This window comes from Impatiens glandulifera, unplaced genomic scaffold (genome assembly GCF_907164915.1).
Source record: "Impatiens glandulifera unplaced genomic scaffold, dImpGla2.1, whole genome shotgun sequence".
Taxonomy (NCBI): domain Eukaryota; kingdom Viridiplantae; phylum Streptophyta; class Magnoliopsida; order Ericales; family Balsaminaceae; genus Impatiens; species Impatiens glandulifera.
In genome coordinates this window covers 1-65,444 of record NW_025919052.1, presented here as the reverse complement: position 1 = coordinate 65,444, position 65,444 = coordinate 1, and the positions used below count along the sequence as shown (strand labels likewise).

At 31.4% G+C, this 65,444-nt stretch overlaps 8 non-coding genes and 1 pseudogene across 8 annotated transcripts; all 9 read right to left on the bottom strand.

Annotated features, from left to right (window-relative positions):
- Positions 1-21,372: 21,372 nt before the first annotated feature.
- Positions 21,373-21,540, bottom strand: LOC124917375. Its single transcript, XR_007097126.1, has one exon. It is a non-coding gene; the product is annotated as a small nucleolar RNA snoR143 (small nucleolar RNA).
- A 29-nt stretch (positions 21,541-21,569) lies between these two features.
- LOC124917381 lies at positions 21,570-21,669 on the bottom strand. Its single transcript, XR_007097131.1, has one exon. It is a non-coding gene; the product is annotated as a small nucleolar RNA Z103 (small nucleolar RNA).
- A 191-nt stretch (positions 21,670-21,860) lies between these two features.
- LOC124917379 lies at positions 21,861-21,958 on the bottom strand. The gene has a single exon (XR_007097129.1). It is a non-coding gene; the product is annotated as a small nucleolar RNA Z103 (small nucleolar RNA).
- Positions 21,959-39,030: 17,072 nt separating this feature from the next.
- LOC124917376 lies at positions 39,031-39,198 on the bottom strand. Its single transcript, XR_007097127.1, has one exon. It is a non-coding gene; the product is annotated as a small nucleolar RNA snoR143 (small nucleolar RNA).
- A 29-nt stretch (positions 39,199-39,227) lies between these two features.
- Positions 39,228-39,327, bottom strand: LOC124917380. Its single transcript, XR_007097130.1, has one exon. It is a non-coding gene; the product is annotated as a small nucleolar RNA Z103 (small nucleolar RNA).
- A 192-nt stretch (positions 39,328-39,519) lies between these two features.
- LOC124917373 lies at positions 39,520-39,618 on the bottom strand. Its single transcript, XR_007097124.1, has one exon. It is a non-coding gene; the product is annotated as a small nucleolar RNA Z103 (small nucleolar RNA).
- Positions 39,619-54,429: 14,811 nt separating this feature from the next.
- On the bottom strand, positions 54,430-54,610 carry LOC124917377 (annotated as a pseudogene).
- A 29-nt stretch (positions 54,611-54,639) lies between these two features.
- LOC124917374 lies at positions 54,640-54,738 on the bottom strand. Its single transcript, XR_007097125.1, has one exon. It is a non-coding gene; the product is annotated as a small nucleolar RNA Z103 (small nucleolar RNA).
- Positions 54,739-54,931: 193 nt separating this feature from the next.
- On the bottom strand, positions 54,932-55,030 carry LOC124917378. The gene has a single exon (XR_007097128.1). It is a non-coding gene; the product is annotated as a small nucleolar RNA Z103 (small nucleolar RNA).
- Positions 55,031-65,444: the final 10,414 nt, after the last annotated feature.

Genomic DNA, 65,444 nt, shown 5'->3' with positions numbered 1-65,444 from the left:
GGATTGATGAAAGAGCCGATGATGAAGGCTACAACCGGGAAGAGGCGGATGAGGCCAAGGCGGAAGAATTAGCCCAGAATATCTTTCAGGGCATTCTCAAAAGAGACGGGGAGATTATAGACTTGTACTTGGAGTGACATGAGTACCGGTTCGACACAAAATATAAGGATATCCTAACGGACCTCCCTCCACAGAAATGCATCGAGAGATTGGAGGAAGTGGAAAACATGATTCTTCGTCTAACCAGATCCAACACAATTCAGGAGATACAATGCCGAACCTGTCTCTTGATACCAAGAAGCCGACTACGGAAACTAAGAAGGCGCATCCGGAAAATTACGGAGGAGTATACCAAAGGGGGATCGGTGTCTACCGTGGCGCCGCGAGTATTAGCAAAGCTCGAGAGCGGCAAACTGGAAATACATCAAGAGATAAAGCGGCTAGGAGCCATATGCAATCAGAAACAGGTTCCGGTATATACCACTCCGGTCATCGACGAATTTCCACTTGACTGGGCAACAACTTCAAGAGAGGACACTGAGACACCAAGGGACACTGAGACACCGATGCCAGAAGATGATGAGGTACCGACTTCGAAAAATGTCGAGGTACCAATCTTAGAAAATGTCGAGGTACCAATCTCTAAAGTTGCGGTTCCAAACTCAGAAGATGCGGTTCAAGACTTGGAAGCTGAGATACCGACATTGGGAGTTGAGGTAATAAACTTAGAGGATTCGGCTCAATTAGAACCTCCAAATGAAGAGGAGGCACCGATAAATCCTGATGAAAGACCCGATCTTAATCCGATCGAACAGTCAATCCCCTCTCCACCACCGGTCGCCACCGCCTCGGTCCCTCCTACAGAACAGCTTGAAGACCGGTTTCAAGAGTTTGAAGCATCCGTCTCTGGGCGGATTGATGAACAACTCAAGAAATTTGAAGTGTCCACATCAGGGCAGATTGAAGACCGGCTTCAGAAATTTGAGGCATCAATATCAGAGAAGATTGATGACCGCATACTTGACCACAACGTCTCCAAGCTTCAACCGCTAAAGGATAGATGCGAGAACATATTCGACACGGCTATGCAGTTCGCCGATGTGACAAAACAGGTTGTGGATCAACATCAAGCACGCCTAGCGGAACTCAGCACCGGACTATGGGAAGAGGCCGGTGAGCGAGAAAATTGTGCTCAGCATATTGTAGCTCTGGAGGGTATCACTTCGGAATTAAAGAAGGATTTCGAACGGGTCGACACGACAATTGAACGGGTCTCGGCGCTGGAAAAGACAAATGAGACTCTCGTGGCCGAGGTCAAGGCACTCACCGAGCAGATGGCCGAAATTCTGAAAGCTAAGGAAAACGCGGATGCCGCGGCTATAGAGGCCGATGCTCTGGTTGCCAAGAGAGTCCAGGAAAGGCTGGACGCCGAAATTAGCAAAGACAAAGAGGCGCCGCGATCGTCTCAGCTGACCGAAGCCGAAGAAGAGGCCGAAAGAATAAGAAGGGCCGAAATGCTATATCCAGGATATGCTGAGAAATTGGCCAGACAGGCCGCAGCGGATGCCGAACGATTAGAAACTGAGCAACGAAGGCTGGCGGGATTTGCAAAGGAACACGAGAAAAAGAAGAAGGCGGCCGCCTCCGCTTCAGCACCAACAAAAAGAAAGAGGCCAGCTCCTAAGAAAGTTCGAATTGCAGAGATGCTAAATGAAATATCTGAGCCACTCACTGCGGGTTCTTCGCAGCAGGCCGACTCAGTCGAAGACGAGGACGAAGAACAGCTGCGGTACCGATCTAAAAGACCACGATCTTCCCAACCGCCATCCCAACCGCCTCCGCAACCAAAGAGAAAGAAGAGCGCCTATGAGTTCACAGACTCGGAATAGGGACTACCTCTCCTCCTCTTACTTGTCTTAGTATTTATGCTTTGTCTTTTCCGGTTATCTATAAATATATAAAGTTATTTTTGCATACCGGCCTTATTTTGCATTTCTACATAATTTTGATAATTTTAAATAAAATAATCAAAAAGGGAGAAATTGTTAGATAAAAGATAGAGATTCTTCCAAAACTCCTCCAAACTCCTCCCTCAAAATTTTTCGAAAAATTCTCTATGTCCTTTTCAAAAAACCGGCCAAACAAAACAACCGGCCTACGGTTGCAAACTTACATGATTTTGATAATTTTAAATAAAATAATCAAAAAGGGAGAAATTGTTAGATAAATTCATACCGGTTCGAATAAACCTAACTTAAACAAACTTCCCATGCAGGAACAAGGAACCGGACCGGATGAACAAAAGAAAACCAACTGAAGAAACCGAACCGGTCAAGTTACCATACCGATCAAAAGCATTCAGAACGTGACCGCACAAAGAATCGGCCAAAACCTAAAAGCCAGATCCATCAAATAGCCGATTATCTACAAGACAAGAATAATCGGAAGAAGTCCGGTTACTTCACTACCAAAAGACATTCGGCCAAGTCAAGAGGCCGACTAGTACAAGAAGACACTTTGGGTATCTGTTGAGAATGATACCAAAGGAACAGACTGAATACTTCCATATCCATGCAAGTCTGAGGAAAGACTGTAGGCTGCAGAAAACAGTACTACCGGATCCTTCTACTTCGGGATAAGCCAGAAAGGAAATCTTCAAAGTACAGACAACTGTCCAAGCAGACAGTGTCTACATTGAGTAAAAGACAAACCCAGCAGGTCTGTCCTGCAAACCGGAAGAACAGACCGGCAGGTCTGAGACGACCGCAGGTCTGAGACACTGAATCACTGAATCACTGCATCTCTGATCAGCCAATCAGATTCAAGGCTTCGAAATATGACCGTTGGCATACTTCACCTATAAAAGGAGGCAGTTGCAGAAGAGTAAATGCAGTTACTAAGAGTTACTAAGCGAGACATTAAGTGAGACAAGTGAAGCGTTGAAAGCATTTACTACAAGTGATAACAGTGTGGTATTCTAAGAAAGCCTAAGTGCTAAATTCTAAGTGTGTGTTACAATTTCGGTGTGAATTGTAAGAGTGTTATCGAGCAGGAAATAAGTCTCGATCGGATTGTATTTGTATTCCTTAGTGAATATCCTTCTCGCGGCTTCGAGAGGAAGGGGTGACGTAGGAGTTTTATCTCCGAACATCCATAAAATCTTTCGTGTTATTTACTTTCTGTTGGCTTCATTACATAACCGACCAACCTAATCATACCGCCCCAAACCGAATCTCTACTTATCACACCGAATATCCAGATAACCGAAACCGACCCACCATTCTTCAAATCTCCATCATCCGAAACCGACTCCGCCTATCATACACGTGTACCGCTTCAACCTGAAAGCAAACCTCTTCCGCGCTTGAACCTAGTTCAAGGGTTTGTGACAGGTTGTGTAGTATTGAAACCCCGGTGTTAATCTCTAACCGGATTAATCACCACCCTACGAGTGAGAACCGCTAACCGGTCCAACACCCGGTCCACCAGCGGCGACCTAGATCCTAACAATTTCACTTCCTTCAACACACTCTCGAATGAAATGATATTTTATGTCGATGTGTTTGTTGTGACCATTTGGGTTTTTTATGAGTGAAAGTGTGGTCTTGTTTTCGACGTAGAGCTTCATTGCCTTAGGTTTCAGACCACTTAGTTCGAAGAACAATGATTTCAACCAAACTACTTGGCACGGTGTCGCTGCTGCAACCATGAACTCTACTTCACGTGAGAACAATGTCATTGTCTTCTGTTTATAGGAGTTCCTAGAAACAAGACTGTCATTAATGTAAATTTCCATGCTCCTATACTTTTCCGTCACTTACGAGATCACTACTAGAGTACCCCACTAATTCTTCGTCACCATCTCCTTTTCGAAACACTAGACCTAAGTATATAGTGCTTTGAATGTATCGAAGTACTTGCTTCACTGCCTTGTGATGTATCTCAGTTGGCCTCTCCATGAATCTGCTGACAACCAATTGTCCTCCGAGATCCTTATAGAGTTGAGCCCTATGCTCCATTGGTTCCTTTGTTGAGTTACAATCAAGCATTTCAAACTAGTTCAACACCTTTTTTTGCATATGGTGTCTGCTTGATCGAAACACCTCCTTCGAACTGAGCTACCTCGATTCCAAGGTAGTTTGAGAGCAATCTAAGATCACTCATCTCGAACACCCCCATTATCTACTTCTTGAAAAGTTCAACACTCTTTGAATCTTCACCTGTTAAAATAAGATCATCCACGTAAATACCAACAATAATTCGGGTATTAGCGTTGCCCAACTTGTGTACATCGCTTGCTCCTATGTATACTTTACAAAGCTCATTTGCTTTAAGCTTTTGTCCAACTTTAAGTTCCACGCACGAGAAGCTTGCCTTAGGCCATTCAATGCCTTTGTGGTTCGAGCAAGCTGTGTGCCTTACTTCCTTCTTCAACACCAAAATAGAAAAACAATTGACTTCTATCGTCTAACTTTTTCAGACAGGGAGTGGTCACCTTGGCATGCGCAGAACACCCAAACACACGAAGGTGCACTAGGTCTAGCTTCATTCTAGTCCAAATCTCAAATGGGTTTTTGTCTCGAACAGCTTTGGTCGGAACCCGATTGAGAAGATATACTGCATGACGAACTGTCTCCCCCTAATACTTGCTCGGAACTACTATGCTTTTGAGCAACAACCTAGACATGACCATCACTGTTCGATTACGCCTCTCGACCACACCATTTTATTGAGGAGAGTACGGTGCAATGAATTTTCATTCTATCCATGCTTCTTTGCATAGCTCTACGAACTCCCTCAAGAAGAATTCACCTCCTCTATCCGAATGAAGGACTTTGATTCGAAGTCCAGTCACATTCTCAACCAATTGCTTCATCTTCTTAAACAAAGAGCATGCTTCGTCCTTTACTTTCAACATATGGAGCCACATCCACTAGGAATTATCATCGACAATCAGCATGAAATATCGATTTCCTCCTAGGGTTGCTGGCGTGATGGGCCCACATAAGTCAATGTGCAATAATTGGAGTGAATTTTTCTCTCGAAACTTGGCTTCTAGCGCAAAGTCAAACATTAATAGCCATTCCTTTATTTATGAGGGACTTTAGTGCTTGGAAGTTAACATGACTGGGACGAGCATGCCATAACCATGTTGGATCTTCAAGATTAGCAAAAAGGCAAACCAATTTTGCCAATTTCAAACAAATTTGTAATAGTCTATTATGAGTTCGTCCCACTTTCATGATAAAACATGAAGGGTTCTTAGCGAAGACTTCAAGCTCTTCTCCGTCCATCACTACCTTATAACTCGTCTCGGTAAGTTTGCCGAGACTCACCTAATTACTTTGTAAAAATTGAATGAAAAAAACTCCCTCGAGAAGCCACTACTCGCCATTTTTGCATTCAAACATGATAGAACCTTTTCCACAAATTTGTATTGTGGAAGCATCTAAAACTTCACATTTCCGGTGACAACCTCGTCTAGTTCAAAGAAGTTCTCTTTATCGTTAGTCATGTGATTACTAACGTCGATGTCTAAGAACCAAGCATCTCTGGATGTATCGTCCTTGTTAGCTTCTCGAATTTCTAGAGTCAGCTTCATTTCATTTAGCATGACAACATTAATTGGCAGAATTTCCTCCGAGATTGCCACAATTAATATTGGTTCGACGTTGTCCGCGAGGGTAAGGTGTGTTACCTCGTTCTTCTTAGCTCGACATTGTGATGAATAATGTCCCATCTCGTCGAAATTAAAACACCGAATGTGACTTTTGTCTTGGGATCTCATCGACCACCCAAACCACTTTATTTGTCTTTCCGAGACAGTGCTCCTCATACACCTCTCCCTTGGGCTCTACTTCGGGTTCTACCTCCTCGACCACGAGTCTCACTATCTGTAGAATTCATTTTCCACTAGTTCAACAAGTCTTCCTCATCCTTTTTCAACTATGTCTTCCACTCCTCCTTAGTGAGTAGCACTTGTCCTTCGCTTCCTCAAGCGCTTGTGCTTTTCGTGCATGTTCGCTCCTTGAAGGCCTTCAGCCTTCCAACTGCTTCCTTGAATGTTAACTTCTCGAGGTTATAAAATTGCTCGATGTCGACTACCACACCGATAAACCTTTTTAGCACGGTGTCGAAGAGTTTATTTAATAGCGCAACATCATTTAGTGTTTTTTCAAGGCTCGAGTACCTGGCCGATATGGATGTGAGTCGACCAACATATTGATAGAGCGACTCATTATCGTTCATGTGCATCATATCTAGCTCACTCTTCAATGTCTGCAATTGTGCATTCTTCACACGTTCCGCACCGATGAACCTTGTTTTGAGACAGTCCCACACTTCCTTCGTCGTCTTCTTATTTGCCACCTGCATGAGAAGATCCTCCGGAAGTGCTTGTAAAAGATGTGACATTGTCTTCTTATCGAGTTGGGCATCAATCTATGTGCCTTCTGTTGGCTCGACAGACTCCCACACTCTTTGGTCATCCATCATAATATGTACATGAATCACCCAATTGATGTAGTTCGTGTGTGTTAGCTGTGGATAGTGCAATATGCCATTGTTTTGCTGCGCCATTGATGATTCTACATCCTTCGACATTTGATTCCACCGGATGATTTTTGGTATTCACTTGATGCTTTGATATCAATTGTTGGCCTAGAGAGAGAATCACTCACAACACTTGGAAAATATTTTTATAAAATCTTTTATTTCCAAAAATCAATTATAAAAGTTATTCTCTCTAATTTTTATTATTTAATTGAGAGTAACATACATTTTATTATATTAAAAAAAAAGAAAAAAACTTTAAATTTTTTATTTTAATCAAATTTATTTTAAATCTTTCGTTTTCCTCGTTAATGCAAATATTCCGTTTCAACGTTAATGCATATTTCCTTTTTATTTATCTGTAACAATATCGGAAAAATGCAACAATATCTGCTCACAACAATAATTTCCAAAATATAAATAATATATATATATATATATATATATATTTCAACCTATCTATATTATCTTTTATAATAACATTATTATATTTCACAATGTCCATACATCATAATAGTGTAATATTGTACACTGGTAAGAAGCCATTGTTGAACTTAAATAATTGTGATTGGTTATTCAAAATCTCCATTAAATTAATTGTTTTAAAATATTGTTTAAGTTTTAATTTTATAAAAAAAAATTAAAAATAAGACTAGATACATTAATTTGATATATCATTAAATAAATTATATTGAGTTGAATACAAAATTTGAAAAATTATTTTATAGAAACTTAAAAATTAGATTATTTTTTATTTAACAATACAATTTATAAAACAAATCATCATACCAAACAAATATTCAATTTTTTTAGATTAAATAAAAAAATTTTAAATTATCAAGTATACAGTAAATTTTTGTAATAACAAAATGTGTATTGACTAAATTGAGAAAGCACAAGTGCCCTAGTTGGCGTCCCGTGTAGTGTCTTATTTATTTTTATTTTTTAAATAATAAACTAAAATTTCTGTTTATTTTTTAAAAATCCAACAAAATCTATTTATAAATTTTAAACCCAAATTTATAAAATAAATAATTAATTTTTTTTTTATAAAATTTAAGTTTTAAATCATATATTTGTGTTAGGCAACACTAAATCTATTATACAATATCGACTTGTTATCATTAGTTATAGAAAATTGTAAGTGAGTTTTGTTGGTTATTAAAATTAGTGTGTTATCCCTAACTTACCGGATTTCTGGACTTATATTAGAGATTATTTTATATAATTATTTCATAATTTATTAAAATTCTTTAATCTCTTTTTAAAGAAAGTATATTATATTATTATTAAATGTCTCTCACTCTACATTACTAAATCTTAATTTTTTTAAAATTTGTTCAAAACATAAATAAATTGATAATATTTAATTTTATAAATATTGCATTTATAAAACTTATATATAGTTATGTACTTGTGTTACACACCGATTTATTATTATATTTAAAAAAAATTAATTTAATAAAAAAATAATAATAATATTTTAAAATTCTTAATAAATTATGAATAATATATTAAAATAAAAATAAATAAAACACTTTTATTTCACATTTTATTTACATCGGATTTATCACAACATATATTTTTTCCGAATGAACTTGTCATATCGTGACTTTACACTTTCACTTTGTTCAATCAAATATTTGATTCATATTTTTTAACCACTTTCAATTCATATCGGCTTATTATTCCTTGGCAAATCACATCACAATCACAATTGGTTAAAAACTTGTACTTTTTTTTGTTAACTTACAAGTTCGAAATTTATTATAAATCTTTCGTTTTCACAATTGGTTAAAAACTTGTACTTGTTTTTGTTAACTTACAAGTTCGAAATTTATTATAAATCTTTCGTTTTCCTCATTAATGCAGATATTCTGTTTCAACGTTAATGCATATTTCCATTTTATTTATCTGTAACAATATCGGAAAAATGCAACAATAACTAGGGGTGGCCAAACCTACAGATATCCGCTTTTATTTTTTTCAAAAATTGCGATCCGTATCCGATCCGGTATCCGACCCTAAAATACCGGATCGGATCGGATCGGCCAGTCAGATACCCGCTGATCCGATTTTTTTCATATGCTAGAAAATTGAAATTGTTCATTAAGAATTTTAAAATTCAACTCATAAGTACAATATATATCAAAAATATAATTCAAATACCAAAATGAAATCAATATTTTTTTTAAAACAAAAAGACATTGGTCCACTTAAAATTCAACTCATAAGTACAATACATTGGAATTGAAAATGCAAGATTCAAACACTTACAGAAGTATATAAATTCCTTAGGTTTCACAAAAGCAAAAGGCAACTCATCAACAATAATCATCCTATCAAGGGCCTTTCTACAAGTTGTTTGATCAAATTGCCAACAAGACGGAAGAGAAATTGTTTCAAACACACCATCATCACGGACAATAGTTTTTGTTTCAACTCGCATAAGTTTTTGTTTCTTATCCATAGTAGTAGGAAGTTGCTTACATCTCTTGATATGATTAGCTAAAGGAGTTGTTCCATTTTTTGCCGCATAACCAATTTTTGTAGCACAATATTTGCACTTTGCATAATTTATATCATCCGTTTTATCAAAATGAGACCACCAAATAGAACTTTTTCTCTTATTATCATAGATAGAACTAGAAGAAAAAACATTACTAGACGTAGGATGATTTAGTGATTTTTGACTTGTAGAAATAGGTGTTTCATTTCTCTCAGACTGTCAGATATAGATTTCTCACTCATGTTTATAGATCTTGAATACTAGTAAGATCTGCAAGTTACAACAGCAGAAATGAAAAACATATACTTAAATAGATACTGGAAAACAAATACTTAAACACTACGAAGTAGGAACTAAAAACAGATCTGGAAATGGAAGAAGCAGAAATGGAAAACAAATTTGTAAGTTACAGTAACAGAAATGGAAAACATTACTTACAAGTTACCGCAGCAGCTCCAGCCTCCAAGCTCCAGCTCCAGCAACTTCTAATGACGATTTGAGAAATAGACAGAGAAAGGAAAATGTGAAGAAGAACAACTCCAGCAACTCTAATGACTATTTGAGAAAAAGACAGAGAAAGGAAAATGTGAAGAAGAAAGGAAAATGTGAAGAGGAAGAAGAAACAGATCTGAAAGGTAAGAAACCCGTTTGATATAGGTTTGTAAACAGACAGAGAAAAGAAAAAGAAAAAGAAAAAGAAAAAGAAAGGTAGAGAGAGATATATATTTAATTATTTTATAATATTTTGTTTTTAAATTTATTTATTTAATAAATTTTAAATATCATCGGATCGGTTTCGGGTATCCGATTTTTTTTGCCCGATTTGTATCCGATCCGGAAATCCGGTAAAAATATCGGATCGGATCGATATTCGAATTCGATCCATCGGATACAGATTTTTTCGGATCGGATTAGCCGGATCAACAGATCGGATTTTTCGGATCGAATTTTTTGGCCACCCATAAAAATAACTGTTCACAACAATAATTTCCAAAATAATATATATATATATATATATATCAACCTATCTCTAATATCTTTTATAATAACATTATTATATTTCACAATGTCCATACATCATAATAGTGTAATATTGTACACTGGTAAGAAGCCATTGTTGAGCTTAAATAATTGTGATCGGTTATTCAAAATCTCCATTAAATTAATTGTTTTAAAATATTGTTTAAGTTTTGATTTTATAAAAAAAAATTAAAATAAAACTAGATACATTAATTTGATATATCATTAAATAAATTATATTGAGTTGAAGACAAATTTTGGAAAATTATTTTATAGAAACTTTAAAATTAGATTATTTTTTATTTAACAATACAATTTATAAAACAAATCATCATACCAAACAAATATTCAATTTGTTTAGATTAAACAAAAAAATTTAAAATTATCAAGTGTGAAGTAAATTTTTGTAATAACAAAATGTGTATTGACTAAATTGAGAAAGCACAAGTGCCCTAGTTGGTGTCCCGTGTAGTGTCTTATTTATTTTTATTTTTTAAATAATAAACTAAAATTTATGTTTATTTTTTAAAAATCCAACTAAATCTATTTATAAATTTTAAACTCAAATTTATAAAATAAATAATTAATTTTTTTTATAAAATTTAAGTTTTAAATCATATATTTGTGTTAGGCAACACTAAATCTATTATACAATATCGACTTGTTATCATTAGTTATAGAAAACTATAAGTGAGTTTTGTTGGTTATTAAAATTAGTGGGTTATCCCTAACTTACCGGATTTATGGACTTATATTAGAGATTATTTTATATAATTATTTCATAATTTATTAAAATTCTTTAATCTCTTTTTAAAAAAAAAGTATATTATATTATTATTAAATGTCTCTCACTCTACCCTACTAAATCTTAATTTTTTTTAAAATTTGTTCAAAACATAAATAAATTGATAATATTTAATTTTATAAATATTGCATTTATAAAACTTATTTATGGTTATGTACTTGTCTTTATTGTGTTACACACCGATTTATTATTATATTTAAAAAAAATTAATTTAATAAAAAAATAATAATAATATTTTAAAATTCTTAATAAATTATGAATAATATATTAAAATAAAAAATAAAAAATAAATAATACACTTTTATTTCACATTTTATTCACATCGGATTTATCGGAACATATATTTTTCCGAATGAACTTGTCATATCGTGACCTTAAACTTTCACTTTATTCAATCAAATATTTGATTCAAAATTTTTAACCATTTTCAATTGATATCGGCTTATTATTCCCCGACAAATCACATCACAATCACAATTGGTTAAAAACTTGTACTTGTTTTTGTTAACTTACAAGTTCGAAATTTATTATAAATCTTTCGTTTTCCTCATTAGTGCAGATATTTCGTTTCAACGTTAATGCATATTTCCTTTTTATTTATCTGTAACAATATCGGAAAAATGTAACAATAACTGCTCACAACAATAATTTCATATATAAATATATATTAACCTATCTCTAATATCTTTTATAATAACATTATTATATTTCATAATGTCCATACATCATAATAGTGTAATATTGTACACTGGTAAGAAGCAGTAAGAAGCATTGTTGAGCTTAAATAATTGTGATCGGTTATTCAAAATCTCCATTAAATTAATTGTTTTAAATTATTATTTAAGTTTTGATTTTATAAAAAAAATTAAAAATTAAACTAGATACATTAATTTGATATATCATTAAATAAATTATATTGAGTTGAAGACAAAATTTGGAAAATTATTTTATAGAAATTTTAAAATTAGATTATTTTTTATTTAACAATACAATTTATAAAACAAATCATCATACCAAACAAATATTCAATTTGTGTAGATTAAATAAAAAAATTTTAAATTATCAATTATGCAGTAAATTTTTGTAATAACAAAATGTGTATTGACTAAATTGAGAAAGCACAAGTGCCCTAGTTGGTGTCCCATGCAGTGTCTTATTTATTTTTATTTTTTAAATAATAAACTAAAATTTCTGTTTATTTTTTAAAAATCCAACTAAATCTATTTATAAATTTTAAACTCAAATTTATAAAATAAATAATTAATTTTTTTTATAAAATTTAAGTTTTAAATCATATATTTGTGTTAGGCAACACTAAATCTATTATACAATATCGACTTGTTATACTTAGTTATAGAAAACTGTAAGTGAGTTTTGTTGGTTATTAAAATTAGTGGGTTATTCTAACTTACCGGATTTCAGGACTTATATTAGAGATTATTTTATATAATTATTTCATAATTTATTAAAATTCTTTAATCTATTTTTAAAAAAAAGTATATTATATTATTATTAAATGTCTCTCACCCTACCTACTAAATCTTAATTTTTTTAAAACTTGTTCAAAACATAAATAAATTGATAATATTTAATTTTATAAATATTGCATTTATAAAACTTATATATGGTTATGTACTTGTCTTTATTGTGTTACACACCGATTTATTATTATATTTTAAAAACATTAATTTAATAAAAAAATAATAATAATATTTTAAAATTCTTAATAAATTATGAATAATATATTAAAATAAAAAATAAATAAAACACTTTTATTTCACATTTTATTCACATCAGATTTATCACAACATATATTTTTTCCGAATGAACTTGTCATATCGTGACCTTACACTTTCACTTTGTTCAATCAAATATTTGATTAATATTTTTAACCACTTTCAATTGATATCGGCTTATTATTCATCGGCAAATCACATCACAATCACAATTGGTTAAAAACTTGTACTTGTTTTGGTTAACTTACAAGTTCGAAACATACATATAATATTTTTAATTTTATTTTTAACCGTTTTAAGTTTTTTGACGGGTCAACCCACAATACGACCCAAGTACTCATTTACTCTCACATATATATCCAAATTAATCATAGCTTTCGACCCGACAATCCAGACATTTTGAAATTAAGCATTATTATATATATATATATATTAGTTAGTTACAAAATTGAACTTATACTTTTAAAATGTCCCGTCTTCATCATGGTGTTTAATTTAAAATATAAAGTCTTATTAATCTAGTTAGTTAAAGAGTTGTACTTGTTTTGTTATGTTACAAATTCGAAACATACATATACCATTTTTTATTTTATTTTTAACTGTAGAATTATCCTCAAATATGGAAAGTCGGTAGCAAATCAATCAATTAGACTTTTGATTTGCTAACTGACCGAGAATGGAAAGTTATTAGAGGAAATCAATTAGTCTAATTGATTGAAGATTTGCTATCAAATCAATTATATAATTTTATCGTTGAAATAATTCCTTTTCTACAAATGTATTTTTTACTATTTAAGCAATGGAGTACTTATGTAAGAAACAATACACAATAAAAACACAACCAAAAAACCAACAATAAATTTCTCTTTTTTCTTAAATTTTGTACATGGTATCAGAGCAGGTTTTTTCATCTTCAAGGAACCTATTCACAACTTCCATTGCCTCCTCCAATGGTGGAAATAGCCATTGGAGGAGAACTCAAATGATTCTATAATCTCATATTTATCGAAAATCCCAGTGCATTTTTTTATAGTTTAGTTGAATCTATATTGAGCATTGTCTTTGGTCTTGACAGATTTAATTTTTCTCCTTTTTTTTGGCAAGCATCGTCTTCATGTCTCGACAGATTTCTTCCAACATTTCATCTGTTCAAAAATTATCACTCTACACTTCAAAAGATGAGCCAAGAGCCAAGTTCGAAGAGCCAAGAGCCACTTCTATAACTAAGTAAATCATGAATTTGAATCAGTCAAATTGAAAGAATGTCATCAACATTTCCATCTCCTCAACAACATCCTCTCCACTCTGATAGATGCCCAATGCCTATCCTATTAGGTGGTTTACATACTAACCAAAGTTCTTCCAAGTCGATTTGAGAAAATCTGTGGTAAGTTTGGCAATCTCAACATCAATTACCCAACTTGAGGGGGATTGTAGAATTATCCTCAAATATGGAAAGTCGGTAGCAAATCAATCAATTAGACTATTGATTACTAACTGATCGAGAATGGAAAGTTATTAGAAAATCAATCAATTAGACTAATTGATTGAAGATTTGCTATCAAATCAATTATATGATTTTTTCGTTTAAATCATTCCTTTTCTGCAAATGTATTTTTTAATATTTAAGAACTAAAGTATTTATGTAAGAAACAACATATCAACAAAACACAAGTAATAAAATTTCTCTCTTTTCTACATTTTCTACATTAACCGTTTTAAATTTATGGGCGAGTCAACCCACATTCCGACCCAAGTATTCATTTACTCTCACATATATATCTAAATTAACCACAACTCTATACTCGACAATCCGGACACTTTAAAATTAAGCATCATTATATATATATATAAATATATATATATATATATATATTATTTTTTAATAAAGGAGAACTAGCAATACACTCCCACAGTCATGGTCTCTTAAGTCAACTCTTACCACTAGGCTAAACAAGTATAACAATTTAACCAATTAGGCTAATAAGACTTTATTATATATATATATATATATTAGTTAGTTAAAAGTTGAATTTATATTTTTAAATTTCTCGAGTTCATCAAATTTGGTGTTCAATTTAAAATATAAAGTTTTATTAGCCTAGTTAGTTAAAGGGTTGTACTTATTTTGTTAGGTTGTAAGTTAGAAACATACGTATAACATTTTTAATTTTATTTTTAACCGTTTTAAGTTTATGGGCGGGTCAACCCACAATCTGACCCAAATATCCATTTACTCTCACATATATATTCAAATTAATCACAGCTCTCGACTTGATAATCCAGACACTTTGAAATTAAGCATCATATTATATATATATATATTAGTTTCAATTGGATTTCTAATTTCACTAATTTAATGATAAATTAAGTGACAAAAAAAACATTTAGGCTTATGCGGATGTTGAATCTGTTAGTATAATCAAAGAAACTCTAACAATCTTTTCGAGTATTACAGGTTTATACATCAATGAGGACAAAAGTCAAGCTTTCTATGGAGGGGTTAATGAAGAAAGGAAAGAAAACATATTCAATATTATGGGAATCAAGGAAGGTGAACTACTAGTGAAATACCTTGGAGTACCCCTGTCATCAAAACAACTCTAATATATCACTTCAGACAACTAGTAGAAAAAGTTATAAATTCTGTCTTGGGTTGGGCTACAAAAAAAATTCTCTTATGCAGGTAGAATCGAGCTCATTAAAAGAGTCATCTTTGAAATTATTGGCTACTGGGCACAACAGATAGTCATCCCAAAGAAAGTAATGGCTAAACTCGATAGAACTATGAGAGATTATATTTGGGGAACACAAGGCAGAGGATAAAAAAAGGCAAATGGGAGGATGTTTAAACTCCCGTAAAAGAAGGAAAACTGGGAATAAAAACTTGTGTTGAATGGAATAAAGCCATCACCATCAGGAGCTTATGGGAGTTGGAGCAAAAAGCGGACTACCTATGGGTCAAATGGGTGCATACAAGATTTATGAAAGAAGAGCAAAGTATCTGGACACGAATCATTAATGAAAGAATGTCATGGTCATTGAAGAAAATCCTAAAAACAAGAAAAGATGTCTTTCAAATGGTCAAACCCACAATTGGAAATGGAAGAGGGGTACTATTCTGGCATGATCCTGTTGGGTTTTTTGTTTCCTTAGTCAATGAGGAAAAGCCCAGCAAATAGGCCCATCTTGGGCCCCCACATAATTCACTTATTTGGGAGCAATATAAAAGGGGAGAAAGCTTTTTTTGCAAGAAATAAGAGCAAAAGAAAGAAAGAGAAAATCAAGAAAGAAAAGAGGGAAAAACTTTAAGTTTCAGCAGCCTTAGTATTTTGATTATTTCCGGAGTTTGCACCATTGGATCGTCCTAATTTTTGGACGGTGGAGATCGGATTCTGAGGTCTAGAGGTTAGGGTTTCGTTGTCGGAACAGTAGTTGTTGTTTTTGGTGATATTCTTCCTTTCTTGTTCTTTAATTGTTTCTATATCCTTGATGTGCATTTTTCCAAGGGTATCATGAATCTTTATGCCTCTAGTATTGTCTAGAGAAGACTTTTTGTTTTGCTCTCTTGCTGGTGATAGTGGATTTTAAGCGGCACTAGGTGTCCCGTGGTTTTTACCCATTGAGGGGTTTTCCACGCTAAAATTCTGTGTTGTTTGTGTGTGCTTTCTTGGTGTGTTACTCACTGTTTTAGGGCTGTGTTGATTGCATTCTTCATACCTATTTGTTAGCTTCCTCATAGGTTTAAACGGTTTGGGAAAGTGTTGCCAAACGAAGGATAAATTCCGCATTTGTTGTTTACCGTTGTGGTGCATTTCCATCAAAGTGGTATCAGAGCCTTGATTGCTTATTTGTGAATTGAACTGTTTGAAAAATGGAAACTAATACAAGTAGGATGATTAATTTGAATGGTTCTAATTATCATGTTTGGAAGGCAAAAATGGAAGATCTCCTATATGTGAAAGATTATTACTTACTTGTTTTTGCTACTGATAAACCTGAGAATAAAACTGATGCAGAATAGACTATTTTGCATAGACAATTTTGTGGATATATTCGGCAATGGGTGGAGGATAATGTGCAAAATCATATTATTGGGGAGACACATGCTCGTACTTTGTGGAACAAGCTTGAACAGTTGTATGCTCGGAAGACTGAGAACAATAAATTGTTCTTAATTAAGCAATTGATAAGTTACAGTACAAAGATGGCACTCCTATTACAGATCACTTAAATGCATTTCAGGGCATTGTGAATCAACTTTCAGGAATGAGTATCAAGTTTGATGATGAGATTCAAGGTCTATGTCTACTTGGTACATTACTGGATTCTTAGGAGACTTTTCGGGCATCCTTATCCCAACTCTACACCGGATGGTATTATCACCATGGAATTGGCTAAGGGTAGTGTTATGAATGAAGAGATGAGAAGAAAGTCACAGGGTTCCTCTTCACAATCAGATGTCTTGGTCTTTGAAAAGCGGGGGAGAAGTCAGAGTAGAGGTCCGGGTAACAAAGGAAATCAGCGTGGTACTAGCAACTCCGGTAAAGGAAAGTATGCTAATGTTGAGTGTTACTATTGTGGTAAAAAAGGGCATACAGTAAAGTTCTGTAAACAGGCAAAGAAAGAGAACAAGAAGAAAAGCTACAACAACCAAAACAACAATCAAAGGAAAGATGATGATGGCGGTGACAAGGTTGAAGTGAATACTATCACTAATGATTTCTTTGTTTGTTGTGATGATAATTTGGTAAACTTTGCACATGATGAGGCGAGTTGGGTTATTGACAGTGGAGCTTCGTGTCATGTTACATCACGAAGAGATTTTTATTCATCTTACACTCCAGGTGATTTTGGGGATGTCAAGATGGGTAATAGTGGGCTATCAAAGGTTGTTGGCATTGGAGAAGTCTGTTTGAAATTTGATACTGGGATGGAGTTGGTTTTACAAAATGTAAAACATATCCCGGATATGAGATTAAATTTGATTTCTACAGGTTTACTTGATGATGATGGGTACAACAACTACTTTGGTAATGGTTTGTGGACACTCACTCGTGGTTCTTTGATCGTGGCAAGAGGTAAAAGGTGCTCAAAGTTGTATGTGGTACAACCGAAGATCTCCAAGAGCATTGTTAATGCTGTGAAGAATGCTGACATGACTGAGATATGGCATAAGAGACTTGGTCATATGAGTGAAAAAGGCATGGCTTTGTTGTCAAAGAAAGAATTGTTATCAGGTGTAAATGATGTCCAGTTGAAGAGGTGTTCTCATTGTCTTGCAGGTAAACAAAATAGAGTTTCAAGAGCCATCCTCCCTACAGAAGAGAGACCATATTTGATCTTGTTCATTCTGATGTTTGTTGTCCTATGAAGACAAAAACACTTGGTGGTTGCTCATATTTTGTCACATTCATTGATGACCATTCTCAGAAGGTATGGTTTTATACTTTGAAGTCTAAAGATCAAGTTTTAAATGTGTTTAAGCAGTTTCATGCCTCAGTTGAGAGAGAGACTGAAAAAAACCTCAAGTGTATTCAGACAGACAATAGAGGTGAATACATTGGGCCAGTTGATGCTTACTGTAGAGAGCATGGTATTCGGAATCAAAAGACTCCTCCAAAGACACCGCAGTTGAATGGATTAGTAGAGCGGATGAACAGAACATTGGTTGAGAGAGTCAGATGTTTGCTTTCACATTCAGGTTGCCGCGTTCCTTTTGGGGTGAAGCGTTGAACACGACGGTACATGTTATTAATCTAACTTCTTGTGTTCCTTTGCAGTTTGATGTTCTTAACAGGGTTTGGAGTGAAAAAGATGTTTCTTACACTCACTTGCGAGTCTTTGGATGCAAGGCATTTGTGCATATTCCCAAAGATGAAAGGTCAAAGCTTGATGTGAAGTCTAAGCTTTGCGCGTTCCTCGGTTATGGCGATGATGAGTTTGGATACAGGATTTATGATCCAGTTCAGAAGAAGTTTGTTCGAAGCCGGGATGTTGTGTTTATTGAAGATCAGATTTTGAAGGATGTTGAGAAGACAGAGACAATTCCTCGACATAGTGATGATCTTATTGATTTGGGTCCAATTCCTCTACAATATGTTGACACACAGGTTAGAGATGATGTTCCTATTGATTACCATGGTACTGATGATGTTGATGCTCAAGAGCAAGATGTAGATGAAGTTGTTCATCTAGAGTTACCAGTTCCAAACATGCCACCATGTGTTCCACTCAGACGGTCTACGAGAGATCGTCATCCTTCTGTACGTTATTCTACAAATGAGTATGTTCTTCTCACTGATGAGGGGGAGCCTGAGTGTTATGCAGAAGTTATAGAAGATGAGCACAAGAAAGAATGGGCTGAAGCTATGCAAGATGAGATGAATTCCTTGTATAAGAATAATATTTATGAGTTGGTGAAGTTGCCTAAAGGCAATAGAGCATTGAAGAACAAGTGGCTTTATAAGGTGAAGACCGATGAGTTTACCTCACAACCCAGATACAAAGCTAGATTGGTGGTTAAAGGATTCAACTAGAAAAAATGTATTGATTTCGATGAGATTTTCTCTCCGGTTGTGAAGATGGGTTCTATTCGGGTGGTTTTCGGTTTATCGGTCAGTCTTGATCTTGAGGTTGAGCAGATGGATGTCAAGACTGCTTTCCTTCACGGTGAATTGGATAAGGAAATCTACATGGAGCAGCCTGAAGGGTTTCAGATAGAAGGTAAAGAAGACTATGTGTGTAGACTTCAGAAAAGTCTATATGGGCTGAAGCAGGCACCGAGACAGTAGTATAAGAAGTTTGAGTCTGTTATGGGGGAGCAAGGCTACCGAAAGACTACTTCAGATCATTGCATTCTCTTTCAGAGGTTTGGTGATGATGCTTTTATCATTTTATTGCTTTATGTTGATGACATGCTTATCGTTGGCAAGAATGCAAAAAGAATTGCTAAGTTGAAACAGCAGTTGAGCAAGTCTTTTGCAATGAAAGACTTGGGGCAAGTGAAATAGATTTTTGGGGTATGGATCACTCGAGATAGAGTTGCCAAGAAGTTTCACATGTCACAAGAGCGATACATTAAGAAGGTGCTTTGTAGGTTCAACATGGACAAAGCTTAAGTGGTTAGTTCTCCTCTTACTACCAACTTTAAGCTAACAGATAAAGATTGTCCTACTTCAAAGGAGGACATTGAAGATATGGATAAGGTTCCATATGCCTCAGCGGTTGGTAGCTTGATGTATGCTATGGTATGTACAAGGCCGGATTTAGCTCATGCAGTTGGTGTTGTTAATCGGTTTCTGTCAAATCCTGGTAGGAAGCATTGGGAAGCAGTTAAATGGATTCTCAGATATCTACACGGTACTTCCAAATTGGGTATCACATTTGGAAATGAAAACCCGGTGCTTATGGGATACACATATTCTGATATGGCTGGAAATAAGGATAACATGAAATCAACTTCTGGATATTTGATGACATTTGTAGGGGGAGCTGTTTCATGGAAATCAAGATTGCAAAAGTGTGTGGCCTTATCGACAACAGAGGCTGAGTATATGGCAGCAACAGAAGCTTGCAAAGAACTATTGTGGTTGAAAAGATTTCTGCAGGAGCTTGGCTTCAAGCAACAGCGCTACGTAGTTCTTTGTGATAATCAAAGTGCAATACACCTTGCTAAGAATTCCATGTTTCATAAGAGAACGAAACATATTGATGTGCGATATCATTGGATTAGAGAATCTCTTGAAGATGAGTTGTTTGAACTTGATAAAGTTCACACTGATGATAATGGTTCCGATATGTTGACAAAGGCACTGGCAAGGGAAAAGTTGAAGGTGTGTTGTTCGATCGCCGGGATGGCGAACTCTTCCTCATAGTCAGGAAAAGGGGGAGATTTGTTGGGTTTTTTGTTTCCTTAGTCAATGAGGAAAAGCCCAGCAAATAGGCCCATCTTGGGCCCCCACTTAATTCACTTATTTGGGAGCAATATAAAAGGGGATAAAGCTTCTTTTGCAAGAAATAAGAGCAAAAAAAAGAGAGAGAAAATCAAGAAAGAAAAGAGGGAAAATCTTCAAGTTTCAGCAGCATAAATATTTTGATGATTGCCGGAGTTTGCATCGTTGGATCGTCCTAATTTTTGGACAGCAGCTTCACAACTTCTGGGCCAACATTCTGGACGGTGGATATCGGATTCTGAGGTCTGGAGGTCAGGGTTTTGTTGCCAGAACAGTAACAGTTGTTTTTGGTGATATTCTTCCTTTCTTGTTCTTTGATTGTTTATATATCTTTAATGTGCATGTTTCCAAGGGTATTATGAATCTGTATGCCTCTAGTATTGTCTAGAGAAGACTTTTTGTATTGCTCTCTTGCTGGTGATAGTGGATTTTAAGCGGCACTAGGTGTCCCATGGTTTTTACCCATTGAGGGGTTTTCCACGCTAAAATTCTGTGTTGTTTGTGTGTGCTTTCTTGGTGTGTTACTCACTGTTTTAGGGTTGCGTTGATTGCATTTTTCATACCTATTTGATAAATTTCGCATTTGTTGTTTACCGTTATGGTGCATTTCCATCAGATCCTTGACTGGATAATATTCCAATTATATTCAAAAAAGAAATGCAAGGAAATAGAGTTAGAAAAGAACACATCAAGTACTCATTTAGAGACGTCTATGAAGGTAAATTTGATTCACTTTTGAGGCGTAATCCAGAAGGTGATAGAATCCTAAACCTAATGAGACAGAAGCAACTCAATGAAAGTAATGATAAAATAAGTAGACAGAAACGAAGATTAGGGTTTCAATCTGTGGATTCATCTCAACGGTTGTCTGGCCGCCGCTGATTAATTAGCATTTCATTTATGCATTCCATTACAAGAAGAAACCCCTTATCAACAAAAGAAGCCTCTCATCAAATGATACAGAATGCAAAATCAAAATCATTAAATTCAAAAAGGATCAGAAGATTCATGGCTTGGATTTCTCAACTAAAATGAGAACAGCGCTCGATAATTTCAGTTTCGATCATCTGGGAAAAAAATCATCATTTCAACTTAACTATAAACAAAATCAGAAACCAAAAAGATTTCTCCAAATCTTTTCATGAACAACGATATTGGATTATCAGAATGATTCAGAAAGAAAGAAACCGAGTGGAAATGAATATGGCGTCATCTCATACACAATCGCCCATTAATTTGGTAACGCTAGTAATCAGTAATCGACGCGAGATCTAGATTAACAAATGGATCAGAAGATTCCTGGCTTGGATTTCTCACATAAGTGAAAACAGCGCTCGATAATTTAATATTCGATCATCTGGGATAAAATCATCATTTCCATCTCATACATAACTAAATAATTTCTCCAAATCTCTTAATAATAAACCTTCCATGAACAACGATATTCGAAAATCAGAGTTCCAAAAGGGAGAAATGGAGTGGAATTGAGTATTGCGTCGTCTCATACACAATCGCCCATTGATTTGGTAGCGTTGGTAATCAGTAATCGACGCAAACTAACTATCAACAAGAAAATAAACAAAAATTAATAAACCTGAAATCGTATAAATCGATGAACTGACGAAGAAGACGATGGAGATAATTGCAAAGAGGACGTCTTGATTTATATAGCGGGGTGCTTGTAAACCCTAAGACCATCCTTATCCATGACAAAAAAATCGGTAATGAGGTTGGTCATGGTTGATCTTGTCAATTTACCATGACCAAATATTTGGTCATTCCATGACTAAAACCAAAACCATGTCCTTGGGTCTTTGTTTTTGTCAAATTATGACAAAAATCACAACCAAGGTCATCCAATCAAATGCTGGCATTTGTCAGCATCTGATTGGTAGCCCAGATTTTCTTTATCTCTTATCTTTAAAACCCGATTTTAATATTATTTATAATTTAAAAAAAATTATATCAAAATTTATAATTTTTCGAGATCTATAAATAGAGACTACTCTTGCTATATTTTGGAGCACAAAAAAAATCACCATTTTCTCCATTTTTACTAATTATCCTCCTTTGTTTACAATTATCCATAATTAATACTAAATTATTATTATTTTTTAAAAATTGTCCATAATTAAATATTATTATTATATTTAAAAATTATTTAATATTTTTTAATTTAAAAATAAAAATAAAATTTTTTAATTCATGATCAAGATTTTGTTGGTCAAGAATAAACACAATGACCAAATCTTGGTCACAAAGCTCTTTTCATGATCATGACTATGATCATGATTCAATTTTTGGTCATGGATAAGGATGGTCTAATAGATCTCACCACAATCCTATTGGAATTCAAATTCGGCTCATTTTTTATTATTTATTTTATTATATATATTATATTATTTATTATTATAATATAAATTAATTAATTTATTTTATTATATAATTTATTATATAAAATAATTCTCATTTGTCTCATCTATATCAATTGAACCTAGCTAAATCATCGGCTACTCACATCATCTATATTTTGTAAATATAATCCCTAATTATCCTCTAATTTAATCAAATAATATCTCTAACTTCCCTCTTCTCTATTTTCTTAAAATAATTTTTTCGTTCCTCGTCTCTATAAAAGAGCATTCATAAACCATCATCAGTCCACCTAAAAAATGAGATTATTAATCTAATCTCATAATATTTGCCCTTTAGAGCTTTGATATATCTAATATCGTTATCTTTAGAGCTTCTTGTTGACAGATCAAGGTTTAAAAAACCGTTTCGGTCATCAACACGGTTTTTTTTATGTACTTCAGTCCAACCGGTTAAACCATTGGTAGAACCGAATTTTTTTTATATTTTTTAAAAATAAATTTAAATATATTAATACATAAATTGTATATATAAATTAGTTAGGCATTTAAAAAATAATCAAATAAATGCTAATTGAAGTTAATAAGTCTCTCGATTAGTCCTCTCTTCGGTGACTAAAAACCTACGGTCCGTCAAATGCCTGGCGACAAACTCCTATGAATGGTCAATTAAATTTATATTATATCAAATATCTATAATTTCTTACAATCAAATTAACAAATAACTATAATTCCCTACAATCAAAATAGCAATCACACTAATTATTTATAATTCCTTACAATCAAAACAACAATAACACCAATTTTGACTTAAAATAGGATCTATCATCTAGATTACTAAATTGAAGCAATCAACAATCAACAAATCAGTAAACAATAAGCAAATTAACAAACTCACACATTTTATTAAAGAACCCTAATTATACGGTACTTAAATTAAAAAACCCTAATTGAAGAATCCTAATTCTTAACACTTATTCTCTTCTAAACCCAAACACATCAGTCCTATATTGATTTTCTTGCTGCTCATAAATGATAAACCAACACATTATCGGATATACTATAAAAATTGATAAACTTACCGATGAGTTTCAGCTGAAGAACAACCGTAAATTTGACGAACAACAGTAGATCTAAAGAAAAGCCGAAGATCTGAAGAATAGTCGTGATATGAAGAAAGTCGTCTTTCTTCTTTCGTCTTCAAGCTTCTCTTTCTTGAGTTTCGTCTTCAAGCTTCTCTTTCGTCTTCAGCTACTGTTTCTAAAATGAAAGAAAGAGAGTGTATGTTTACCATAAAAGAAAAAGTAATGAAAAAAATAATTAAATAATATTATAATAATAGTTTATATAATTACTATTCCAACCGGAAAAAATCGGTTTATTTTTTCAGTTAAACCGGACGGTCGGACCGAATTTTGACCGATTCGAAAGGTGACCGTTTTGAAGACAAAATCCAGACCGCTCAATAAATCGTTTTTCGGTCGGACCGGTTGGACCGTCGGTCGGACCGCGTATTTTAAAACCTTGGTCTTGATCTATCTCCGTCGTTCAACATTTATTTTAGTTCAAGATTTATCTCACCGTTCAACATCTAAATTCGTTTTTCAACATCTTAATTTCAAATTTTGTTTTGAATTAAAATAATTTGAATTCATGATTTGGAAATAAAATAAAAAAGAAAATCAAATTCGATTCGAATTCAAATTATTCAAAATTCTAACCGAATATCAAATTCGATTCGGTTTTATTAGAATTTATTCGAATTCGGTTCAATTTTCGAATTGACTAAAAAAATTTAAAAAATCGAAGAAACTGGATTGAGGAACTCGAATAACTCATAAACCGAACCGATGAACACCCCTAGTCTAAACTGTAAGATAAAATCGATACTTGGAAAGCTAATATATGTGAGTATTATAAAGTACTAATCAATTATGGCAAAGATATGAAATGAATTGAAATACTAGTTTGGGTTTAAGAACGAAAAGTGAGGGGAAATTTGACGAAATGACCCTAATAATGACCTTTTTTAGAAATAATTTAGGCCGATAAAGTTTGCAAAAATGACATTTTCGACATGTACAAAGTCAAAAATACTCTTGCGCGTCACGCTAGACATACATTCTCGTGACGCGATGAGGTGGCTCTGTGAAATGTTAGAAATGCCCTTAATATTTCATATATTTTCTCCCATTTTTTATTTTTGTCTGCCGCTCTTCTTCTTCCTCGTTCTCTCTCTTCTTGATCTTCTCTCCCTTCTTTCTAAACCTTAAGCGGCAAAAGGGATGTGAGATGGTTAATGGTTGATAATTGTTGGCCTAAGGAGAGAATCACTCACAACACTTGGTAAATATTTTCTATAAAATCTTTTATTTCTTAAAAGCAATTACAAGAGTTACTCTCAGTCTCCTTTTTCTTATCTAATTGAGAACAACATACATTTTATTTATAATAAAAAGAAAATACTCTTAATTTTTTAATTTAATCAAATTTATTACAAATCTTCCATTTTCCTCAATAATGTAGATCTTTATTTTCCAACATTAATGCAGATCTTCTGTTCATTTCTTTGTAACGAACTTGAATGATGCAACATTCTCTCCCTTAGTCCTAGCGTGATTCGAGATTATGAACATCGATCAGGTATCGTATCATCACCAATTTTGATGCTGGCAAAGCCTTCGTAAGTATGTCGGCCTTTTGCTCATCTGTTCGAACATACTCTACTTTAATTTCACTTCCTTCAACACACTCTCGAATTAAATGATATTTTATGTCGATGTGTTTTTTGTGACCATGAAAAATTGGATTTTTTATGAGTGCAACTGCGGACTTGTTGTCGGCGTAGAGCTTCACTACCTTAGGTTTCGAACCACTTAGTTCGAACAACAATGATTTTAACCAAACTACTTGACACGGTGCCACTACTGCAACCATGAACTCTAATTCACGTGAGGACAGTGCCATTGTCTTCTATTTTTGGGAGTTCCTAGAAACAAGACTATCATTAATATAAAATGCCATGCTCCCATACTTTTCCGTCATCTAGGTCACTTGTGAGATCACTACTAGAGTACCCCATTATTTCTTCGTCACCACCTCCTTTCCGAAACACTAGACCTAAGTGTATAGTGCTTTGAATGTATCGAAGTACTTGCTTCACTGCTTTGTGATGTATCTCAGTTGGCCTCTACATGAATCTGTTGACAACACCAACATCATAAAAAATATATGGACTTGTATGAAGGAAATAGCGCAAACAACCAATGACTCTTCAAAATTTAGTTGCATCAACTAGTTGTCCTCCGAGATCCTTATAGAGTTGAGCCCTATGCTCCATTGGTTACTTTGTTGAGTTACAATCAAGTATTTTAAACTGGTTCAACACCTTTTTTGCATATGGTGTCTTCTTGATCGAAACACCTCTTTCGAACTGAGCTACCTCGATTCCAAGGAAGTTTGAGAGCAATCTAAGATCACTCATCTCGAACACCCCCATTATCTACTTCTTGAAAAGTTCGACACTCTTTGAATCTTCACCTGTTAAAATAAGATCATCCACGTAAATACCAACAATAATTCGGGTATTAGCGTTGCCTCTTGTGTACATCGCTTGCTCCTATGTACACTTTACAAAGCTCATTTTCTTTAAGCTTTTGTCCAACTTTAGATTCTACGCACGAGAAGCTTGCCTTAGGCCATACAATGCCTTTTTTTAATTTAAACAACATATTTTTCTTCCATATGCCTTTGAATCCTTCTAGTTAAGTCACATACACTTCCTCTTTCAGTTCTCCATTGAGGAAAGCTAACTTTACGTCGAGATGATGTGTTTACCAACCACAATTATCTGCCAAAGCAAGAATGACTCGAATGGTGTCCATTCGAGCGACTAGAGCGAATTTCTCTTCAAAGTAAATGCCTTGTCGTTGCAAATATCCCTTTACAACTAAATGAGCTTTGTGCTAGATCACATCACTCTCTGAGTTTTTGTTGAGCTTAAATATCCATTTGAGTCCAATTACCTTGTGTTTGACTAGCAATGGGATGAGAGACCACGTCTCATTCTTCTCAATTGCTTCAATTTCTTTATCCATTGCTTCTTCCCATTGTGGTTTTCCAGTCGCTTCATTGTAGCAAGACGACTCATACGTATGTTCCAACATCAACTCTTCAAAATTAAGTGTCATTCGATGTGCTTCTTCCAAGATATCGATCATATTCTTGTATCGAATAGATCCTTAATCACTCTCAACGTGTCCACATGACCATGGAGTGGGTATACCATTGCCTTGGTTTGTTTGTTTAGTCACTTGCCAAGTTGTGGAGATTCGAGATAGCATGTTGGAACATTCCTAAAGTAGAATGTCCTCTTGTTGATCTACTCTCGAATGAGATCTTTCGAATTCCAACATGCTTGTGATTAACCTCTTCGTAAACTTTGAAGGATTGACCACTCTTTTCACTTTACCAATCTCAGGCTACACTTTCATCGAACACAACATCACGATTCACATGGATCTTGTCGTTTTTTCGTTATAGCAAGCTGTGTGCCTTACATCCTTCTTCAACACCAAAATAGAAAAACAATTGACTTCTATCGTCTAACTTTTTCAGACGGGGAGTGGTCACCTTGGCATGCGCAGTACACCCAAACACACGAAGGTGCACTAGGTCTAGCTTCATTCTAGTCCAAATCTCAAATGGGTTTTTGTCTCGAACAACTTTGGTTGGAACCCGATTGAGAAGATATACTGCATGACGAACTGTCTCTCCCTAATACTTGCTCGGAACTACTATGCCTTTGAGCAACAACCTAGACATGACCATCACTGTTCGATTACGCCTCTCGACCACACCATTTTGTTGAGGATAGTATGGTGCAATGAATTTTCGTTCTATCCATGCTTCTTTGCACAGCTCTACGAACTCCCTCAAGAAGAATTCACCTCCTCTATCCGAATGAAGGACTTTGATTCGAAGTCTAGTCACATTCTCAACCAATTGCTTCATCTTCTTAAACAAAGAGCATGCTTCGTCCTTTACTTTCAACATATGGAGCCACATCCACTTGGAATTATCATCGACAATCAGCATGAAATATCGATTTCCTCCTAGGGTTGTTGGCGTGATGGGACCACATATGTCAATGTGCAACAATTGGAGTGAATTTTTCTCTCGAAACTTGGCTTCTAGCGCAAAGTCAAACACTAATAGCCATTCCCTTATTTATGAGGGACTTTAGTGCTTGGAAGTTAACATGACTAAGACGAGCATGCCATAACCATGTTGGATATTCAAGATTAGCTAAAAGGCAAACCGGTTTTGCCAATTTCAAACAAATTTGTTATAGTCGATTATGAGTTCGTCCCACTTTCATGATAAAACATGAAGGGTTCTTAGCGAAGATTTCAAGCTCTTCTCCGTCCATCACTTCCTTATAACTCGTCTCGGTAAGTTTCCCGAGACTCACCTAATTACTTTGTAAAAAATGAATGAAAAAAACTCCCTCGAGAAGCCACTAGTCGCCATTTTTGCATTCAAACATGATAGAACCTTTTCCACAAATTTATATTGTGAAACCATCTAAAACTTCACATTTCCGGTGACAACCTCGTCTAGTTCAAAGAACTTCTCTTTATCGTTAGTCATGTGATTACTAACGTCGTTGTCTAAGAATCAAGCATCTCTTGATGTATCGTCCTTGTTAGCTTCTCGAATTTCTAGAGTCAGATTCATTTCATTTAGCATGACAACATTAATTGGCAGAATTTCCTCCGAGATTTCCACAAGCAATATTGGTTCGACGTTGTCCGCGTGGGTAAGGTGTGTTACCTCGTTCTTCTTAGCTCGACATTGTGTTGAATAATGTCCCATCTCGTCGAAATTAAAACACCGAATGTGACTTTTGTCTTGGGGAGCTCATCGACCACCCAAACCACCTTATTTGTCTTTCCGAGTCAGTGCTCCTCATACACCTCTCCCTTGGGCTCTACCTCGGGTTCTACCTCCTCGACCAAAGGTCTCACTATCTGTAGAATTCATTTTCCACTAGTTCAACAAGTCTTCCTCATCCTTTTCAACTATGTCTTCCACACCTCCTGAGTGAGTGGCACTTGTCCTTCGCTTCCTCAAGCGCTTGTGCTTTTCGTGCATGTTCGCTCCTTGAAGGCCTTCAGCCTTCCAACTACTTCCTTGAATGTTAACGTCTCGAGGTTATAAAATTGCTCGATGTCGACTACCACACCGATAAACCTTTCTAGCACGGTGTCGAAGAGCTTATTTACTAGCGCAACATCATTTAGTGTTTTTTCAAGGCTCGAGTACCTGGCCGATATGGATGTGAGTCGACCAACATATTGATAGAGCGACTCATTATCGTTCATGTGCATCATATCTAGTTCACTCTTCAATGTCTGCAATTGTGCATTCTTCACACGTTCCGCACCGATGAACCTTGTTTTGAGACAGTCCAACACTTCCTTCGTCGTCTTCTTATTTGCCACCTACATGAGAAGATCCTCCGGAAGTGCTTGTAAAAGATGTGACATTGTCTTCTTATCGAGTTGGACATCAATCTATGTGCCTTCTGCTGGCTCGACAGACTCCCACACTCTTTGGTCATCCATCATAACATGTACATGAATCACCCAATTGATGTAGTTCGTGTGTGTTAGCTGTAGATAGTGAAATATGCCATTGTTTTGCTGCGCCATTGATGATTCTACATCCTTCGACATTTGATTCCACCGGATGATTTTTGGTATTCACTTGATGCTTTAATATCAATTGTTGGCCTAGAGAGAATCACTCACAACACTTGGAAAATATTTTTATAAAATCTTTTATTTCTAAAAATCAATTATAAAAGTTATTCTCTCTAATTTTTATTATCTAATTGAGAGTAACATATATTTTATTATATTAAAAAGAAGAAAAAACTTTTAATTTTTTATTTAAATCAAATTTATTATAAATCTTTCGTTTTCTTCATTAATGCAGATATTTCGTTTCAACGTTAATGCATATTTCTTTTTTATTTATCTGTAACAATATCGGAAATATACAACAATATCTGCCAATAATTTCCAAAATATAAATAATATATATATATATATATATTTCAACCTATCTCTAATATCTTTTATAATAACATTATTATATTTCACAATGTCCATACATCATAATAGTGTAATATTGTACACTGGTAAGAAGCCATTGTTGAGCTTAAATAATTGTGATTGGTTATTCAAAATCTCCATTAAATTAATTGTTTTAAAATATTGTTTAAGTTTTGATTTTATAAAAAAAAAATGTAAAAATAAAACTAGATACATTAATTTGATATATCATTAAATAAATTATATTGAGTTGAATACAAAATTTGAAAAATTATTTTATAGAAACTTAAAAATTAGATTATTTTTTTATTTAACAATACAATTTATAAAACAAATCATCGTACCAAACAAATATTCAATTTGTTTAGATTAAATAAAAAAATTTAAAATTATCAAGTATACAGTAAATTTTTGTAATAACAAAATGTGTATTGACTAAATTGAGAAAGCACAAAGTGCCCTAGTTGGTGTCCCGTGTAGTGTCTTATTTATTTTTATTTTTTAAATAATAAACTAAAATTTCTGTTTATTTTTTAAAAATCCAACTAAATCTATTTATAAATTTTAAACTCAAATTTATAAAATAAATAATTAATTTTTTTATAAAATTTAAGTTTTAAATCATATATTTGTGTTAGGCAACACTAAATCTATTTTTTAACCACTTTCAATTCATATCGGCTTATTATTCCTCGGCAAATCACATCACAATCACAATTGGTTAAAAACTTGTACTTGTTTTTGTTAACTTACAAGTTCGAAATTTATTATAAATCTTTCGTTTTCACAATTTGTTAAAAACTTGTACTTGTTTTTATTAACTTACAATTTCGAAATTTATTATAAATCTTTTGTTTTCCTCATTAATGCAGATATTCCGTTTCAACGTTAATGCATATTTCCATTTTATTTATCTGTAACAATATCGGAAAAATGCAACAATAACTAGGGGTGACCAAACCTACAGATCGGATACAATCCGATATTTCGGATCGGATATCCGCTTTTATTTTTTTCAAAAATTGCGATCCGTATCCGATCCGATATCCGACCCTAAAATACCGGATCGGATCGGATCGGCCAGCCGGATACCCGCTGATCCGATTTTTTTTCATATGCTAGAAAATTGAAATTGTTCATTAAGAATCTTAAAATTCAACTCATAAGTACAATACATATCAAAAATATAATTCAAATACCAAAATGAAATCAATATTTTTTTAAAACAAAAAGAAATTGGTCCACTTAAAATTCAACTCATAAGTACAATACATTGGAATTGAAAATGCAAGATTCAAACACTTACAGAAGTATATAAATTCCTCAGGTTCCACAAAAGCAAAAGGTAACTCATCAACAATAATCATCCTATCAAGGGCCTTTCTACAAGTTGTTTGATCAAATTGCCAACAAGACGGAAGAGAAATTGTTTCAAACACACCATCATCACGGACAATAGTTTTTGTTTCAACTCGCATAAGTTTTTGTTTCTTATCCATATTAGCAGGAAGTTGCTTACATCTCTTGATATAATTAGCTAAAGGAGTTGTTCCATTTTTTGCCGCATAACCAATTTTTGTAGCACAATATTTGCACTTTGCAGAATTTATATCATCCATTTTATCAAAATGAGACCACCAAATAGAACTTTTTCTCTTATTATCATAGATAGAACTAGAAGAAAAAACATTACTAGACGTAGGATGCTTTAGTGATTTTTGACTTGTAGAAATAGGTGTTTCATTTCTCTCAGACTGTCAGATATAGATTTCTCACTCATGTTTGTAGATCTTGAATACTAGTAAGATCTGCAAGTTACAGCAGCAGAAATGGAAAACATATACTTAAATATATACTGGAAAACAAATACTTAAACACTAAGAAGTAGGAACTGAAAAACAGATCTGGAAATGGAAGAAGCAGAAATGGAAAACAAATTTGTAAGTTACAGTAACAGAAATGGAAAACATTACTTACAAGTTACCGCAGCAGCTCCAGCTCCAGCAACTTCTAATGACGATTTGAGAAACAGACAGAGAAAAGAAAATGTGAAGAAGAACAACTTCAGCAACTTCTAATGACTATTTGAGAAACTGACAGAGAAAGGAAAATGTGAAGAAGAAGAAAGGAAAATGTGAAGAGGAAGAAGAAACAGATCTGAAAGGTAAGAAACCCGTTTGATATGGGTTTGTAAACAGACAGAGAAAAGAAAAAGAAAAAGAAAGGTAGAGAGAGATATATTTAATTATTTTATAATATTTTGTTTTTAAATTTATTTATTTAATAAATTTTAAATATCATCGGATCGGTTTCGGGTATCCGATTTTTTTTGCCCGATTCGTATCCGATCCGGAAATTCGGTAAAAATAGCAGATCGGATCGATATTCGAATTCGATCCATCGGATACGGATTTTTTCGGATCGGATTAGCCGGATCAACGGATCGGATTTTTCGGATCGAATTTTTTGGCCACCCCTAAAAATAACTGCTCACAACAATAATTTCCAAAATAATAATAATAATAATAATATTAATATATATATATATATCAACCTATCTCTAATATCTTTTATAATAACATTATTATATTTCACAATGTCCATACATCATAATAGTGTAATATTGTACACTGGTAAGTTGAGCTTAAATAATTGTAATCGGTTATTCAAAATCTCCAATAAATTAATTGTTTTAAAATATTGTTTAAGTTTTGATTTATAAAAAAAATTAAAAATAAAACTAAATATATTAATTTGATATATCATTAAATAAATTATATTGAGTTGAAGACAAAATTTGGAAAATTATTTTATAGAAACTTATTGAACAATACAATTTATAAAACAAATCATCATACCAAACAAATATTCAATTTGTTTAGATTAAATAAAAAATTTAAAATTATCAAGTGTGAAGTAAATTTTTGTAATAACAAAATGTGTATTGACTAAATTGAGAAAGCACAAGTGCCCTGGTTGGTGTCCACGTGTAGTGTCTTATTTATTTTTATTTTTTAAATAATAAACTAAAATTTCTGTTTATTTTTTAAAAATCCAACTAAATCTATTTATAAATTTTAAACTCAAATTTATAAAATAAATAAATAATTTTTTTTATAAAATTTAAGTTTTAAATCATGTATTTTTGTTAGGCAACACTAAATTTATTATACAATATCGACTTGTTATCATTAGTTATAGAAAACTGTAAGTGAGTTTTGTTGGTTATTAAAATTAGTGGGTTATTCCTAATTTACCGGATTTATGGACTTATATTAGAGATTATTTTATATAATTATTTCATAATTTATTAAATGTCTTCATTATTTCATAATTATTTCATATTAAAATTCTTTAATCTCTTTTTAAAAAAAAAAGTATATAATATTATTATTAAATGTCTTTCACCCTATCCTACTAAATCTTAATTTTTTTAAAACTTGTTCAAAACATAAATAAATTGATAATATTTAATTTTATAAATATTGCATTTATAAAACTTATATATTGTTATGTACTTGTCTTTATTGTGTTACACACCGATTTATTATTATATTTAAAAAAATTTAATTTAATAAAAAAATAATAATAATATTTTAAAATTCTTAATAAATTATGAATAATATATTAAAATAAAAAATAAATAAAACACTTTTATTTCACATTTTATTCACATCAGATTTATCACAACATATATTTTTTCCGAATGAACTTGTCATATCGTGACCTTACACTTTCACTTTGTTCAATCAAATATTTGATTCATATTTTTAACCACTTTTAATTGATATCGGCTTATTATTCCTCGGCAAATCACATCACAATCACAATTGGTTAAAAACTTGTACTTGTTTTGGTTAACTTACAAGTTCGAAACATACATATAATATTTTTAATTTTATTTTTAACCGTTTTAAGTTTTTTGACGGGTCAACCCACAATACGACCCAAGTACTCATTTACTCTCACATATATATCCAAATTAATCATAGCTTTCGACCCGACAATCCAGACATTTTGAAATTAAGCATTATTATATATATATATATATATATATATTAGTTAGTTACAAAGTTGAACTTATACTTTTAAAATGTCCCGTCTTCATCATGGTGTTTAATTTAAAATATAAAGTCTTATTATTCTAGCTAGTTAAAGAGTTGTACTTGTTTTGTTATGTTACAAATTCGAAACATACATATACAATTTTTTATTTTATTTTTAACTGTAGAATTATCCTCAAATATGGAAAGTCGGTAGAAAATCAATTAATTAGACTTTTGATTTGCTAACTGACCGAGAATGGAAAGTTATTAGAGTAAATCAATTAGTCTAATTGATGAAGATTTGTTATCAAATCAATTATATAATTTTATCGTTTAAATAATTCCTTTTCTGCAAATGTATTTTTTACTATTTAAACACTGGAGTACTTATGTAAGAAACAATACACAATAGAAACACAACCAAAAAACCAACAATAAATTTCTCTTTTTTCTTAAATTTTCTACATGGTATCAGAGCAGGTTTTTTCATCTTCAAGGAACCTATTCACAACTTTCATTGCCTCCTCCAATGGTGGAAATAGCCATTGGAGGAGAACTCAAATGATTCTATAATCTAATATTTATCGAAAATCCCAGTGCGTTTTTTTATAGTTTAGTTGAATCTGTATTGAGCATTGTCTTCGTGTCTCGACAGATTTAATTTTTCTCCTTTTTTTGGCAAGCATCGTCTTCATGTCTCGACAGATTTCTTCCAAAATTTCATCTGTTCAAAAATTATCACTTTACACTTCAAAAGATGAGCCAAGAGCCAAGAGCCAAGTTCCAAGAGCCAAGAGTCAAGAGCCACTTCTCTAACTAAGTAAATCATGAATTTGAATCAGTCAAATTGAAAGAATGTCATCAACATTTCCATCTCCTCGACAACATCCTCTCCACTCTAATAGATGCCAAATGCCTTTCCTATTAGGTGGTTTACATACTAACCAAAGCTCTTCCAAGTGGATTTGAAAAAATCTGTGGTAAGTTGGGCAATCTCAACATCAATTACCCAACTTGAGGGGGAGTGTAGATTATCCTCAAATATGGAAAGTCGGTAGCAAATCAATCAATTTGACTATTGATTTACTAACTGGTCGAGAATGGAAAGTTATTAGAAAATCAATCAATTAGACTAATTGATTGAATATTTGCTATCAAATCAATTATATGATTTTTTCTTTTAAATCATTCCTTTTCTGCAAATGTATTTTTTACTATTTAAGTACTAAAGTTTTTATGTAAGAAATAACATAACAACAAAAACACAAGTAATAAAATTTCTCTCTTTTCTTCATTTTCTACATTAACCGTTTTAAATTTATGGGCGAGTCAACCCACATTCCGACCCAAGTATTCATTTACTCTCACATATATATCTAAATTAACCACAACTCTATACTCGACAATCCGGGCACTTTAAAATTAAGCATCATTATATATATATATATTATTTTTTAATAAAGGAGAACTAGCATGACACTCCCACAGTCATGGTCTCTTAAGTCAACTCTTACCATTAGGCTAAACAAGTATAACAATTTAACCAATTAGGCTAATAAGACTTTATTATATATATATATATATTAGTTAGTTAAAAGTTGAATTTATATTTTTAAAATGTCTCGAGTTCATCAAATTTGGTGTTCAATTTAAAATATAAAGTTTTATTAGCCTAGTTAGTTAAAAGGTTGTACATATTTTGTTAGGTTGTAAGTTCGAAACATACGTATAACATTTTTAATTTTATTTTTAACCATTTTAAGTTTATGGGCGGGTCAACCCACAATCTGACCCAAATATCCATTTACTCTCACATATACATTCAAATTAATCACATCTCTCGACTTGATAATCCAGACACTTTGAAATTAAGCATCATATTATATATATATTAGTTTCAATTGGATTTCTAATTTCACTAATTTAAAGATAAATTAAGTGACAAAAAAAACATTTAGGCTTATGCGGATGTTGAATCTGTTAGTATAATCAAATAAACTCTAACAATCTTTTCGAGTATTACAGGTTTATACATCAATGAGGACAAAAGTCAAGCTTTCTATGGAGGGTTAATGAAGAAAGGAAAGAAAACATATTCAATATTATGGGAATCAAGAAAGGTGAACTACCAGTGAAATACCTTGAAGGATGTTGAGAAGACAGAGACAATTCCTCGACATAGTGATGATCTTATTGATTTGGGTCCAATTCCTCTACAATATGTTGACACATAAGTTGGAGATGATGTTCCTATTAATGACCATGGTACTAATGATGTTGATGCTCAAGAGCAAGATGTAGATGAAGTTGTTCATCTAGAGTTACCAGTTCCAAACATGCCACCATGTGTTCCACTCAGACGGTCTACGAGAGATCGTCATCCTTCTGTAAGTTATTCTACAAATGAGTATGTTCTTCTCACTGATGAGGGGGAGCCTGAGTGTTATGCAGAAGCTATAGAAGATGAGCACAAGAAAGAATGGGCTGAAGCTATGCAAGATGAGATGGATTCCTTGTATAAGAACAATACTTATGAGTTGGTGAAGTTGCCTAAAGGCAAGAGAGCATTGAAGAACAAGTGGCTTTATAAGGTGAAGATCGATGAGTTTACCTCACAACCCAGATACAAAGCTAGATTGGTGGTTAAAGGATTCAACCAGAAAAAATGTATTGATTTCGATGAGATTTTATCTCCGGTTGTGAAGATGGGTTCTATTCGGGTGGTTCTCGATTTAGCGGTTAGTCTTGATCTTGAGGTTGAGTAGATGGATGTCAAGACTGCTTTCCTTCACGGTGAATTGGATAAGGAAATCTACATGGAGCGGCCTGAAGGGTTTCAGGTAGAAGGTAAAGAAGACTATGTGTGTAGACTTCAGAAAAGTCTATATGGGCTGAAGCAGGCACCGAGACAGTGGTATAAGAAGTTTGAGTCTATTATGGGGGAGCAAGGCACCGAAAGACTACTTCAGATCATTGCGTTTTCTTTCAGAGGTTTGGTGATGATGATTTTATCATTTTATTGCTTTATGTTGATGACATGCTTGTCGTTGGCAAGAATGCAGAAAGAATTGCTAAGTTGAAACAGCAGTTGAACAAGTCTTTTGCAATGAAAGACTTTGGACAAGTGAAACAGATTCTTGGGGTACGAATCACTCGAGATTGAGTTTCCAATCACATGTCACAAGAGCGATACATTGAGAAGGTGCTTTGTAGGTTCAACATGGACAAAGCTAAAGTGGTTAGTTCTCCTGTTATTACCAACTTTAAGCTAACAGATAAAGATTGTCCTACTTCAAAGGAGAACATTAAAGATATGGATAAGGTTCCATTTGCCTCAGCGGTTGGTAGCTTGATGTATGCTATGGTATGTACAAGGCCGGATTTAGCTCATGCAGTTGGTATTGTTAGTCGGTTTCTGTCAAATCCTGGTAGGAAGCATTGGGAAGCAGTTAAATGGATTCTCAGATATCTACGCGGTACTTCAAATTGGGTATCACATTTGGAAATGAAAACCCGGTGCTTATGGGATACACAGATTCTGATATGGCTGGAAATAAGGATAACATGAAATCCACTTCTGGATATTTGATGACATTTGTAGGGGGAGCTGTTTCATGGCAATCAAGATTGCAAAAGTGTGTGGCCTTATCGACAACAGAGGCTGAGTATATGGTAGCAATGGAAGCTTGCAAAGAACTATTGTGGTTGAAAAGATTTCTGTAGGAGCTTGGCTTCAAGCAACAGCGCTACATAGTTCTTTGTGATAATCAAAGTGCAATACACCTTGCTAAGAATTCCATGTTTTATAAGAGAACGAAATATATTGATGTGCGATATCATTGGATTAGAGAATCTCTTGAAGATGGGTTGTTTGAACTTGATAAAGTTCACACTGATGATAATGGTTCCGATATGTTGACAAAGGCACTGGCAAGGGAAAAGTTGAAGGTGTGTTGTTCGATCGCCGGGATGGCGAACTCTTCCTCATAGTTAGGAAAAAGAGGAGATTTGTTAGGTTTTTTGTTTCCTTAGTCAATGAGGAAAAGCCCAGTAAATAGGCCCATCTTGAGCCCCCACTTAATTCACTTATTTGGGAGAAATATAAAAGGGGAGAAAGCTTCTTTTGCAAGAAATAAGAGCAAAAGAAAGAGAGAGAAAATCAAGAAAGAAAAGAGAGAAAAACTTTAAGTTTCAGCAGCCTTAATATTTTGATGATTGTCAGAGTTTGCATCGTTGAATCGTCCTAATTTTTGGACAGCAGCTTCACAACTTCTGGGCCAACATTCTGGACGGTGGAGATCGGATTCTGAGGTCTGGAGGTCGGGGTTTCGTTGCCAGAACAATAGCAGTTGTTTTTGGTGATATTCTTCCTTTCTTGTTCTTTGATTGTTTCTATATCCTTAATGTGCACGTTTCCAAGGGTATTATGAATTTGTATGCCTCTAGTATTGTCCAGAGAAGACTTTTTGTATTGCTCTCTTGCTGGTGAAAGTGGATTTTAAGCGGCACTAGGTGTCCCGTGGTTTTTACCCATTGAGGGGTTTTCCACGCTAAAATTCTGTGTTGTTTGTGTGTGCTTTCTTGGTGTGTTACTCACTGTTTTAGGGCTGCGTTGATTGCATTTTTCATACCTATTTGTTAGCTTCCTCATAGGTTTAAACGATTTGGGAAAGTGTTGCCAAACGAAGAATAAATTTCGCATTTGTTGTTTACCGTTGTGGTGCATTTCAATCAGATCCTTGACTGGATAATATTCCAATTATATTCAAAAAAGAAATGCAAGGAAATAGAGTTAGAAAAGAATACATCAAGTACTCATTTAGAGACGTCTATTAAGGTAAATATGATTCACTTTTGAGGCGTAATCCAGAAGGTGATAGAATCCTAAACCTAATGATACAGAAGCAACTCAATGAAAGTAATGATAAAATAAGTAGAAAGAAACGAAGATTAGGGTTTCAATCTGTGGATTCATCTCAACGGTTGTCTGGCCGTCGCTGATTAATCATCATTTCATTTATGTATTTCATTACAAGAAGAAACCCTTTATCAACAAAAGAAGCCTCTCATCAAATGATACAGAATGCAAAATCAAAATCATTAAATTCAAAAAGGATCAGAAGATTCATGGCTTGGATTTCTCAACTAAAATGAGAACAGCGCTCGATAATTTCAGTTTCGATCATCTGGGAAAAAAATCATCATTTCCAAATTAACTATAAACAAAATCAGAAACCAAAAATATTTCTCCAAATCTTTTCATGAACAACGATATTGGATTATCAAAATAATTCAGAAAGAAAGAAACGGAGTGGAAATGAATATGGTGTCATCTCATACACAATCGCCCATTAATTTGGTAACGCTAGTAATCAGTAATCGACGCGAGATCTAGATTAACAAATGGATCAGAAGATTCCTGGCTTGGATTTCTCACATAAGTGAAAACAGCGCTCGATAATTTCATATTCGATCATCTGGGGAAAAAATCATCATTTCCATCTCATACATAACTTAATAATAAACCTCCCATGAACAACGATATTCGAAAATTAGAGTTCCAAAAGGGAGAAATGGAGTGGAATTGAGTATTGCGTCGTCTCATACACAATCGCCCATTGATTTGGTAGCGTTGGTAATCAGTAATCGACGCAATATAACTATCAACAAGAAAATAAACGAAAATTAATAAACCTGAAATCGTATAAATCGATGAACTGACGAAGAAGACGATGGAGATAATTGCAAAGAGGACGTCTTGATTTATATAGCGGGGTGCTTGTAAACCCTAATAGAATCTCGCCACAATCCTATTGGAATTCAAAGACGGCTCATTTTTTATTATTTATTTTACTATTTATTTTATTATATATATTATATTATTTATTATATATAATATAAATTTATTTATTTATTTATTTATTTATTTTATTATATAAAATCATTCTCATTCGTCTCATCTATATCAATTGAACCTAGCTAATTCATCAGCTACTCCTACTCACATCATCTATATTTTGTAAACATAATCCTTATTTATCCTTTAATCTAATTAAATAATATCTCTAACTTCTGTCTTCTCTATTTTCTTAGCATAATCTTTCCATTCTCTCGTCTCAATAAAAGAGCATTCATATTCATAGACCATGAGCAGTCCACCTAAAAAATGATATTATTGATTTAATCTCGTTATATTTTTCCTTTAGAGTTTTTGATACATCTAATGTCGTTATCTATAGAGCTTTTTCTTTGTCAAGATTTTATGTTTTGATCAAGGTTTTGAAAACTGTTTCTGTCATCAACCCAGTTTTTTTTGTGTACTTTGGTCCGACCAGTTAAACCATTGATTGAACTAGAATTTTTTTATATTTTTTAAATAAATTTAAATATATTAATACATAAATTGTAAATATAAATTAGTTAGGCATATAAAAAATAATCAAATAAATACTAATTGAACTTAATAATGATCAATTAAATTTATATTATACCAAATATCTATAATTTTCTATAATCAAATTAACAAATAATCATAATTCCCTACAATCAAAATAGCAATCACACTAACTATTTATAATTCCTTATAACCAAAACAACAATAACACCAATTTTGATTTAAAACGGGATGTATCATCTAGATTACTAAATTAAAGCAATCAACAATCAACAAATCAGTAAACAGTAAGCAAATTAATAAACCCACACATTTTATTGAAGAACCCTAATTATACAGTACTTAAATTAAAAAACCCTAATTGAAGAATCCTAATTCTTAACACTTATTTTCTTTTAAACCCAAACACATCAGTCCTATATTGATTTGCTTGCTGCTCATAAATGATAAACCAACACATTATCGGATATACTACGAAAATTGATAAATTTACCGATGAGTTTCAGCTGAAGAACAACCGTAAATTTGACGAACAACAGTAGATCTGAAGAAAAGCTGAAGATTTGAAGAATAGTCGTGATATGAAGAAAGTCGTCTTTCTTCTTTCGTCTTCAAGCTTCTCTTTCGTGAGTTTCGTCTTCAAGCTTCTCTTTCGTCTCCAGCTTCTGTTTCTAAAATGAAAGAAAGAGAGTGGAGGTTTACTATAAAAGAAAAAGTAATGAAAGAAATAATTAAATAATATTATAATAATAGTTTATATAATTACCATTCCAATCGGAAAAAATTGGTTTATTTTTTCTGTTAAACCGGAAGGTCAGATCAGATTTTGACCGGTTCGAAAGGTGACCGTTTTGAAGACAAAGTCCGGACCGCTCAATAAATCGTTTTGCGGTCGGACCGGTTGGACCGTCGGTCAGACCGCGTATTTTAAAACATTGGTCTTGATCTATCTCACCGTTCAACATCTAAATTCGTTTTTCAATATCTTAATTCAAATTTTGTTTTGAATTAAAATAATTTGAATTCATGATTTGGAAATAAAATAAAAAAGAAAATCAAATTCGGTTCGAATTCAAATTATTCAAAATTCTAACCGAATATCAAATTCGAATTCGATTCGGTTTTATTAGAATTAATTCGAATTCGGTTCAATTTTCGAATTGACTAAAAAAATCAAAAAAAATCGAAGAAACTGGATTAAGGAACTCGAATAACTCAAAAACCGAACCGATGAACACCCCTAGTCTAAACTGTAAGATAAAATCGATACTTGGAAAGCTAATATATGTGAGTATTATAAAGTACTAATCAATTATGGCAAAGATGTGAAATGAATTGAAATACTAGTTTGGGTTCAAGAACGAGATGTGAGGGGAAATTTGACGAAATGACCCTAATAATGACCTTTTTTTAGAAATAATTTAGGCCGATAAAGTTTGCAAAAATGACATTTTCGACATGTACAAAGTCAAAAATACTCTTGCGCGTCACGCGAGACATACATTCTCGTGACGCGATGAGGTGGCTCTGTGAAATGTTCAAAATGCCCTTAATATTTCATATATTTTTCCCCATTTTTTCATTTTTTCTAACACTCTTCTTCTTCTTCCCCGTTCTCTATCTTCTTGATCTTCTCTCCCTTCTTTCTAAACCTTAAGCGGCGAACGGGATGTGAGATGGTTAATGGTTGATAATTGTTGGCGTAAGGAGAGAATCACTCACAACACTTGGTAAATATTTTCTATAGAATCTTTTATTTCTTAAAAGCAATTACAAGAGTTACTCTCAGTTTCCTTTTTCTCATCTAATTGAAAACAACATACATTTTATTTATAATAAAAAGAAAAAACTCTTAATTTTTTAATTTAATCAAATTTATTAGAAATCTTCCATTTTCCTCAATAATGTAGATCTTTATTTTCCAACATTAATGTAGATCTTCTGTTCATTTCTTTGTAACGAACATGAGTGATGCAACATTCTCTCCCTTAGTCCTAGCGTGGTTCGAGATCATGAACATCGATCAGGTGTCATATCATCACCGATTTTGATACTGGCAAAGCCTTTGTAAGTATGTCGGTCTTTTGCTCATCTGTTCGAACATACTCTACTTTAATTTCACTTCCTTCAACACACTCTCGAATTAAATGATATTTCATGTCGATGTGTTTGTTGTGACCATGAAAAATTGAATTTTTTATGAGTGCAACTGCGGACTTGTTGTCGACGTAGAGCTTCACTGCCTTAGGTTTCGAACCACTTAGTTCGAACAACAATGATTTCAACCAAACTACTTGACACGGTGCCACTACTGCAACCATGAACTCTAATTCACGTGAGGATAGTGCCATTGTCTTCTATTTTTGGGAGTTCCTAGAAACAAGACTATCATTAATATAAAATTCCATGCTCCCATACTTTTCCGTTATCTAGGTCACTTGTGAGATCACTACCAGAGTACCCCACTATTTCTTCGTCACCACCTCTTTTTCGAAACACTAGACCTAAGTGTATAGTGCTTTGAATGTATCGAAGTACTTGCTTCACTACTTTGTGATGTATCTCAGTTGGCCTCTCCATGAATCTGTTGACAACACCAACATCATAAAAAATATATGGCCTTGTATGAAGGAAATAACGCAAACAACCAATGACTCTTCGATATTTAGTTGCATCAACTAGTTGTCCTCCGAGATCCTTATAGAGTTGAGCCCTATGCTCCATTGGTTACTTTGTTGAGTTACAATCAAGCATTTTAAACTAGTTCAACACCTTTTTTGCATATGGTGTCTGCTTGATCGAAACACCTCCTTCGAACTGAGCTACCTCGATTCCAAGGTAGTTTGAGAGCAATCTAAGATCACTCATCTCGAACACCCCCATTATTTACTTCTTGAAAAGTTCGACACTCTTTGGATCTTCATCTGTTAAAATAAGATCATCCACGTAAATACCAACAATAATTCGGGTATTAGCGTTGCCTCTTGTGTACATCGCTTGCTCCTATGTACACTTTACAAAGCTCATTTGCTTTAAGCTTTTGTCCAACTTTAGATTCCACGCACGAGAAGCTTGCCTTAGGCCATACAATGCCTTTTTAATTTAAACAACATATTTTCCTTCCATATGGCTTTGAATCCTTCTAGTTAAGTCACATACACTTCCTCTTTCAGTTCTCCATTGAGGAAAGCTAACTTTACATCGAGATGATGTGTTTACCAACCACAATTAGCTGCCAAGGCAAGAATGACTCGAATTGTGTCCATTCGAGCGACTAGAGCGAATGTCTCTTCAAAGTAAATGCCTTGTCGTTGCACATATCCCTTTGCAACTAAATGAGCTTTGTGCTAGATCACATCACTCTTTGAGTTTTTGTTGAGCTTAAATATCCATTTGAGTCCAATTACCTTGTGTTCGACTAGCAATGGGATGAGAGACCACGTCTCATTCTTCTCGATTGCTTCAATTTCTTTATCCATTGCTTCTTCCCATTGTGGTTTTCCAGTCGCTTCATTGTAGCAAGACGACTCATACGTCTGTTCCAACATCAACTCTTCAAAATCAAGTGTCATTCAAGGTGCTTCTTCCAAGATATCGGTCATATTCTTGTATCGAATAGATCCTTAATATATCTCAACGTGTCCACATGACCATGGAGTGGGTATACCATTGCCTTGGTTTGTTTGTTTAGTCAGTTGCCAAGTTGTGGAGGATTCGAGATAGCATGTTGGAACATTCCTGAAGTAGAATGTCCTCTTGTTGATCTACTATCGAATGAGATTGTTCGAATTCCAACATGCTTGTGATTAACCTCTTCGTAAACTTTGAAGGATTGACCACTCTTTTCACTTTGCCAATCTCAGGTTACACTTTCTTCGAACACAACATCACGATTCACATGGAACTTGTCATTTTTTGGTTTTAGCAAGCTGTGTGCCTTACTTCCTTCTTCAACACCAAAATAGAAAAACAATTGACTTCTATCGTCTAACTTTTTCATATGGGGACTGGTCACATTGGCATGAGCAGTACACCCAAACACACGAAGGTGCACTAGGTCTAGCTTCATTCTAGTCCAAATATCAAATGGGTTTTTGTCTCGAACAACTTTGGTTGGAACCCGATTGAGAAGATATACTGCATGACGAACTGTCTCCCCTAATACTTGCTCGGAACTACTATGCTTTTGAGCAACAACCTAGACATGACCATCACTATTCGATTACGCCTCTTGACCACATCATTTTGTTGAGGAGAGTACGGTGCAATGAATTTTTGCTCTATCCCTACTTCTTTCCACAACTCTGCGAACTCCCTCAAGAAGAATTCACCTCCTCTATCCGAATGAAGGACTTTGATTCGAAGTCCAGTCACATTCTCAACCAATTGCTTCATCTTCTTAAACAAAGAGCATGCTTCATCCTTTACTTTCAACATATGGAGCCACATCCACTTGGAATTATCATCGACAATCAACATGAAATATCGATTTCCTCCTAGGGTTGTTGGCGTGATGGGCCCACATAAGTCAATGTGCAACAATTAGAGTGGATTTTTCTCTCAAAACTTGGCTTCTAGCGCAAAGTCAAACACTAATAGTCATTCCCTTATTTATGAGGGACTTTAGTGCTTGGAAGTTAACATGACTAAGACGAGCATGCCATAACCATGTTGGATCTTCAAGATTAGCTAAAAGGCAAACCGGTTTTGCCAATTTCAAACAAATTTGTTATAGTCGATTATGAGTTCGTCCCACTTTCATGATAAGACATGAAGGGTTCTTAGCGAAGACTTCAAGCTCTTCTCTGTCCATCAATACCTTATGACTCGTCACGGTAAGTTTCCCGAGACTCACCTAATTACTTTGTAAAAAATGAATGAAAAAAACTCCCTCGAGATGCCACTGGTCGCCATTTTTGCATTCAAACATGATAGAACCTTTTCCACAAATTTGTATTGTGGAACCATCTAAAACTTCACATTTCCGGTGACTACCTCGTCTAGTTCAAAGAACTTCTCTTTATCGTTAGTCATGTGATTACTAACGTCGTTGTCTAAGAACCAAGCATCTCTTGATGTATCGTCCTTGTTAGCTTCTCAAATTTCTAGAGTCAGCTTCATTTCATTTAGCATGACAACATTAATTGGCAGAATTTTCTCTGAGATTGCCACAAGCAATATTGGTTTGACGTTGTCCGCGTGGGTAAGGTGTGTAACCTCGTTCTTCTTAGCTCGACATTGTGTTGAATAATGTCCCATCTCGTTGAAATTAAAACACCGAATGTGACTTTTGTCTTGGGGAGCTCATTGACCAACCGAACCACCTTATTTATCTTTCCGAGACAGTGCTCCTCATACACCTCTCCCTTGGGCTCTACCTCGGGTTTTACCTCCTCGACCACGGGTCTCACTATCTATAGAATTCATTTTCCACTAGTTCAACGAGTCTTCCTCATCCTTTTTCAACTATGTCTTCCACTCCTCCTGAGTGAGTAGCACTTGTCCTTCGTTTCCTCAAGCGCTTGTGCTTTTCATGCATGTTCGCTCCTTGAAGGCCTTCAGCCTTCCAACTGCTTCCTCGAATGTTAACGTCTCGAGGTTATAAAATTGCTCGATGTCGACTACCACACCGATAAACTTTTCTAGCACGGTGTCGAAGAGCTTATTTACTAGCGCAACATCATTTAGTGTTTTTTCAAGGCTCGAGTACCTGATCGATATGGATGTGAGTCGACCAACATATTGATAGAGCGACTCATTATCGTTCATGTGCATCATATCTAGCTCACTCTTCAATGTCTGCAATTGTGCATTCTTCACACGTTCCGCACCGATGAACCTTGTTTTGAGACAGTCCCACACTTCTTTCGTCGTCTTCTTATTTGCCACCTGCATGAGTAGATCCTCCGGAAGTGCTTGTAAAAGATGTGACATCGTCTTCTTATCGAGTTGGGCATCAATCTATGTGTCTTCTGCTGGCTCGACAGACTACCACACTCTTTGGTCATCCATCATAACATGTACATGAATCACCCAATTGATGTAGTTCGTGTGTGTTAGCTGTGGATAGTGGAATATGCCATTGTTTTGCTGCGCCATTGATGATCCTACATCCTTCGACATTTGATTCCACCGGATGATTTTTGGCATTCACTTGATGCTTTGACACCAATTGTTGGCCTAGAGAGAGAATCACTCACAACACGTGGAAAATATATTTTATAAAAATTTTTATTTCTAAAAATCAATTATAAAAAGTTATTCTCTCTCATTTTTATTATCTAATTGAGAGTAACATACATTTTATTATATTAAAAAGAAGAAAAAAACTTTTTATTTTTTATTTTAATCAAATTTATTATAAATCTTTCGTTTTCCTCATTAATGCAAATATTTTGTTTCAACGTTAATGCATATTTTTTTTTTATTTATCTGTAACAATATCGGAAAATGCAACAATATCTGCTCACAACAATAATTTCCAAAATATAAATAATATATATATATATATTTCAACCTATCTCTAATATCTTTTATAATAACATTATTATATTTCACAATGTCCAAATATCATAATAGTGTAATATTGTACACTGGTAGGAAGCAATTGTTGAGCTTAAATAATTGTGATTGGTTATTCAAAATCTCCATTAAATTAATTGTTTTGAAATATTGTTTAAGTTTTGATTTTATATAAAAAAAAAAAAAAACTAGATACATTAATTTGATATATCATTAAATAAATTATATTGAGTTGAATACAAAATTTGGAAAATTATTTTATAAAAACTTAAAAATTAGATTATTTTTTATTTAACAATACAATTTATAAAACAAATCATCATACCAAACAAATATTCAATTTGTTTAGATTAAATAAAAAAATTTAAAATTATCAAGTATATTGTAAATTTTTGAAATAACAAAATGTGTATTGACTAAATTGAGAAAGCACAAGTGCCCTAGTTAGTGTCCCGTGCAGTGTCTTATTTATTTTTATTTTTTAAATAATAAAATAAAATTTCTGTTTATTTTTTAAAAATCCAACTAAATCTATTTATAAATTTTAAACTCAAATTTATAAAATCAATAATTAATTTTTTTTATAAAATTTAAGTTTTAAATCATATATTTGTGTTAGGCACCACTAAATCTATTATACAATATCGATTTATTATCGTTAGTTATAGAAAACTGTAAGTGAGTTTGGTTGGTTATTAAAATTAGTGGGTTATTCCTAACTTACCGGATTTCTGGACTTATATTAGAGATTATTTTATATAATTATTTCATAATTTATTAAAATTCTTTAATCTCTTTTTCAAAAAAAGTATATTATATTATTATTAAATGTATCTCACTCTACCCTACTAAATCTTAATTTTTAAAAAACTTGTTTAAAACATAAATAAATTGATAATATTTAATTTTATAAATATTGCATTTATAAAACTTATATATGGTTATGTACTTGTCTTTATTGTGTTACACACCGATTTATTATTATATTTAAAAAAAATAATTTAATAAAAAATAATAATAATAATTTAAAATTCTTAATAAATTATGAATAATATATTAAAATAAAAAATAAATAAAACACTTTTATTTCACATTTTATTCACATCGGATTTATCACAACATATATTTTTTCCGAATGAACTTGTCATATCGTGACCTTACACTTTCACTTTGTTCAATCAAATATTTGATTCATATTTTTTAACTACTTTCAATTGATATCGGCTTATTATTCCTCGACAAATCACATCATAATAACAATTGGTTAAAAACTTGTACTTGTTTTTGTTAACTTACAAGTTCGAAATTTATTATAAATCTTTTGTTTTCCTCATTAATGCAGATATTCCGTTTCAACGTTAATGCATATTTCCTTTTTATTTATCTGTAACAATATCGGAAAAATGCAATAATAACTAGGGTTGGCCAAACCTACAGATCGGATACGATCCGATATTTCGGATCGGATATCCGCTTTTATTTTTTTCAAAAATTGTGATCAGTATCCGATCTGGTATCCGACCACTATCCGATCCGAAAATACCGGATCGGATCGGATCGGATTGGCTAGCCGGATACCCGTTGAACTGATTTTTTTTCATATCTAGAAAATTGAAATTGTTCATTAACAATCTTAAAATTCAACTCATAAGTACAATACATATCAAAAATATAATTCAAATACAAAAATGAAATCAATATTTTTTAAAACAAAAAGACATTGGTCCACTTAAAATTCAACTCATAAGTACAATACATTGGAATTGAAAATGCAAGATTCAAACACTTACAGAAGTATATAAATTCCTCATGTTCCACAAAAGCAAAAGGCAACTCATCAACAATAATCATCCTAGCAGGGACCTTTCTACAAGTTGTTTGATCAAATTGCCAACAAGACGGAAGAGAAATTGTTTCAAACACACCATCATCACGGACAATAGTTTTTGTTTCAACTCCCATAAGTTTTTGTTTCTTATCCATATTAGCAGGAAGTTTCTTACATTTCTTGATAAGATTAGCTAAAGGAGTTGTTCCATTTTTTGCCGCACAACCAATTTTTGTAGCACAATATTTGCACTTTGTATAATTTATATCATCCGTTCTATCAAAATGAGACCATCAAATAGAACTTTTTCTCTTATTATCACAGATAGAACTAGAAGAAGAAACATCACTAGACGTAGGATGCTTTAGTGATTTTTGACTTGTAGAAATAGGTGTTTCATTTCTCTTAGACTGTCAGACATAGATTTCTCACTCATGTTTGTGGATCTTGAATACTAGTAAGATCTGCAAGTTACAGCAGCAGAAATGGAAAACATATACTTAAACTCTAAGAACTGGAAAACATATACTTAAATAGATACTGGAAAACAAATACTTAAACACTACGAAGTAGGAACTGAAAAACATATCTGGAAATGGAAGAAGCATAAATGGAAAACAAATTTGCAAGTTACATCAGCAGAAATGGAAAACATTACTTACAAGTTACTGCAGCAGCTCCAGCCTCCAAGCTCCAGCTCCAGCAACTTCTAATGACGATTTGAGAAACAAACAGAGAAAGGAAAATGTGAAGAAGAACAACTCCAGCAACTTCTAATGACTATTTGAGAAACAGACAGAAAAAAGAAAATGTGAAGAAGAAGAAAGGAAAATGTGAAAAGGAAGAAGAAACATATCTGAAAGGTAAGAAACCCGTTTGATATGGGTTTGTAAACGGACAGAGAAAATAAAAAGGAAAAGAAAGGTAGAGAGATATATTTAATTATTTTATAATATTTTGTTTTTAAATTTATTTATTTAATAAATTTTAAATATCATCGAATCGGTTTCGGGTATCCGATTTTTTTTGCCCGATTCGTATCCGATCCAGAAATCCGGTAAAAATATCGGATCAGATCGATATCCGAATCCGATCCATCGGATACGGATTTTTCCGGATCGGATTGGCCGGATCAACGGATCGGATCTTTCGGATCGAATTTGTTGGCCACCCCTAACAATAACTGCTCAGAACAATAATTTCCAATATATATATATAATATATATCCTATAATAACATTATTATATTTCACAATGTCCATACATCACAATAGTGTAATACTGTACACCGGTAAGAGCTTAAATAAATTGTGGTCGGTTATTCAAAATCTCCATTAAATTAATTGTTTTAAAATATTGTTTAAGTTTTGATTTTATAAAAAAAATTTAAAAATAAAACTTAGATACATTAATTTGAGATATCATTAAATAAATTATATTGAGTTGAAGACAAAATTTGTAAAATTATTTTAAAGAAACTTTAAAATTAGATTATTTTTTATTTAACAATACAATTTATAAAACAAATCATCATACCAAACAAATATTTAATTTGTTTAGATTAAATAAAAAAAATTTAAAATTATCAAGTATGCAATAAATTTTTGTAATAACAAAATGTGTATGGACTAAATTGAGAAAGCACAAGTGCCCTAGTTGGTGTCCCGTGTAGTGTCTTATTTATTTTACTTTTTTAAATGATAAACTAAAATTTCTGTTTATTTTTTAAAAATCCAACTAAATCTATTTATAAATTTTAAACTCAAATTTATAAAATAAATAATTAATTTTTTTTATAAAATTTAAGTTTTAAATCATATATTTGTGTTAGGCAACACTAAATCTATTATACAATATCGACTTGTTATCATTAGTTATAGAAAACTGTAAGTGAGTTTTGTTGGTTATTAAGGATTTCTAGGCTTATATTAGAGATTATTTTATATAATTATTTCATAATTTATTAAAATTCTTTAATCTCTTTTTAAAAAAAAAGTATATTATATTATTATTAAATGTCTCTCACTCTACTTACTAAATCTTATTTTTTTTAAAACTTGTTCAAAACATTAATAAATTGATAATATTTAATTTTATAAATATTGCATTTATAAAACTTATATATGGTTATGTACTTGTCTTTAGTGTGTTACACACGATTTATTATTATATTTAAAAAAAATTAATTTAATAAAAAAATAATAATAATATTTTAAAATTATGAATAAATTTTGAATAATATATTAAAATAAAAAATAAATAAAACACTTTTATTTCACATTTTATTCACATCGGATTTATCACAACACTTGTCATATCGTGACCTTACACTTTCACTTTGTTCAATCAAATATTTGATTCATATTTTTTAACCATTTTCAATTGGTATCGGCTTATTATTCCTCGACAAATCACATCACAATAACAATTGGTTAAAGACTTGTACTTATTTTTGTTAATTTAAAAGTTCAAAATTTATTATAAATCTTTCGTTTTCCTCATTAATGCAGATATTTCGTTTCAACATTAATGCATATTTCCTTTTTATTTATATGTAACAATATCGGAAAAATGCAACAATAACTGCTCACAACAATAATTTCCAAAATATATATATATATATATATATATATTTTAACCTATCTCTAATATCTTTTATAATAACATTATTATATTTCACAATGTCTATACATTATAATAGTGTAATATTGTACACTGGTAAGAAGCCATTGTTGAGCTTAAATAATTGTGATTGGTTATTCAAAATCTCCATTAAATTAATTGTAATATTATTTGATAAGAAGTTCTCAAACAAGTATTAATATAAGTTTTATTTCACATGACTAGATCATCGTGACAAGATTACATATAAGATATATAAAGCTCCAAACTAAATATTCAATTATGATCAATAACATCAACATTAACCAGAGTTGGTTGGTGAAGGAAGAGTTTTAACCTGTTCAGCACCACAATAGCCATAAAGAATATCGATTTCCTGAGTTGTATAGCCTATGAAGCCGAGAAGGGAAGGCCAACAATGTTTTTGAATGGTTGACAACACTCAGTTCCCAAATAAGTGAGAAAATTGAAACCATTTCTCCAGTGCATGACCGAAGCTCAAACATATATTCCCAACAAAGGTACAATGTTCCATTACCTTCATCCAATTTCAGGCTTTCACGAAGAGTAGGTATGTTATCGTTATTGAATATTGGACGCCCCATAGAATGTGTGGCTAAGAGTGAAACTAAAAGAACAATATCAACTCATCAATCTTCATTAATACTGGATTAATGTTCATGGCAATGTGTTATAATAGATAGGATAATTGATATATAAAACTTAGGCTTGTGAGAAATGGTTTTATAGAGGTAAAGAGACGATGAAGAGAACATATTGATTTCAGGTTAATTAATGTGATACTTACCTAAGATCTGGGTGGAGCCAATCTGGGTGAAGCCCGTCAGGCAGCTTGTGTCTAGTTAAATGGTGTGGTTACCTACTTAGTCCATCCATTTTTTTAAAAACTAATTTAGGTGATAAATCCAAGAGTTTTGGAAGAGATGTATTTATGGATTAATTATTAGGGAAATTTGAGCAGATGACCTTGCTAAAGGGTGAATTACCATTTGTGTGCGTGGATAATTTAAATAGCGCTGGTGACCCTCTTTTTTTTAATGACAATTGTACCATTGCGTAACGCAACTCCAGTTGCGTGACGCAACCGAATTTTTTTTTTTTCAAATTTTTTTTTCGTTTCGCGGTTGCGTGACGCGCTTGCGTAACGCAACTGGGGTTGCGTGATGCGATTGCGTAATGCAACTGGAGCATTTTCGTCCAAAAAAAATTCATAAAATAAAAAATTGCGTCACGCAACCTGAAGATGCGTGACACAATAGGGACATTTTCGTCAGAAAAAAAAAGGGGGTCACCAGCACTATTTAAATTAGTGACCCTCACTTTCCGCATTTAGACCTCTTTTTAGGGTCATCTCCTCAAATTTCTTAATTATTAGCCTAATTTTATTGTTTAGATATTTGTTTTTTTCATGAAAATTACAAACATAAAATTTTCAAATGATAAAAATGCATAAAAATATTATTTTAATTAAAATTAACAATGTATGAGGTGAACAAAATAATATTTACATAATAAAATAATGTAAATTACATTATAATCTATGTAGTAATCTATACAAAATATACTTATAGAGACGAAAAATATATGTAAAAATAACTTACACAGGACTATAATTAGGGAAATAGAAAAGCCAAAACTTTTTAAATAGAGTTAATTCTTACAATTGAATAATAACTATGTGATCATCCTCTATAGAGGTGCTTGATTAAAATTAAGTGACATTTTGGTATTTTAATTACCATCCCAATATGCTTTTTAATCATATAAATTAGTCTTTTATCATTATTTAAAAATAATAATTAGACATTTTTTTAAAAATAATAATTAGACATTTTCTTGATATGGGATATAGTGTTTATATGCAAGTGTATGATTGTATAAGTGAAATAATATTTAAGAAAGTTACATTTTAATCAAAATATATTTGTTAGAATATAATATGTTATTAAATAATGATTAACATTTAATTAGTATAAATAAATAAAAATATATATTTTTTAAATAGGCAGGGAATGGGTAACTTATGGTAAAATGTGCTAATATGATATGATATTATTTAGGAAACTACCCAACTAAAAAATATTGTTAGAAAAAAAATTATATATACATTGTATAATGAAATTTTCCATACGGGTATAATATTAATTGTTTAAAGGCATTTTGTTATATACTAATTAATAATTAAATTATTTGATATTGGAAAGAACGTGACATTTGCTTTTTCTTCTATTTCAGAAATATATGATTGACAAAATAAATTCAAGGATACATAAAAGTATGGGCTATTTTTATGATTTTCAAAAGTTTAGGGTTGATTTTGCCTACTCTCACTAAAATTCAAGTGATGCAAACAATATAAACTCATGAAGCTGCTCACAAACAGGATATTTCATTTAATATGGTTTGAAATTATGGTCTGTGCGTCTTATTGTGTTATCCAATTCTTGTTGCAAGCATTGTCATCATAATCATATATATATATCTTGAATTGTAGTTTTTTTTCTTGTTGGGATAACTTCAAACTTATTTCATGTGATTGCGAACGACAAGTCTTCCATTGGGATGTTACAACTGGTGGAGTGGTTTTGTTAATTTTCAAATTTGTTTTCTTGTCAATATTGAAATTCAGTCTTGATTCTATGCCATAGGACAAAACTATTTTGGTAATAGGAAAATGAAAGAGCAATTCCCTGAGACATCCAAGTCATCTATTTGTCATTACTAAAAGATGTGATTGAGCCATTCAAATATGATTACATTTTTGAATGGGTGTAAATTGAGCCAAAACAATCAAATAGTCGCATGTACATACATACACTCTTTAGTATGATCTCCAATTACCCAAAAGATTTAGTAGCAATAAAATGATGATCATTCACTTCATGGGTGACTTGAAAGTTTGTATAAAAATTATAATTTTAATAAGTTATTGTAAGATGAAATAAGTAGACAGAAACCAAGATAGGTTTTCAATCTGTGCATCCATCTTTAACGGTTGTCTGGTCGCCGCTGATTAATCAGCATTTCATTTATGCATTCCATTACAAGAAGAAACACCTTACCAACAAAAGAAGCCTCTCATAGAAGCCTCTCATTAAAATGATACAGAATGCAAATTCAAAATCATTAAATTCAAAAAGGATCAGAAGATTCCTGGCTTGGATTTCTCAACTAAATGAGAACAACACTTGATAATTTCAGTTTCGATCATCTGGGAAAAAAATCATCATTTCCAACTTAACTATAAACAAAATCAGAAACCAAAAAGATTTCTCCAAATTTTTTCATGAACAACGATATTGGATTATCAGAATGATTCAGAAAGAAAGAAACGAAGTGGAAATGAATATGGCGTCATCTCATACACAATCGCCCATTAATTTGGTAACGCTGGTAATCAGTAATCGGACGCGAGATCTAGATTAACAAATGGATCAGAAGATTCCTGGCTTGGATTTCTCACATAAGTGAAAATAGCGCTCGATAATTTCATATTCGATCATCTGGGAAAAAAATCATCATTTCCATCACATATATACCTCTATAATTTCTCCAAATCTCTTAATAATAAACCTCTTATGAACAAAGTTATTCGAAAATCAGAGTCCAAAAGGGAGAAATGGAGTGGAATTGAATATTGCGTCGTCTCATACACAATCGCCCATTGATTTAGTAGCGTTGGTAATCAGTAATCGACGCACAAACTATCTATCAACAAGAAAATAAACGAAAATTAATAAACCTGAAATCGTATAAATAGATGAACTGATGAAGAAGACGATGAAGATAATTGTAGGGAAGACGTCTTGATTTATATAGCGGAAGCATTAACTGAAATCAAAAACACATATTTTATCCAAATATAATTATCATTTATATTAAGATTTGTCCATCAAAAAATAAATAAATTATCTGGCACAACGTTAAAAGTTAGTCTTTTGACATAAATCTTAACTTGTAAATGATAATTTAGTGTTTTGATCAAATATAGACAATAAATTATGTCAAACAATAAATCTATCTTTGGACCGAAATATTGTTCACAAAAATATCAAATAATTGTCACATATTTATCATTACATGTATATATTTAATCCGACCCAACAATATTGATCTTCCTTTAAGCTGATAGAATATCCGCATGAATTAAAAGTATAGTATCATTTAAAAATTTTAACAAATTAATCTTCACAAGAGAGGATACTTTAGTAACATGTTGTTTCAATTAATTTTTTAATAATAATAAACTCATTCAATCTTAATATAATATTAATTATTTAATTTCTAATAACCTTTTGGTATGGTTTAACTTTATATCATTGAAATAATTAAAAGTTCTTTAATGATATGTTATATTTTTAATAATCAATATAAATATATGAGTAAAAAAAATAATTGTCACTTATAAATATAAAATATATATTTAATATTATATATATAAAGGTTGTAAAAAATAAATTTAAAATTGTTTATCCGATGACTTTTCAGATTCCATATATATATATATTTAAACAATAAAAGATTAATAATTTATTCATAACAGAATCTTAAGATCAACAAATCAACAATTTCTTCCTAACATAATCTTAAGATCAACGGATCAACAATTTCTTCATATCACAATCTTAGTATTAACAGATAAAAAATGTATTCATATCATAATCTTAACATCAACAGATCAACATAGAAATTTGGCTCTAATACCATTTGTTAGATATATTTATTCTTATCTTGTTTTAGTCCGGATTATCTAATAGTTTTCTTTAGTCATGATCTATAATCTTTAACATTATATTAGTGTTTAACTAGACAAAATAAGATTAATGATTCTCTATGTTAATAAGTCGATATGATAAATTAAGCGGAAGCGTAGCTGATGTCATTGCCCAAAGCTTTTGAGTTATCACAGGTTGAATCTTCCAATTCTATAGATCGTCTCTCTTGCTTCTCTCTAACGATGGAGGTTATGAGAAATGAAACTGACATCTATGAATCAGGGACCACAGCCCTATTTATATTTTCATTTATTTATTATTTAATCCATCATAGATATTAAATAAATATCTGGTTTCTACACATAATAAATTGTACCATACTAATAACCAAACATGACTTAGCCCAATAACCAAAATACTTTAGTGGATCACTTTATCAATTGAGTTCTGAATAAACAATAGCCCAAACAAATTATTTATATAAATTAGTCCAATAAATCTAACAGAACCATCTCAAACTTCACATTTTCAGTGACCGCCTCATCTAGTTCAAAGAACTTCTCTTTATCGTTAGTCATGTGATTACTAGCGTCGTTGTCTAAGAACCAAGCATCTTTTGATGTATCGTCCTTGTTATCTTCTCGAATTTCTAGAGTCAACTTCATTTCATTTAGCATGACAATATTAATTGGCGAAATCTCCTCTGAGATTGCCACAAGAAATGTTGGTTCGACATTATCCGCGTGGGTAAGGTGTGCTACCTCATTCTTCTTAGCTCGACATTGTGTTGAATAATGTCTCATCTCGTTGAAATTAAAACACCGAATGTGACTTTTGTCTTGAGGAGCTCATCGACCACCCGAACCACCTTATTTGTCTTTTTGAGATAGTGCTCCTCATACACCTCTCTCTTGGGCTCTACCTCGGGTTCTACCTCCTCGATCACGGGTCTCACTATTTGTGGAATCCATTTTCCACTAGTTCAACGAGTCTTCCTCATCCTTTTTCAACTGTGTCTTCCACTCCTCCTAAGTGAGTAGAACTTGTCCTTCGCTTCCTCCATCGCTTGTGCTTTTCATGCATGTGCGCTCCTTGAAGGCCTTCAGCCTTCCAACTACTTCTTCGAATGTTAACGTCTCAAGGTTATAAAATTGCTCAATGTCGACTACCACACCGATAAACCTTTCTAGAACGGTGTCGAAGAGCTTATTTACTAGCGCAACATCATTTAGTGTTTTTTCAAGCCTCGAGTACCTGACCGATATGGATGTGAGTCGACCAACATATTGATAGAGCGACCCATTATCGTTCATGTGCATCCTATCTAGCTCATTCTTCAATGTCTGCAATTGTGTATTCTTCACACATTCTGCACCGACGAACCTTGTTTTGAGACAGTCTCACACTTCCTTCGTCGTCTTCTTATTTGCCACCTGCATGAGAAGATCCTCTGGAAGTGCTTGTAAAAGATGTGACATCGCCTTCTTATCGAGTAGGGCATCAATTTATGTGCCTTCTGCTGGCTCGACTGACTCTCACACTCTTTGGTCATCCATCATAACATGTACACGAATCACCCAATTGATGTAGTTCGTGTGTGTTAGCTGTGGATAGTGGAATATTCCATTGTTTTGTTGCGCCATTGATGATTCTACATCATTTTGACATTTGATTCAACCGGATGATTTTTGGCATTCACTTAATGCTTTGATACCAATTGTTGGTTTAAGGAGAGAAGCAATCACAACACTTGGAGAATATTTTTTATAAAATCTTTTATTTCTTAAAAGTAATTATAACTCTCTCATTTTTATTAATTAATTGAGATTTTTATTATCTAATTGAGAGTAACATACATTTTATTATATTAAAAAAAACTTTTAATTTTCTATTTTAATCAAATTTATTATAAATTTTTCATTTTCCTCATTAATGCAGATTTCCTTTTTATCTATCTGTAACCATATTGGAAGTAATACAACAATAACTACTCACAGCAATAATTTCCAAAATATAAATAATATATATATATATATATATATATATATATATATATATATATATATATATATATATTTCAACCTATCTCTAATATCTTTTATAATAACATTATTATATTTCACAATGTCGATAAATCGTAATATTGTACACTGATAAGAAACCATTGTTGACCTTAAATAATTATGATCGGTTATTCAAAATCTCCATAAAATCAATTGTTTTAAAATATTGTTTAAGTTTTAATTTTATAAAAATGAGTTAAAAAATAAAATTAGATACATTAATTTGATATATCAATTAATATGACGTGTTTTTATTAAATAAATTAGATTGAGTTGAAGACAAAATTTGGAAAATTATTTTATAAAAACTTTAAAATTAGAATTTTTTTTATTTAACAATACAATTTATAAAACAAATCATCATACCAAACAAATATTCAATTTGTTTAGATTAAAAAAAATAAAATTATCAAGTATACAGTAATTTTTTGTAATAATAAAATGTGTATTAACTAAATTGAGAAAGCACAGGTGCCCTAGTTGGTGTCCTGTCTAGTGTCTTATTTATTTTTATTTTTTAAATAATAAACTAAAATTTCTGTTTATTTTTTAAATATCCAATTAAATATGTTTATAAATTATAAACTCAAATTTATAAAATAAATAATCAATTTATTTTATAAAATTTAAGTTTTAAATCATATATTTGTGTTGGGAACACTAAATCTATTATACAATATAACTTGTTATCATTAGTTATAGAAAACTGTAGGTGAATTTGGTTGGTTATAATTAGTTACAGAAAAGTGTAACTTACCGGATTCCTTGACTTATATTAGTGATTATTTTATATAATTATTTCATAATTTATTTAAATTCTTTAATCTCTTTTTTTTAAAGTATATTATATTATTATTAAATGTCTCTCACTCTACCCTACTAAATCTTAATTTTTTTAAAAACTTGTTCAAAAAATAAATAAATTGATAATATTTAATTTTATAAATATTGCATTTATATAACTTATATATGGTTATGTACTTGTCTTATATATATGGTTACGTAAACACGGTTTATTATTATATTTTAAAAATAATAATAAAAAAATAATAATAATATTTTAAAATTCTTAATAAATTAGGAATAATTTATTAAAATAAAAATAATAATAATAATAATAATAAAACACTCTTATTTCACATTTTATTCACATCAGATTTATCACAACATATATTTTTTCCGAATGACGTGACCTTATATTTTCACTTTAGTCAATAAAATATTTAATTCATATTTTTTAACATTTAACATTGTGATCTCACACTATGATCAATCAAATATTTGATATATATTTTTTAACCACTTTCAATTGATATCGACTTATTATCCATCGGCAAATCACATCACAATCACACTTGATTAAAATCTTGTACTTGTTTTTGTTAGGTTGCAAGTTCGAAAAATACATATAGTATTTTTAATTTTATTTTTAACTGTTTTAAGTTTTTTGGCAGGTCAACCCACAATCCGACCCAAGTACCCATTTACTCACATATATATCCAAATTAATCGTAGCTTTCGACCCGGCAATTCGGACATTTTGAAATTAAGCATTATTATTATTATTTTATATATATATATATATATTAGTTAGTTACAAAGTTTAACTTATATTTTTTAAATATCCAGCCTTTATTAAATTTGGCGTTGAATTTAAAATATAAAGTCTTATTAGCGTAGTTGGTTAAAGAGTTGTATTTGTTTTTGTTAAGTTACAAATTCGAAACATACATATACCATTTTTTATTATATTTTTAACCGTTTTAATTTTATGGGCGGGTCAATCCACATTCCGACTCAAATATTCATTTACTCTCACATATATATATATATATATATATATATATATATATATATATATATATATATATATATATATCTAAATTAACCACAACTCTATACTCGACAATCCAGACAGTTTAAAATTAAGCATCATTATATATATATATATATATATATATTATTTTTAATAAAGGAGAACTAGCAGGACACTCTCACAATCGTGGTCTCTTAAGTCAATTTTTAACAATAATAACAATTTAACAAATTAGGCTAATAAAACTTTATTTTATATATATTAGTTAGTTAAAAGTTGAATTTATATTTTTAAAATGTCTCGTGTTAATCAAATTTGGTGTCAATTTAAAATATAAAGTTTTATTAGCCTAATTGGTTAAAGGGTTGTACTTATTTTATTAGGTTGCAAGTTCGAAACATACATATCATTTTAATCACACCTCTCGACTTGATAATTCAGACACTTTGAAATTAAGCATCATATTTTATTTATATATATATATATATATATATATATTAGTTTCAATTGAATTTCTAATTTCACTAATTCAAAGATAAATTAAATGTAGATGAAAATTAATCACACATATATACTTACAAGTGAAAATAAAAATAATACTTTAAATAGGTTTATACATTATTTTCTCAATCTTCTAAAAATGCCTATATAACTTATTTAAAATCCATAATTTTATGGTCTCCTAAATTATTATTATTTTTCTATTCATAAAAAGGAATTAAATTTGGTTAAGCAAACGTAATAGTTATTTATTAAATGTAGTTAAAATGTAAGATAATGTATAAAGCATCATAAGAGAAGATTGAAATATAAATAAATCAAGGGAAAAACAATAAATAAAAATAATATCAAGTTCATTATCTAGGAAATAAACAAATTAATTTTTTTAGAGTATCTAAATTTAAAGTTAATGTGGATTTCCAGCTCAAATTGAAACTGTTATTGTGAAGTCATTGTTTTAAGATAACTAACCAAAAATAAGCTTATACTAGTCATGAAATTTTTTATTTGTTTTAGAATATACAATTAATTGTAGGTTTTGTTTTTAAAAGTTATTTTATTATATAGATCCTTGCTGTGAAACAAAAAAAAAATGTTTTGAGACTCATGTGTACTTATTATTGTATTCATTTTTATTTAAAATTATTTTAAGTTTTTTACTACTGATATATTCGACGTAATTCTTTTTTTATAAGATATTTTTATTTTGTTTATGATATTAATTAAGTAGTTTAGAATATTCATAATATTATATTAAGGACTAATTTGTTATTTGATTGAAAATTTATTAGAGGGATGACAGTACAAGTCCCAAATTTAATTTATATTTCAATAATTATTCAATCTGGATATTTCCTTACCCAATTATATGCATATAAGATTGTAAATTAAAAAGTGTATATATAATTTTAAAAATGTTGAAAATGATAAAAGGACATAATATACTTGATTGACATAATGTAATTGATTAATTACCTATTTAACAGACGTTCATAACAATTTTATTGTTATTATAGTTAAATAAAAAAATTTGAGAATAGAGTTGTTGAGAAAAATAAGAAAGAGTAGAAATTAAGAATAAAGGACTGAGAGAAATGTGTTTTTTTTGTTATTAAAGAAAAATGGAAGAGTAACGACTAATTAGATAAAAATGACTTTGTAATATGAAAAAAATAAAATTAGAGTGGATAGTAAATAATAATAAAATAAATGATAGCAAATAAAAAGTCAAATTAAACCTTAATTAACAAAAACACAATTTATTTTTAATATTAATATACTTGAGTAATGGTTTCATACCATTCTAATATACAACTTGGATTAAAATTAACTTTGTTACTCTCATTGAATGATATATTTTTATAATTTTTATATAATCAAATATTATTTAATAAACTTTCTCATCAATTTTATCATTAAAATTATTAATCAAATGATTAAAATACTTTTTATTTATTTAATCATTATATATGAATTTATTAAGTTTTTTTATCAAAAAACTAAAGTATTTTTTTAAATCAATACAATTTAGATAATAACAATGTCACAAACATTCCAATAAACACAAGTTTAAATCTAAATAGAATCACAAGTATTTTGATAATTTCGATGTTGAATTCTAAAACAATTTTTTATACATAATAGTTAAAACCAACTTCACAAATCAATGCGTCGATAAAGTCTTATATCATTCAATGAGACAAAAAATTGTCTTGACAATGCGGCATTGTTTGCCCTTTATAATATTTGTAACCGAATTTTTTTATTAACTTATTTCATCGTAATTTGCAAATATTTTTGCGTTAATAAAGTTGATTAAGCTTTTTGCCATGAGTTTTACAACCATTTGTTTCATAGTATCAAAGATTTATTTGATATTAAAGATTTTAATTAATGTTACAAACTGTAACATCTTAATTGAGAAAACAAACCAAAAAATGAGAAACTAAAATAATTGTGAGTGCAGGTTAAAATCACCCTGAATTTGTGACTAATTGTCATTTGCCAGCTTTTTAGCTTTTTCCAACTTTTATATTATTTTGCGGCCCCAATTTATGAGTATGAAAAACTACGAAATCATGAGATAGAGGTGTCCTTTTCAAATATTTGCTACTAATTTTCAATAACTTTTAAATTTTTATTTTTAGTTTCACTTAGTTTAGAATTTTTTTAAATTTAAATAGTATAATTGAATTTAGTTTTGTAAATTCTTTTATTATAGCCATTTTTATTAAGGTATTTATAAAGGAGTTTGTTTCTTGTTTTTAATTAATAGGACTAGAGGGTATATTTGTATTCATTAATCATTTTTACAAAAAGAGAATTTTGACACAAATACTCCATTCATAAACATTGAAAACACATAATATATTATATTGTCGACTATTTGTGACAATCATTCTTCCATCTTTAAGGAGTCATTATTTAGTTTCATCTGTTGACGATCATCAGAAAATGTATTTTTTTTACAAAGACTATTTTATAGTTTTTCATGCTTGACCATGAGAACTCTTTAGTGAAAATACTTAATTTGAGTTAAATAATATATATATATATATAAAAGAAGTTTGACGGGTAACCAATAAAGAATATGGAGCAAAAGAAAAAAATGCCAACAATATTGTTGGAGGGTCTCAATAACTCCACGACTTAGAACTCAAATAAGTCTGACAATTAAAAAAAATTATGATTCTCACACTAGCTAGTAGTTTGAACATAGATTCCCAACTAATGTAAGATCTTGTTCATACAAATTTTGATCTTTCTTGAGGATTGGACAACTCATGGTTCCATAATATTAGATTTGTGAGTAATTATTACACAACCTAGAAGGTAGACGGAGAGACCTATTTCCCATTATGGATAATTTATATTTATGTAACATAATTACTCTTAAAATTATAAAATTGTAAGGACTTTTAGAACTATATACTAATAAAATGTCATTTAAACATAAATACTATTAAAAATTGGTTCATTTAGTCTCCTTTAGTAAATAATGTTAATTTTTATTTTTTAATTTATATATTTCTTAATTAAATATTAATATTTTTTTCTCTTTTTATTTCATTAATAAATGAACTTTTTATTTTTATTTTTTTTATAAATATTTTATTATCTTTATATGAGTATTTATTATTGATAATTTTAATTTTAATTATATATATATATATAAGCATTCATCATTAATTATTTTAACTTTATATTTTTCTTTTTTTTTATGTTTTTTTCTTATATTAATATTAATTATTAATTATTTTAAAATTATTTAGTCTTAATGATTGAATATAATGACTTATACTTTCAACAATAAAAATCCTTTAACACAAAAATAAATAAATTAATATTTAAATAATAATATCAACTCATTCATCAAACACTAAAAGAGTAATAATCAAATATTAGACAAAACAATATTATTATTATTATAAGTCATGAACAAAAATTAAATAAAAATTTATTAATTTCATTTTTTTATTCATATTAAATTAAATAAGAAAGAAATTCTTAAAAAAATATATATTACAAGAAGAACTGAATAATAAATAAAATATTAAGAATGAAATAAATTATTTGGTTTAATTAATGAAAAAGAAGAGAGAAAAAATATATTAATATTTAATTAATAAATATATAAATTTAAGAATAAAAATTAACTATAATTATTAAAAAAGGCTAAATGAGCCAATTTTTTATAACATATATGTTTAAATAACCTTTTATTAATACGTCTAAATGAGTACATCTATATTTCGGAACACAAAAAAAAATTACCATTTTCTATATTTTTACTAATTATCCTCCTTTGTTTACAATTATCCATAATTAATATTAAATTATTATTATTTTTTAAAAATTATCCATAATTAAATATTATTATTATATTTAAAAATTATTTATTATTTTTTTAATTTAAAAATAAAATAATATTTTTTAATTTATGACAAAGATTTTGTTAGTTATGATAAGCAAAATGACCCAAGTGAGTATTATTGAATTGGTTATAACTTGTAAGGATATTTTATCAAAACATAAAATAATAATAAAAAATGATTTTTTTAATTTGAAATTTTTTTTTATTTATCAAAATAAAATTTAGTTGGTGATTTTAGTTTTGTTAATTAATTGATTAACTATTATTTAATAAGAAGTTCTCAAACAAGTATTAATATAAATTTTATTTCATATGATCATCATCTTGACAAGATTACATATAAGATATATAAAGCTCCAAACTAAATATTCTCATATTTAGGGATAAAATTTTTAATTAAAACGAATTAAAATGAGCTCAATTATACCGGAGTTGGTTGGTGAAGGAAAAGTCTTACTAGTTCAGCAGCACAGCAGCACAATAGCCATAAAGAATATGGTTTTAATGAGTTGTATAGCCTATGGAGCCGAGAAGGGAAGGCCAGCAATATAATTGACATTTGTTTTTTCTTCAATTTTAGAAATATATGTTCCAAAAAATAAATTCAAGGATACATAAAAGTATGGGCTATTTTATGAATTTCAAAAGTTATGGTTGATTTTACCTACTCTCACTAAAATTCAAGTGCTGCAACAATATAAACTTATGAAGCTGCTCATAAACAGGCTATGAGTTTTCATTTAATATGGTTTGAAATAATGGTCTGAGGTTGTTTCTTGTGTATCCAATACTTGTTGCTAATCATGCATATATCTTGTAGGGATAACTTCAAACTTAGTTTCCTGTGGTTGTGATCGACAATTCTTTCTATTGGTATGTTACAACAAGTCAGTAAATAGAAAATTCCGTCATCATGATAGTAAAGTTTGTGCATTTTTCAAATTTGTTTTCTTGCCAATATTAAAATTCGTCT